Genomic DNA, 54,564 nt, shown 5'->3' with positions numbered 1-54,564 from the left:
GTTCTGCTTATTTGAGGCGGTATAGGAGGAAACCCAGATGGGACAGTGTAGTTTTCATTTAGACCAACGATACTTAGATTGACACACAGATTGGTGGCCCAGAATATTGCTTGTTTGGTTCATCTCTTAATGCAGCTCTTTGTATATGTCTCTTCTAGGTTTCCTTAAGGGAAAGAGATTTCCCCTTATTATTATATTCTAATATTATGCTCTTATTTGGTTGAAATTTAGGGAATGAAATATGAATTCTCAAAACACTTTGGACCTTTAAATGCTTAAAAACTATTTTATGTTCATTTTTGCCTTTGACATTGTCTGTAGCGTTTATTTTATAAGTGATGACATATGGGCTGTGGGGACCTGGAATTGGCCACCCCAAGATATGTCTCTTTGGCATTAGGATTATTTGAGGCTGATTGCTTTTGATAAACTGGGACAGGGAAGGAGGCTCTGAGGAATGGAACTTGCCCTTTGTTAGGACACCTTTGTAAGGTAAATCTCTATCTGTAAAAGGTGCCTCCCTCTCTGTACCAGGAAGAAGAAAGGAGATGACCTTCTCTCCAAAAACTCTTAATCAATACCAAAGGCAAGGACTTAAATCTGCATTTTATTGTGCTAGTCTGGTAACCTCCTGTAACTGACTTCCCTCCCCCTCCCAACTTTGGCATTTCTTTAAGGATTAAGCATCTTTCCTTAGGCTAGGAACTGATTGCTGCTGCTCTCACCTGTGACCGCCCAGCTCCAGACAATTGACTTGCCTCCTGCTACACCCATCGAGATAGCAGACCATTACCTGCTGTGTCCATCAAGCACTGTGCCGACAGGGCAATCTTGTGACTATTGTGGGAGGGACATTTCAATCATATGTGAAACACCCTGTTTGGGGGTATATAACCACTATGTGTACCCCACTTCTTGGGTGCCCTTTCTTCCTTCAGGAAGAAAGGCCCCGGGCCATGGTTCCTCATAAAGCTTTGTTTAATTTTCTCTTGCTATTCTGTCTCATGTGAATTTAATTCGTTCTCCGGCCAGACGAACCCCCATTTGGGGAGAGGAAATGTCCTCCTCCCCTACAGGGCTTTCATGGATAATTTCTGGATGAGTACTCTCAAATGCAAAATGCTACAGGATCAGAGATGGGAGAACATGGGCCTTGGTACTAGGTAGATCTGGGTTTCAATTCCAGCTTTGGCACTTATTAGACTTTAGAAGTTTCTTAGTCTCTCTGAGCCTCAGTTTTCCCTTCCACAAAACGGAGATAATGATGTCTTCCTTGGATGCACAGACTAGGTGCTTTGCAAACATAGCTATATAGAAGAGGCCACGGTGGGTGAGAGAAGTCAGAACTCTGGGCTGGATCCCGAAGGATGGATAGGATGCTTTCTCTGACTTTTGCTTTTCCCCCTGCTTTTTTGTCTCTATGACAAAGTATGCATCCCTCCCTCACTGCCTGCCTTTGCCGTTACCATGGTGATCCAGGTTCTATTTAGCCAGAGTTTGTGACAGGACAGGTTGGTTTTGCGATTTGTGAAATCTCACCCTCCAAAAAAGGACCAGGCAGTCCTGGCAGCAGTAACAACATGGCGTTGGGTGGAGCTTCTGCCACCTCTCAGTCACACAGTAAATGGAGAGCCTATTGTCAGCCTGGCTTCAGGTGGGCTGGGTTCTGGATATCTGGCTGTCTGAGGGAGGATGGTCACCTGAACTGATAAGATACAGCAGTAGAACACTGCCGTTAGCTTTTTAGTGTCCCTTTCCTACAGTTTATTTTTCACACTGCATGCCTTCAGGTTCTGCCCCTTTCTATCGTTGAACACCTGCTTTCAGATCATTCATTCCAAGTTGACATAGCAGAAGTCATTTATGGGCATTAAACTAAAGGTTCTTCTAATTGATTTCAGAAAACTTTTTATTATGGAAAATTTCAAACATAAAAAAGTAGACAGTGCTCATCACCCAACAACAATAATTATCAACTCACGGTCAGGGTTTATCCCATTGCAGTTTCACCCTCACACATATTTTTGAAGCAAATCCAGAAACTATATCACTTAGTCCATAAATATTTCAATAGAATCTCTAAAAGATAAGAATTATTGTGTGTGTGTGTGTGTGTGTATGTGTGTGTGCATTTGACATGACCCCAATTTCATTTAACTTGACCTTGGAACTACTCTTTATCAGTCTTGGAGAAGTTATGAAAAATAAAATTATTAACTTGAACTTATTCCCATGAAAGTATAACTGCAACAAGAATTTCCCTCCTGTAATAAACAACCAGAAAATCAAACAAAATATATGTAAACTACTATCTTCAGACAGCGGACAGGAGGCAACATAAGACTGTGAAACCTGAGAAGAAGAATATTAATAAGGTGTGCCCTGTGATTTTCCAGCTTACTGTGTGAGGCCATTTCCAGGCCATGGAGCAGGAAGGAGAACTGAGACAGAACCCAGTGAACTCACCGAACTGAGAAGCAGAGATCAGAATTAGCTGAGACCGGCTGGAATTTGCAGGGCAGAATTCTTGTCAGTGAGGAGGGGATTGGAGAGGGAAAGAATGCACAGGGTATCTGCAGAGCAGGCCCCTAGAATCTTTGGCTGACTACTCATCTGTGCATGTGTGGGGTGAAATTCCAAGAGACAGGAAAGAACCCCACCAGAAAGCAGTAGGTTGAGTGATTCCTGGAGCTCATACACGGCTGGGAATAGTTTGCATTTCTACCAGCCAGAGTGGAAAGACTTTGTGATATTGGCAGCTCGTTGGTTGGACGTGAACTTTGTGGAAATAAGCTGTTAATGGGCTAACGTATATAGAAAACATATGAGTAAATATTGTCCAGTACAGGGCTCCTGATACAGAATCCACACCATGATAACCAGTTAGCGGGACAGCTTCCTGTTAAAGCACATGCTAATTCTGAATGGTATAAAGATTGGCGACGCTGTAACCCCGTCTTTTAAGTTTATTTCTTAACGATCTTTGACAATTCTTGGATCATCTGTAAGCTTCTCCTCCTCTGTCCCATTTGCTATGTAGGGAATTGAAAAAATATATTTTTCTATGCTTCAATATATTTATTTTTAGTTGTTCTGAAATGGGAGTGGTTTGCTGTTATCTAACTATGATCGGAAAGCATAATACAAACTCCTCAAAACCCAAGTTATTTTTCATCAACATCCCTCTCCCCAAAACCTATTCATTGATACTCAACAACTTCATAGGGAAGATCAATATGATTAACTACTTTCAGCTATACTGTTTTCCAAACACTCTGTCCTGGTGGGGTCAGTAGGATTTTACGTTGCTTAGTATCTGCCTATCTACTGCATACCCCCAGCTTCTGCTCCTGTTCAGGGCGTTTTTTCCTTTGGTGTGGCATCTTCACGTCCCTCAGAGCACCTAGGACACTACACTTCTGGAAAGAGATAATGGAGATATCCCAGTAATGTCTGCTTCCATAATTTTCCAGTTCAAAATCATTATTGCCTTGATATACAACCTACTTAATTGTTTACATATTTACATAGGTGATAGAGCAGACCAACGACTAGTCTCCAAGAAAAGTCTTTGTGTTAGCTTAAAAAAAACCCTTTTGCTATCAAATGCGGAAGTGGTATATTCATCTATTAAGAGTCCGAATTACTTGTGCATTCGACCAGAGTTAGCCTGTACAAATGGAGGCAATATTATCTTTTCATACAGTGTTACCATTGTGCACTTTGCTCTTTTTTACTTAATGTGTTCATTCATCCATTAGTTTATCATTATTTATTGTTTATAGAGTTCTCCACATGTGCCAGGTCCTGCTCTAGGTTCTGGGCACGCAGCCTGTCTTTGGGCGCTTTGTCCTGCCACCAGCAGTGGTCCCAGGTTCAGACTGGTAGTCCAGCCAGTTGGGCTGAACGGGACTGAGTCTAGCACTAAGCTTACTCTGTAGGGGAAAATAGGCCAGGGGAAACACCATGCAAAGCATCTTTGGTCTCATCAGTGACCCAGCCACTCCACACAGGGAGCACAAACACAGTTTCCAGCAACGAAGTCAAGGGATGTGTGATTCATCTTGAAGCAGAGAATGTACTGCCCTAGTTCCCCGTCTGTCTTTTTATATGATTCCAGTTCCGTGGCCCCAAGGCTAGGGTGCCAGTGCACTGCTCTCCCAGTAAACAAGATAGTTAACCAGCTCGAACCAATGTGATCGTCCACCTTTGTGCAAGGAAGTGGTGTGTGAGAAGGCAAACCCAGGATCATCTCCCCAAGAAGCCCTGCTGCTCAACCTTTACTTAATGTGCCCTATTGAGGGGGAGACGGACAAAACACATAAGTGTATGACAAGGACAGTCCTGGTCCATGTAATGACGACCAACAAAGGAGAAAGAAATGGAGGATGATGGAAGGTGCTGCTTTCTACCTTAGTGAGGGGAGTCCTTGTAAATGTGTTATTTGCACACAGGTAAGTATATCTGTAGGAGTTTTTGCTCCAAAGCAGATTTGCTGGGTCAAAGAATATGTGCTTTTTGTAATTTTGAAGAATGTTAGCAAATTTCCTTCTGAAGTGTTGGCTCTACTTTACACTCCCACCAGCCTCGTGCTTATTTCCCTACACTTTCATCAACATGAGATGCAATCTAAGTTTGAATCTGAGCCATCTGACATGGAGAGGATAGCCCCGCATTGTTCCTTTGTGATTCTTTTTATTATGAATGAGTTCACACATTTTTCATAAGTTTGAGAATTATTTGAACTCCCTTTTCTGTGAACTGTAGTTCATGTCCTTTACCCATTTTCTATTGTCTTTATCTCATTTCTTTGTATGAATTCTTAGTACATCAAGGAAGTAAGTCTTCTGTCTGGGAAATGTAACAAAATTTTTTTTCAATTTGACATTCGTATTTTTCTTTCTTTGTGGTGTTTTTCTCATACATATTTTTTTACTTTTGTGTAATCTATCTCTTATGGCATCCCCATTCTGGGATTATAAAAATAATTTTATCTCATGATAGAACTTTCCTGATACCATTTTTAATATTTACACTTTTTTTTCTTGAGGAAGACTGGCCCTGAGTTAACATCTGTTACCAATCTTCCTCTTTTTGCTTGAGGAAGATTAGCCCTGAGCTAACATCTGTGCCACTCTTCCTCATATTGTACGTGAGTTGCCACCATAGTGTGACTTGATGATTGGTGTATGTCTGCACCCAGGATCTGAACCTGCAAACCTGGGCCATCAAAGTGGAGTGTGCTGAACTTTAACGACTACACCATGGGGCCAGCCCCCAATATTTACATTTTTGGTCCATCTGGCATTTATTTTGATATAAGGTATGAGATGTGGAATTTAAATTTGTCTGTTTTTTCCAGATGGCTATCCATAAAACAACCATGATTTATTGAATAACAATTTAATAACATTTCAGAGCACATATATCTACTTTTAATGGGCCACCTAGAATATGCACACTTTAGGTCTTTGCTAAAGACTATAATCTCAACCTTTTTGTGGCTCAGCTTTTATCTTAAACACTGTGATGCAAGATGAGTTACATGGAGGATAGTCTAAAGGATATTCATCTGACATTTTGTATATACATGTATCTGCATGTGTGCATGTGTATTTTTTCCCAGAAATTTTATTTCTGGATTAAGACAGAGAGTTTTATACATAACTCCTATTGTTTTAACACCTTTTTGAAGAAGAGTGTTTATTTCCTTCCCTCAGATTTGTTGAGAGATTTTAAGAAATTGCTGTACAAAATCTTATACAGTAAGCACTTTTTTAAAAAAAGTCGAGGAGACTTTTCTCCTGTGGAAATGGTGGCTGTTTTTGGGGTTGCCATGAATTCAATGGTTGATTTCTCTTGGCTGCCATGCACCACGGCCAGGAAGTAACCCTACGGCCAAGTATTGTGCAGAGCTCACAGGTTCTGGAATGAGGCAGATCTGGATCAAATCCCAGCTCTTTGTCCTTATGAGCTGAGCTGCTCTGGGCAAGTCATTGAACTTCTCTGTGCTTCTCTTGCTGCCTCATCTGTAAGACACAGATAATAAAAATAGACGGTTTGTTAAATTGTGAGGATTAGATGAGATCAAAAATAAGTGAAGGATTTAGCACAGCACCAACACACACTAAGTGTTCAATAAACCTTAGCTCTTATTATTATTATGGATTTATGTTGATCAAGGCATTAAGAAGGATGCTATTTAAAAAACATTGAGCTGCATTTGGAAGAGTAACACAAGCCTTAGACGCATTGACACCTGCCCTTCCCACGAAAAGGTGAATTATTTCTCTTTTGTTAATGTTCTTAGTATCCTAGAAACTAGCAACTTGAAAGAGATCAAACTATCCCAAAGCAAACCAACCAAATGTCAGTGAATCCTACTCATTTCATAGAATTACAGAATCTAGATGTTGGAAAGGAATTTAGATGTTATCTGGTCCAGGTTCCCTTCCCAGAGTTATTTGGCAAATATTTAAATAAACCCAAATTTTAACTTTTTCTCTATAAGTGAGATTAAGATGTCTTCTAAAGAAATGGGAAGTCTGCTCAAATCAAAATGAAACATATACATATTATTTCTAAACTTTAAAGTGCCAAAATATTTTCAGAACCAAATCATGATGTGATTTGTCCTTTGGTTTAAATCCTGTTGGGAAACAGTTTCCTCACCTTTCAAGGGAGGTCAGGGGCTAGACGGCATGCTCTCTCCCTGAGTTCCCGGTACCCCGGCCCGCTCCGGTCCCCACTGTGTCCTGCCCAGTCGGGCAGTTAGGGCAGTTATCAGCACTGACTGCGGCTACTGCAGCGAAGACATTGTGCTGACCCAGGAATGAGAGCTCTGAGCTGATGATGTCAGTAACTTTTAAAATAGCTTATTTAAAAATCTCTTCAGTGACCTCAGCTCCACTTAGCTCATCTGGACGTGGGCAGGCAATGTAAGAAGGATGGGTGACAACTGGGCCTCCAAGCAGCTGTATCTTCCGAAGCCCATTTTAGGAAAGAACTTGTCTGAACAAGTTGAAGATTGAAGATCCCCTTGGTATCCAGTGACCGTGATGCAGATATAGAACCTGCAAGTCTCAGGGGAAATCTAGCCTCACACAACAGTTGCACATGGTGTTTCTTGAGCTCTGTGCACGCCTTCTGTGATGGGAGCTCTGGCCCCCTTCCCGGATCCCCCATGGATTTGGAGATTCTGCAGGAGATGGCACATGGACACTGCCCTATCCGTTACCCTGGGTGTCCCCCGGGGGCCCTCCTTCCATTCTCTCCTGCAGCCCGTGACGCCAGCCGAGGGCTGCTGCATCCCAAGCTGCGGATGCCTGATGCCAAGGGTGCTGGTGTCTGCGCTGAGAGCACGGCGCCCCTTGCAGAGCGCGGATGAGAGTGCTGCTGCCATCGGAAGTGCGGATGGCTCAGACCCCTGAGAAGCTGCTTAGTCTTCTGGAAACTTCGGTGTTCTGAAGCTACATGAAAGCAGAGGACACTTTGGCATTCATGAATGCCATTTGTTTGTTAACTGAACACCAAAGCTATACCCTAAAATCTCCAGTACTCTCTACCCATTACTATTGAAATGTTTATGGATCATTTTAAACATGCTTTTATTAAAAATTTGACAGTTTATTCCACAGCACCTAGATCATCACCAGACTTGGCATCTTTTTAGCTTAAGAACAGTTCCAAGTTTGCTGCGTAAAAATTAGCACATTAAGTCTCCAGTTGGTTCATGTCGTGTCTTCCCACTTATTTCTGTTGAGCGCCTTTGTTTTATTCTCTATGTGCTTCATAATTCATTTAACCAACCTTTTATTCTTGCACATTAAGATTTTCTCCCCTGACATTATTATAAATCAAGCTGCAAAGAACATCCTCATGGCTGTTTTTCCCCCCACAACTATAATTATTTCCTCAGGGGGAAAAATCTTATGCTTATCGGATTTAAAGGAGATTACTGCTCAAGATTGCAATGCACGTTGTAACAAGTTCAAATGACGTACAAGTGATTAAAGTGTAAGGTGAAGGCGCTGCTCCTTATGACCCCTCCTCGCTTCCCGAAACACTTGGTCCTCTGGGGACAGGTTCGTGTGCGTCCTTCCAGACTCTCTCCCGACGGAAGGAGGCCGTTCTGAAACGTTGGCATCTACCTGCTCTGATGTGATGAAAATAACCTGTTGAAATATAGAATCACTGGTTTTAATGGAAAACATTAATTCATCCTCTTTCATTTCTGTATCTGTTTCATTCGTTACTGTACTGTTTGAAATGTTTACAAGTTCGTATTATTTTGATAATCCCCCAAATCCACAAATATATTTACAAATATGTTAGAATTGAGATAACCTCTAAGGGATGCCACCTGGTCCCCAAAACCACAAAAAGGAAATCTGTTACATTTATTGTAATGTACGCATGTCAGGGAGTACTGAGAAAACTGTTAGAAATTTAGTTGTGGGGTTTTCTGTTGCTGTCTAGAGTTGAGAACAAAGGATCATGCTATAGCCTATTTATCTGGATAAAGAGGGAGTTCCATCCTTCAGATTAGAGGTGGGAAAAATGGTCCATGGGCTAAATCGAGCTTGCCACCTGTTTTTATATGACCTGCAAGCTAAGAATATCTTTCACTTTTTTTTTTGAGGACGATTAGCCCTGAGCTAACGTCTGCCACCAATCCTCCCCTTTTTGCTGAGGAAGAGTGGCCTTGAGCTAACATCTGTGCTATATTCCTCTACTTTATATGAGGGATGCCCACCACAGCATGGCTTGGCAAGCAGTGCATAGGTCCGCACCCGGGATCCGAACTCATGAACCCTGGGCCGCCAAAGCGGAACGTGTGAACTTAACCGCTGCATCACCGGGCTCACCCCTGTCTTTTACATTTTTTATAGTTGAAGAATCAAAAAAAGATTAATATTTTGTGACACATAAAAATGATATGAACAGAGTACCAAATTTTCATTCCTATGGGTTCAAATTCTACACTGCAACTAAACTTTAAGAAACTTTTCTAGTTTTGGTGTAGTTTGGAAGAATATCCACAATTACCTAAAAAGGCTATTAAAGTCTGCTCCCTTTTCCGACTACGTATCTGTGTGATGTCACACTTTCTTCATTTACTTCAACCATGACAACATATCCCAACAGTTCAAAGACGGAGCAGCTATGAGACTCCAGGTGGGTTTTGTTAAGCAAGACATTCAATGGCTTTGAATTATGGTTCATCACTAATTATTTTTTATTTTAGAAAACAATATTTGTCATCACAATATGTGATTTATGTTAACATGCAATGGGGTTATTATCATTATTTTTGAATGAACTAGTGAATGATTTTTTAATTTCTCACTTTTTCATTTTTAATTGGTAAACATCAACCACGTAAATGGAAGCTCTTTGAGGTCTTCAATAATCTTTAAGAGAATAAAGCTGTCCAGAGACCGAGACGTTTGAGAACTGTTTCTCTACAAGGTAAACCTTCTGTCTTCTACTAGAGCGGGAATGGGCCAGTCATTGGGCTGTGCTGGCTGGGAGAGAGTGGGGCTGCAACTCTTCCATGAACAGACTTTCAAATATATTTTTTACCACAGTCCACACTCTGGGCCTTAGGAATAGGCTTCTTATTGATGTCTCTGCCTGTAAATAGTTAGGGTTATTTGGATTAATTTTTTAGTTGGTTCCTTTACTACGTCAAGTCCTTTTATTTCTTTTCAAAAGGGTATATGAGAGTATACTTTCCAAATCCTTAAACACTTGAAAATGTCTGGTTGAGTCTTTGAACATATATGATAGGTTTGCTGTGAATCTGGGACAATTTTTGTAGCTAGTTTTCTGATTCATCAGTTTGGTTTCCTGCAGTTCCCGTCTGCTGTTCTTTTGAACGTTGAACTTGTAACCACACATCAAACCAGACCTGGGAGTTTAGCCAGAAAGGAACTAACTGGTGTTATATACCTTTACGTTCTGAGTGAAGTGCTAGACCAGGGGTTGACACACTTTTTATGTAAGAGGAGAGATGGAAAATATTTTAGGCTTTGTGGGTCATATGACCACTATCACAACTGCTCAACCCTGCCTTTGTAGTGCGAAAACGGCCATAGATAATACACAGACAAATGAGCAGCTGTGTTCCAATAAAACTTTATTTATGGCACTGAAAGGTGAATTTCATGTAATTTTCAGGTGCTGCAAAATCTTTTTCTTCTTTTGTTTTTTGAACCATTTAAAAAACATTCTGAGATGATGGGCCTTGCTAAAATAAGTAGCGAGGGGGATGTGACCTGCAGGCTGTCGTTTGCTGACCCCTGTGCTAGACTATTCGGGCAGCACTCACAAAAGGTACCACAGCTTCTACCTCCATCAGCCAGTCACCCAGCTCCTGCCTGCATCTTAAGATGGGAAAGGCTGGGGAGAGAATTTCTTTGGAGGGTGGTCAGTGTGCTATATTCCCCACTATACTCAAAATTTCTTTTGGAGGGTGGTCAGTGTGCTATACTCCCATGGATCTCCTCATTTGGAAGAAGAGGACATGCTCCCCTCATCCAAGACCAAGTGAGAGAGGCTTCAGAGGGGACGTTCAGAGTGCTCCACATCTGAGAGGTTTAAAGAAGGGAGGCTGTGGGCAGAGTTGCCCCCACTAAGTGGCAGAGACAAAAATCCCACTGCTTGGAGGCCTAAGAGCTTGGATTCTGGGGCCAGATACAGACCTCCTGAGGGAAGCCTGCCTTAGGTTGGTTTAAAAAGGATCTTGGGAGACCAATAGGACGGACGAAGGGACCCCTTATGGAGAGCTTGTCTGGTAGAACTCACTCCAGAGGCTGAGGGGGTAGTGAAAAGAAATATCCAGAATGGAGACCTTGTCCACATCAAGGAAATCATCGTCATCTGTCTCCGACGGCAGAGCCAGGATGAACACCCTAGGAGAGAAGGAGCCAGCTATGGTGCATCTGCCATGCAGGGGCACCAATGCCAGTCGGTGGCTGTGCCAGCCGAGCAAGACCTAGTCCAGGGCTCACCCAAATGGTCTATGGGCCTGGGGCAACTGAACGAGTGGGACTGCTCATCATGAGTCCACATGAAAGGAGTCTGCACTGTAGGGCAGCTTCGATGGTCCCTTAAGTTCTCATGAAGAGCAGAATTTTTCAAATTAAGTTTAAGTGATGTACAAAAATGAAGAATAAGGCACAGAGCCTAATAAACTCTCCCTTTCCCCTAAGCATAGGAGCTAAGGCAGCTGTTCTAGATGTTTTCCACCTGAGGATAGTCCTGATGATGTATTCACCAAATCTATTTCTCCCTTACACCCCAGAGAGATCAGAAACCCAGCAAACAGGGTTGAGGCAGCCAGTCAGGGTGAAGAAGCTGGTGGTAGCCTTCCCCCTTCACTCCAGGTTTCAGACTGGGATGAGGAAACACTGTAGATTGGAAACAATGTTTGGAGTGTTTTATATTACACTGGACCAGAGTTATATGATTGTTGGGCTGCTGTGAATCTTTTTTTTTTTTTTTTTTGAAGCTAAGAGTTCTTGGGAAATCTGTGGAAGCTGCTCAAGATTTCATCCAAGGGGCAGAGAGAGCTGATCGTCAGAGTGGGAGTTCTGAGAAAAAAACAGATGCTTTGTGATTGCATCTTCCTGTGTCCAGCTGCCTCATGAACTTGTTACATCTGGAACCATCAAATCTTTTCACATCTGCTGATTTTTCTGTTCGCTTCTTGTCCTATGTATTTCAGTGTTGAGGTTGAGATGAGTTGTGTCCCTGTTCATATCATTCGAGCCCAAATAAAGAAGGTAGGGAAAATTTTAGATTCACTATTGTTTTGTTTGGAAAGACCTGGTGCCTAATTGTTTGGAACTGCAGCCAGGAGATGGAAGTGGGGTGCTTCTTGAGGTTCTGTTTTTGTTGCAGCTGGCAGATTTCTGGGAGAACTCCCCAGGGCTGCTGCTAACCTAAAGAGCACCATTGTGTAAATTAGCAGAAGGCAGCCCCTCTGAGCAGAGCACCCCGATGACCACAGTGCCTCACTGGAGGACGGTACTATTGAACAAAAGAAAAAAGGCACTCCTCCCCCGGGGCAGCCTCAACTTGTACTGGAGCGTGGTGCTTGGGGACTTGTCAGACACAGCTCGGCTCTCAGCCTCCGATTGCCGCCATGGCTGGCCACCATTGTGCAGTGTTCTGTAAACCTGCAGCTCCCCCTAGCATGCCTTTTCATGGGAACAATTGCCCTCATCTGCAGACGGCAGTAGCATCGCCCCTGTGCTCCTTTAGGTGGTCCCCTCTCTGCACGAGGTGTGAGCCAGCAGTTGAAGTGCGCAGCAGCACTGTCCACACATGTGGTTTGCCGTACTTGTCTGAATGCTCTAGCAGGACTAGCATTTGTTCTCCATTGGCATTTAGCAGTCCACACCTCCAACAGCTAGTGCTCTCAACTTTCCCATGTTAGTAGGATTCTTGGGGGAACATCATCTTGGTTCTTGGTGGTGGTTGTTGTAATACCTTTATTTAATAATATCTTTAAAAATCCAAAATTTGGGAGCCGGCCCCATGGCCGAGTGGTTAAGTTTGTGCACTCCACTTCGACTGCCCAGGGTTTCACCAGTTTGGATCCTGGGTGGAGACCTAGCACTGCTCATCAGGCCGTGCTGTGGCGGCGTCCCACACAGCAGAACTAGAAGGACTTACATCTAGACTATACAACTATGTACTGGGGGGTTTGGGGGAGAAGAAGAAGAAAAAAGAAAGATTGGTAACAGATGTTAGCTCAGGGCCAATCTTTAAAAAAAATATCTTAAATTTGAGTGCTTTGCATCTTGAGACAACCAGAGAGTTGTACACTGCATTAAAGTGTCGAACTTAACCAAGTCTCACACTTTTAAAAAGCAGTCTCCTATGCCTCCGTAATCCTCAGAGGGAGAGGAAGAACTGACAAAACGAAGTTTCCGTTGCAAAAACGGTTCTTACTGAACTGAAAGCCTTTCTGGTCAAATGGAAGGTGAACTTAACATGGAGATTATTGCATCAGAATCTCCATTGCACATGATGAAAATTAGGAAGATGAAGATGAATAGGACAGGCTTTCTTTTCATGAAAATATCCTTTTTATTTTAGAATAGTTTTAGATTTACAGAAAATTTAAATATTACTGAGTTGCCATATAGCCTACACCCAGTTTCCCTTATTATTAACATTTACATTAGTATGCATATTTGTCACCATTAATTAACCAATGTTGATACGTTATTATTATCTAAAGTTCTTCATTATTTAGTTTTGCCCTAATGTCCTTTCTCTGCTCTGAGCTCCCATCCGGCATCCCACATTACATCTAGTTGTCATGTTTCCTGAGGCTCCTCTTGGCTGTGATAGTTTCTCAGACTTTCTTGTTTTTGATGACCTTGACAGTTTTGAGGAGCCCTGGTTAAGTATTTTGTAGAATTTCAATTCTACAAAAATTGAAAACATTATACAATGTCTAAAGAAAAATATTAGACAAAAATTGAGGTTTGTCTAATGTTTTTCTCATGATTAGATTGTTATCAAACACAAACATAGGTTGGTTTACCCAACACGCAGGAAGGCCAATAACTGAAACATCAGACTTGTGGCAAGGAAAGAGATTTATTATTGAAAGGCCGCCAGATGAAGAAATGGGAGTTCAAACTCAAATCAACCTCCTCGAAGGGAAAAGGTCGGGGTTTTTATCTGGGATTTTAGGTAGGGGAGGGGCAGCATGTGCTGGAGTTTTTGATAGGGAAGGGGGAGCATGTGGCCTTGTTGGCTGGCATCTTCAGCCAGTGTTTGGTCTTGAAAGCTAAATTTCCTTTCTTCTCAACATCTGGACCTTGACTTCCCAGGAAAAACAGCTCACTTTTATACCAAAGAGGGATAGAAAGACTTGGTTAGTTTTAAACATCAGTTGATTATGCTGAGTGTGCACAGCTGCGGTTAGCAAAGCTTATCTCAAATTTTTTTCTATCTTCTTCTAGCCCAGGAAAGATTTAACCCATTCATTCTTGGTTTCAAGATATCAAGGGTATATACTCTCAACCTGCCATCACTGTTGATGTTGACCTTGATTGCCTGGCTGAGACAGCGTTTGCCAGTTTTCTCAAAGAGGTTCCTCTTTCCACACTGTGCTCTTTGAAAGGAAGTCACCATGAGCAGCCCGCAGTTAAGGAGCAGGGATTGATGCCCCATCTTTTTGAGATGGAATATCTACATAAGTTATTTGGAGTTTTTGGAATCTTGGAATAGATTTGTCTATTCTCTCTAATTTACTTATTTATTCCGTTATTTATTTATCTGTTTTATACTTTGCGCTATAATCCAATACTACTTTATTTATTTTGTTGTTCAAATTGTTCCAGCATTGGCCATTGGGATCTCTTTCAGTTGACTCCCTGTGTTCCTTTGACATAACCCATCATTGTACTTTTACTTTTGTTTTTTTAACACTTTTTTAAGCACTTCCTTCCTTTCTGGCACTACAAGATGCTCCAGGCTGATCTTGTATATTTCCTGCTCCACTCCTAGAATCATCTATTTCTCCAGGGACCCCTAATGCCTTTTATTGGAGAATAGTTTATCAAGATCTGGGCACTGGATGTGTCTTAGTCAGTTTTGGCTGCTATAATAAACTACCACAGACTGGGTGGCTTATAAACAACAGAAATTTATTTCTCACAGTTCTGGAGGCTAGAAGTCCAAAATCAGGGTACCAGCATAGCTGGGTTCTGGTGAGAGCTTTCTTCCAGGTTGCAGACTGTCACCTTCTCATTGTGTCCTCATATGGCAGAAGAGGAGAGAGAGAAGGAAAGCAAGCTCTCTCTGTCTTTTTATAAGGGCACTAATCCCATTCATGAGGACTCTACTCTCATGACCTAATTACCTCCCAAAGACCCCCACCTCCTAATACCATCATACTGGGAATTAGAATTTCCACATTTGAATTTGGGAGGACATAAACATTCAGTCCATAGCATTGTGCCTGTTGCTAATGGGGTGTTGTTGCTTCTAGGCGCTCTCAGCTGACAGAGCAAGGAAATATATGTGTGGAAATGCTTTCTTTGAAGCAAATAGGTATATGTATGTTCAGGCATGTTTTGTATTTCTTTCATCATTTCCATGTGGATTTTGTTTCTGTGTGTCTGTTGGGCAGGAGTTGCTCAATATGTGGGCTTGGTTCCCCCTTTTGAACTGGAGGCTCATTGGACACCGACTAGGTATTCTCTAATGGGTTTACAAGAATTAGACAACTTAAGGCTTTCCTTTTGTTAGGAGATACTTCTCCAGGAATCTCTTGTGTTTCTCTCTAACTTGCAAGCAGAGACACTATCTTTTCATGGATGTTTGTCTAGTCAACAACAGCCTTGGAAGCTAGAGATAGTGTCTCTTTCCAGAACAAAGGGCAGATTTGTTCACTGGCCAGTATAATAAGGATAAAATCTCCCTCTGAAGCAAAGTTCAGGAGACAGTTGGCAGCCCGTTATAAAACATTCAGGTTGTCTAAGCTCAGCTCCTCGGCTGTGACGCAAACCTCCTGCCCGTGTAGCATTCATCTGGGCCACCCGCTGTCTTGCCTCGTAGCACTTGGGGTCAAGAGGAACCAACACAAACGTGAAGCTTATCCTGCCTACTGTGAGCTGAGCAGCAAAGTTCTTTGTCCCATCATAGCGTCTAGAAGTCTGTGTCTTTTGTCAACTTCCACGAAACTTTGGCAGACGAACTTGTTAGCTTGCAAGCAGCACAAGCCTCAGACTCTTCATAGGTTTTATACCTTTCCCTTAACTTAGGTTTAACACTAGCAGTATTCTGATATTTCTCAGTCAAGTGCAAGGTCTTTTTTGAGTCACTAATGCTAAAGAATACATTTTCTAAAATTTAAATTTAAAAAATAAATTTAAAAAACGTTTAGAAATAAAATCACAACTCACAGATAATAAAATGAAAATTTTATTTAGCTCATGAATTAAAGAGGGAATTAGCCAGACGTCAAAGGAGAAGTCAAAGACAAATTTATATGGAGTAAAGGAATGTTAAAATCTATTCACAGATGGACAAAAAACTGGCTTTTTCCATGGGGAGTAAAGTGGCGTAGTGGAGTGGAGTCTATTGACCCTCCAGCAGAGAGAATTTATTTGTATGTCTATAGACAAGAATTGTGTACATTGCTATCAGCTATCCACATTTACAGAGTTGTGAAATAATTCAAATATGAGGAAAAGCACAAACTCAATAGAATCAGATAACCTGGAATGGTGTGCTGTCGAGGATGCATAGTTTTCCACTGGAGACATGCACTAATCTTTTTTGCTTAATCCTGAGTCTTAAATTTTCCATGCACCAATAAAATGTACTATACGAGTGTTTCCAAGGTATTGATCCAATGTGGTGAATGAAAACGAGGACAGAAAGAGATGTTTTAAAGTAAGCCTCGACACGCATATGTAAAGGTGTTGGAAGAGATTCTAATTGTCTCATCTGGGAATGGGATCTGCCAGAGCAGAAGAGTATTTGCTTAAACTCCTGTTGGGGAGGAGGGACGTCCTAAACAGGTCATTGTTTCAGACGCTTCCCTCTACTGCCCACTGGGTGCTGCTGAGCTGGCAGGATGATCTATGGCAGGAGGAGGAGAAGCAAGAGTGGCTGCATCTAATCCAGTGATGGGGATGTTCATCTGATTTATATCTTTGGGGAGCTCTGTGGTGGCAAGACATGTTTACCGAGTCCAGGGCCTGGCACATGGTGCGTTCAATACATACTTCTTGAAATGAGTTATTCAGAACATAGCGGGTGCTTTTACACCGTAGGCATCCAAGAAATGTGATATTTTGAAGTAAGGCTTCTTTAAGACCTTTGGTCACAGTAGGAGAAAGAGAGAAAACATTATAAATTATAAGTCGCTTGATTAATTAAACAAAAAGACAAATTCAGCCATGAAATCAGACTTGGTAAATCCATGAGCTCTTTTGCATTGTCTATACAAATACAGACACAGCAAAATACTTGTTTAAATGCAGACAAGGCACATCACCCCTTTATTTGTTTCTGTTTTGCTCAGGTGTCATCAAAATGTTCCTTCTTCCACCCTAAAACTTTCTAATACTTTCTTACTAATTTTGGTGCAACAAGAAACTGATGGCAAGCCATTTATAATTTTATGTAATCTATATTAGCATAAAATAAAAAGTGCAAAATAAAAGGGCAATGACTGCTGGTTAGACACATAGCAGGAAGGCAGGAGGAGAGCCAATCAGGAGGCCCTTAGAAAGCCCCAAGAACAGACCTTCTTGCCGCCCTGACTTTCCTGGTTCCTCCATGACTTCTGTGGACATCTGTTGGTTTTGCCTGTTTAGGGAACTTTCACTCTTCTACTCTTAATAATGCCCCAATTTTACTTTGGGAGAAAAGCCCCTCCCTCACTGGGCACTGTCTTAATGGGGTTGTCAGTTCACGTGCTCCCCTTTCACATGGCTGAGAAGTAATCGTTAAGCCAAGAGAGGCCAATCAAAGGCCCTGTCCCTGGAAACTATTGTAGAACCTGAAAACCTCAAAGAGACCATCCATTAGTTCTTGCTTCCTGGAACCCCACAGTTGCCCTGGTTTCTGTCCTTCCAAAGACCTAAGTCTGCATTTTCCTTCAAGTCTGTGAGTCACTCCACACTCTTCTAGTCAAGTCCTATTTGCATATAATGGCCAGAGTTGGTTTCTATTGACTGCAGCCAAAGAATGCTGACTGGTGTGAGGGGGAAAGGAAACTAGTCAAAGGTTAGTCCTATTACTGCACAAAGGGCATGATCTTCTTGCCGTGAGACAAAAACCAGTGGTCAAGAGGCAAGATGGTGGCAGAGAAAGGGCATTTTATTACAGCTTTCTAGTAAGAGGGAAGATGGCTAACTAATGTCCAAAAGAACCATCTTAAGGGGGCACAGTATCTTGAAGCAGTTATATAGGCCAGTGGGTTATAGGGGAGGGGGTTAGGAATGTTGACCCTCTGGTGTTACAGACTGGGAGTTGCCACACCAGACCTTTCAGTTTTCATTGATGATGGCTAACAGCATAGACTCTCTGTTTGGGGGGTCATTACATTCCTAAAGAACTCAAAAGATTGAATGAAGTTATTGTCTTATTGCAGCTGGGAGGTGTACGCACTAGCAGGGGTCATAAAATCTACAGAGCAGGTGGATCTCCTGGAGGGTGCAAATGCAGCTGGGTTAGTTAGTCAGAGGTCACTCAAAGTTACGACATGGTCTCTTTTCTACAGTATGGCTTGTCAATACATGTCTACCTTGTATTGAGCCGGTTTCAGGATTACTTTTACAATCTCTGTTGAACTTATCATTGAAAAAAAATCAGCCCTAGGATAATGCAGACACCTTGAAAATGAGGAATCACTAACATTTAGGGAGACTTACCATGTGCCAGACACTTTTCTAAACATTTACAAGTATTACCTTACTTAATCTTCAGAAGGACCCCATTGACTAGATGTTATCCCCATTTTGCAGATGAGATAACTGTGAGGCACAGAGAGATTAAATAACCTACCCATTTCACCTGGCTGGATTAACCTTCTCAAAGTTTGTTCTATAAAATGGTAGTTTTTCAGAAAGGTGTTTGTTTCCTAGGGTTGCTGTGACAAAGTACCACAAACTGGGTGACTGAACGCAGAAAGGTATTGTCTCACGGTTCTGGAGCCTAGAGGTCTGAGATCAAGGTGTTGACAGGGTCATGCTCTCCATGACTGCTCTGGAGGAGAATCTTTGCTTGTCTCATGGAGCTTCTGGTGTCTTCCGGCAATCCTTGGCATCCTTGGCTTGCAGACGCATCACTCCAGTCTCTGCCTCTGTCACCTCGTGGCTGTCTTCTCTCTGTGTCACTTCTCTTCTTATAAGGACACCACTCATATTAGATTAAGGCCCACCTACTCCACTATGAGCTCATCTTAACCAATTACATCTGCAGCAACCCTATTTCCAAATAAGGTCATACTCTCAGCGACCAGAGGTTAAGACTTCTTTTGGGGGGACACTATTCAACCCATAACAAGGATGTTAATAGAAATGGCTCAAAAAAGAATTCTGTGCTCCAACAAATTTGGGAAACACAGGGTTAAACACCACTACAATAAGATTCTGAGCTTTGGGAGAGTCTTCAATTTGTTAATCTGAAGGGAAACCTCCAAACTGGGACTATAACGTGCAATTTCTCAAACATGTTTGAGTAGGGACTTCTTACAGGCCTACTGTAGGGTTAGCGTTCTGTGTGACATGCAGTTCCCAGGCCCGAGGGGAGGCAGCAGTGCCTTGATGATGTCCCTTCCGATTCTGGGTCTACCTTTTGCCTCTGTGTCACCTTGAGACAACTACTTTCTTCTCTATGCATGAGTTTCCATCTGTTTAAGATAGAGACAATAATACACTTCCCCAGTGAGTTTCTTGTAAGGACTACATTAAATGAGAAAGGCTGAAAAACACCTAGCAGAGTCCCTGGCCTGGAAAGAGGCTCTCACGTCACAGTGGTTACCTTTGTGGTGCTAATCAGACAGTTCTGCATTTCTTGGCATTTTTATTAAGCTTTTCCAGGATCTCAAGAATAATTCCTAAACCAGGACAATTTCCACCAATAAGGTTTTCTTGTTCGTTTTCCCTTTCTTTTCACCATTGTTTTCTTCTCTTTAGGACAATGATTTTCTCTATGGTAATAAAAATTTACATAGAGTAAATATTCAGCCCCACTGTGCTTTTAATGTCTCCAAAGTTAGCAAAGAGCGGATTGTTTCTCTTTGCAGTTCCCTATTCTGATCTTCCACCCTAGTGAGGGGAAGAGGATGTGATCATGCGATCGCCAGCAGACGGGAAATTGTGAAAGTGACTTCGCTCTAGAAAAGCAGCCCACAACTGCCTCGGCTCTCAGAGGAGGCTGAGCTTCTGCGAGGACTCATCTGAGAGCAGACCCCGCCACCTGTTTGTCCCTCCGACATGGAACCGAAGCGGATCAGGGAGGGCTACCTTGTGAAGAGGGTAAGCGGAAGTGACACCTTCAAGAGTTGTCACTGGCGATAGGGTGGGGAGGATTGGAGTCCAACTTCGGACTCTCTACCGCTCATCTTAGGAAGGTTTAGTGCTGCACCGACAGGGTTGAAATAGGAGAGCATTGCAGCATGTAGAATGTTGGAGAGGAGGAAGCCAGTACGTGTTCTACCTAATTCTGGTTCTCAAAGGTGAACTAATCCAGCTCAGGCATCCGCACAGCTTGATCTTGTGGGACTGAGAATTGCAGGCTGCAGAGTCTGCAAGGTGGGAGCCTAAGCGAAACCCCTCATGATTTAGTGCATCCTTTTCAAGAACCACACATGTGTGTTATGCTAGAAGACTCAAACTCTTCTGCTTTGGAGAGACTATTCATTTGTTATTTAAATTGCCCACCCCCTCTTTTTTTTTTTTTTGGAAAGGAGGAAGAAGAAACTGATTAAAGATAAGGTGATATAATAGTATAGTAATTGTAGCTTATTTCTTGGGCCATCTTCTTAGAATTGTTGCATTGAAAACTTAATTGTTTCTATTGGGCTGAAATCGCTTCATTCACATTCTTTGTGAATTTATATGCCGTGCCCTTAGGGTGGTAGATAGATGCACCATTTCAAAGATTAGGAAATAGGGACATAAGTGTACTCAAAAATGCTTTGTCTTTCTGGTACGGCATCAGGAAACTGAATTTTGTTAACACTGTTGGTTTTTTTTCTGATGGTGGGCATGTGCCGCGTCACTGTGAAACTCCCAGGGTGGTGAATTCACACACAGAGCTCGCTGGTATCCTGTGGTCAACACCCCTACAAACCAGTACACTCACGCTGATCTAAGTGAGCTTAGAATGTCAGAAATGAACTGAAATCAGTACATTCCTTCAAATGCCCAGCTTTTTAATTGAACAAGCACCTAATGTGAATGTTTTAGGCCATTCATTGGTTTAACATTTTTGCCTAAAATATTCTACTTCTAGGGACGTTAAGGAGCACATTTTGCTGCCTGATTCTGTTTTGATTTAAAGCTGAAAGGGACCTTAGGTTTTCTGGCGTCATCCCCTCATTTCCAGAAGAGGAAACTGAGACCCAGAAGTGGGTGACTGCCCAAAGTCACATGGCTGTTACAGGGTTGGGACCAGAAACTGACTCTCTGACTCCTGGGTTTCTGACTTATGGCACTGAGCTCTTTTCAATACACCAGGGTTTTCTTAGAATAAATTTAATCTGTTAGGGTTTGTAATCTTTGTATGGTAGTGAGGGTTATGAATGGATGCTGGGGAATAAATAAGCCCTCAGCTGATATTTTCTCTCGCTAGCCATAGTTTGAAACATCCTTTGGGAAAGACACACGTATATACACAGAGGCGTATGTAGATTCTTTGCAATAGGCACCATACTCTCTTTGAGAATTAATGATAATTAATGTTGACATTTCTTTCCTGATTGCTTGGGCTAGTATCTTGAGAAGAGCAAGCGAATGGGAACATTTTCTACAAAGGTGTTTTTTCTCTTTAACAATTAACACATATTGCAATAAAATGTATTGTTTGCATACTCATATTTAAAACTCTATAAATCACACACGAAAAATAGAAGACTAAATCTCTGATAAGTGAGGCTGCCCCACTAAAAAATGGGGATGAAAGAGTTAGGGTTGCCAAGCATATGGACTTAAATTAATAAATACTTTTTAATCCATGAGACTAATTCTCTCAGGACATGGCTTATAAAAGTCAGTTTAGGAAATGTAGCTAGAAAAGAACCATAGTGAATGAAATTTCATATCCCTATTTTTACAGTTTACATCTTCTGTAATTTTCATGTCTATCATTTGCATCTTCCATAGTTTTTCCATTTTTCTCCAGGAGCGTTTGAACTCCCTGTTACAGCATAGTAAGATTCTCTAACTTGTCCTCTTTAAAAAATGCTTGGTTCAGAAGTATTCCCTTTGTCAGCTGCAGAACTACACCTGAAGCCAGAATTTCCCAGCAAGGTGCTAAAGTTCTTAATTTCGTTAGACATTAAGTTTCTTTCAGTTACTTTATCTATGTGGATTAAAACTGTATGTGTCAGGAACCTAGCACATGGTAGAGGCTATTTTGGTGGCAATCATTATTAGTATCAGTATCGACATACTTCACTTCAATAGTAAGGGTCCTCTTCTCAAAGCTAATGGGGATTTGTACTGGTTCCTGGATTGGTTGCCAGCTTAATAGTGAAGAAAGGACCATGACAATCTTTCTCTAACAAGGGTGTGAGATGCCTTGACTGTGGGTATTGATGTCAAAGCATGACAGGCAATGGCATATGAATCTCCTTCCGTTTATGTTTTTTTCTCATGCAGTTTAAGATGCCTGGGTGGTGATGAAGAATATCTTTCTCCTTATGTCTTGTTATATGAAATAATTTTAGGAGAAAAAGGTGTTTTGGGTGGAAAAAATACAACATTAGAAAATGCTTGTGCAAGGATTTTGTCAAGTCAGAAATCTTGGGGTCAACAGTCAATGGCATTGACTACAAAATGGCTATTCTTGGGGCTGGCCCCGAGGCCGAGTGGTTAAGTTGGCGTGCTCCACTTCAGGCGGCCCAGGGTTTCACCGGTTCGGATTCTGGGCGCTGACATGGCACTGCTCGTCAGACCATGCTGAGGCAGCGTCCCACATGCCCGAACTGGAAGGACTCACAACTAAAATATACAACTGACTGCTGGAGGGATTTGGGGATGAAAAGCAGGGGAAAAAAAAAAAAAGATTGGCAACAGTTGTTACACAAAGAGCCGTGCCTATCTATGTTCCATGTGGCCCTCATGGGCTCGGAGTGCAGTGATTTTCTTTCCCAAAGCACTGTTGTTGTGGTGGGTGGTACCCAGGAGAACCTCATGCCAGAATGACATCACAGGATTGCCTACAAACTGTGTAGTCTTATCTGTCTATGTGGTTACCATTTTTTGAGCACCTACAAGCTAAGCCCCTTAAGTATATTATCTCATTTAATCTTTACAACAATGGGAAGTAGGTACTATATTATCTTCATTTTACAGGTGAGGAGACCAACGTTGGGAAAAATTAAGTAACTTGCCTAAGGCCACACAGTCTGGATGAGGCAAAGTTAAGATTTGAACCCACATCCCTAAGATTCCAGAAATCATGCTGTTAAGTGTTCTGTGCCATTTCTCTATTGCTCACCTAATATGGTTTTATTGAGAAACTGTCCAACCTGAAAGAGTCTATTAATGTAAAAAGTGTACTACTGAATAGATTAGGTTCCTTGCCTTTTAAGAACTTAAATAGGCACCAAATGACCATTTATCTGGCATGCTATACAAGTGATTCATGGATCTGGCTGGAAGACTAAGTGAGAGGATCTACGATACAGAAGAGATAAGAACTTAATTTAATGCAACATCAACTTAAAATAACATGTCCCATGAGTGTGGGAGAATAATGATACTAACTCACAGTTCTGCTTTAGTTAGATACGTAATTTTGACGACAATGTCATCTTCCTTTGAATTCCAGCTATGTGTCAACGTATGAAAAGAGAAGTTTGTGGGAAAGGAGAAGTTAAAGGAGGTGTCTTCAGTCCGTGGGAGGTGCCTGGGAGGGGTTCTAAACACCAAAATCAAATTGCCTCACCCCTCAGCAATGAGTCGTGGCTTTCTTCAGTGAAGCTGCACGTACACAGGAAGGCGTGCCCCAGTTGGTACATTCATCACACTAACTAGAGTCATCGCTCAAGGTCACTCTCTCCCCTGTTAGACTGTGAACTGTTTGAGAGTAGAGTCTGCGTCTTGTTCATTTTTATATCCCAACACTCAAGGAGCTGCTCTATCATTATTTGTTGATTGAACACGTATCAAAGAAAGAAACTTGCGTAATATAGACTCATCCAAGCCAAGGAATCAAGGGTCCATATTTATAGTAATTTTAATGTACTAAAAAATTTCCAATGGGGTATTCATTTTCAGATGATCATGTTAAATCTGTTTTAAGATTTATTTATTTTTAGCTTGTGGGTGAGACCCAAGCGTTGGCAGGGGCATCTGGAAATAGAAGACTAAAGGGATAGTAGGCACCACAGGCTTTCTGGAAGGGATGTGTAGAATCTCAGGGGTGAAAGGAATGTTCACTGTTTCAATAAGTATTTAATTGAACTTCCCGTCTGGAGCCTGCATTTCTTTTACTAATCTGTTTTGAACAAGCATGCTTGAATATCTCTTGTATCAGGGAACTCACTAATTTAAATTTCTCCCTTAAATTGTGCAGCAAACTGGATTTTCCTGAAACTTTTGCCTGTTGGGACTTCAAAACAATCTATGACAATGTTTCACACCTTTGAAGACAGTCCGCTTCTGCTCTACCTGTCCCTTTTTTTTTTTTGGCAGGGAAAGAGTCACCCTGAGCTAACATCTGTTGCCAATCTTCCTCTTTTCATTTTCCTACCCAAACCCCGAGTACATGGTTGTATGTCCTAGTTGTAAGTTGTTCCAGTTCTTCTATGTGAGCTGCTGCCACAGCATGGCAACTGGCAGATGGGCGGTGTGGTTCTGCGACCCAGGAAGTGAATCCGGGCCATTGAAGAGGTGGTGAGCACTGAACTTTGATCACTAGGCCATCACGGCTGGCTCTGCCTGTCCGTTTTTGGGCTAACACCTAGCCAGTTCCTTCTACAATTCCCCAGGACAGATGCCATCTTGTCACTCTCTTTTGAACAGGCTCCAATTTACCTGCCGTTTTCAGTTTCCCTGAACTCAAGGTCGTTCTCGAGGTGCACCTGATAAACAGAGAATTACAAGGAATAGGTGGTATTTATTGGGTGCTTGCCATGTTCTAGTATTGCCCTAAGCAATTTACCTGGCTTATTTTCTTTAAACTCTCAATAATCCTAAGAAATAGATAGTAGCATTATCTCCCCATTTGCCAGATGTCAAAAATAAGTTTTAAAAACTTGCTCAAGGTCACATTACTGGAAGGTGGCAGAGCTGGGATTTGAGCCTGGGCCATACAGCTCCACAGCCCATGGTCACCCACTGTTTAGGTTCCATTTAAAGTTAGAACAGCACTTTCCTCGCTTTAGATCCTATGTTTCTATTTAGATAGAAAATAACGACTCTAGAGTTTCTGACAGCCCACCTCAAACTGCTGACTTATAGAGCCCCTTTTTCTCACATGCCCATTTCCCCAAATCTTCACCAAGACATTTTATAAATATTTACAAAAAAAATCTCATTAAAGGAAAAGAATATGTCTTACTTAATTCTAATTTGCATTTCTTTGAATGCTGTTGAAGCAGTGCATTTTTATGTTTATTGGACCCGGAAATTTCTTCTTTTGAGAATTACCTGTTGGTATGCTGTGCTCATTTAAAACAATTGAGAGTGTTTGTATATTTCTTTTTTTTTAAAAGATTTTATTTTTCCTTTTTTCTCCCCAAAGCCCCTCAGTACATAGTTGTGTATTGTTAGTTGTGGGTCCTTCTGGTTGTGGCATGTGGGACGCCACCTCAGCATGGCTTGATGAGTGGTGCCATGTCTGTGCCCAGGATCCGAACCAGCAAAATCCTGGGCTGCTGAAGGGGAGCACACGAACTTAGCCACTCGGCCATGGGGCCAGCCCCCTGTATATTTCTTATTGATTCTAAAGAGTTTTAAAGAATACATTAAGGATGTTAACCTTTAATTATATGGTAAGATATTATTAATATCCACACATTTTTATTTGCTTTTCAGTTGTGGCAGTTTTTGGTTTTTTTACTGTACAGAAGTTCAATTATTTTATAGAGTCAAATATGTTGCCCTTTAAGATTTCTTCTTTCGATGTCATACAATGTCAGACTTCTCTGCACTAAGCTATACCAGTCCCGTGATGATGAGCAATTATTCACTGGGAAACTTTAAATCTGACCCAGCATCTAACATCTGCCCCTTGAGACACGTAATCGTATAGGTTTTGGTCTATAATGGGAAAAAATAGATGGATGCTATATATATATATATGCATAAAATCATAAAACATATCTGTTATATATGTGTAAAATCATATAATGACGTGATTTATGATTGAGATATATATGATTTTATATATATATGAGATTATACGTATAACTAGCTAAGTGCCTAAAAAAATCGATTTAGATTCCAGAATTACTCAAAGTTATGTAAGAACCAAAATGAAGATGGCGTGTGAAGGGAAGTGGAAAGAGCATAACATTGGGAATCAGGAGGCCTGGATTGTAGTCCCAGTCGTATGTTAACTGGTCAGGTGTGCTGGGCCTGGTCCCTTAACTGGGCCTCAAGTTTCTTCCCTACATGATGAGAGTGTTCATAGATGATCCTCAATGCCTTTCCAGCATGGACGTTCCATGATCGCACTTCCAGAGTTGCTCCTGGGTGAGCACCAAGAGGATCGGAGACAGAAAGGGGTAAATGTAAGGGTAGCCGAGGGGAGGTGCTGTCAGGTCTCTGGACTGAGAAGCTGGCGGCTGCAGCAATGGCTGAGAGGAGAGAGATCACCCATCATTCCATCATTCTAACCTAACTAACCACTACCAACCCTGGAGGAAAGTTTCCACTTTATAGGTGGTCCTAGTTCTCTTGTTTTACAGAGTATCAGCCTCCTTCGTGTGCATAATGACCTTAAATCCCAAATGACACATCCTCCGCTGAGTGCTGAGTGAGCTGACAGACCCCTGAGGCTACATTTGAATGAGGAAAGCACAAGCTCGTTTTGAACAGTTGGCTCCAGACTAGCTTTATTTTAATTGTCAGTAGAAGGAATGCGGTGCTGGCTGACCTCTCCCAATTTATCCCAATTGCAAGGTCAAAAGCCCTGAGTGACTGGCAGTTATTAACCTTTGATGGGCCTGAGGTAGAACATAAAATTTTAGACTTGAAAGGCATTTTAGCAGTCATCTAGACCAACTTCTTACTCCTAGCTTTTGAATATATCTTTTATTATTTTTAGTTATTTTAATTTTTTATTAAAGAGACGTCTATATATTTCCCTAATAGTATATCCCAAATTTTAATATATAGTAGTGTCATGTGTTCTTCATGAATTCATTAATTTTTCCCAATTATTTTGAAAAAAATTCAAACCCACAGAGAAATGGGAAAAATAGTATGACTACCTAGATTTATTAATTTTTAACACTACTGCATTTGCTTTATCTCTCCCTATCTCTATATTTTTATATAAAGATACACATATATTTTTATGCTGAGCTATTTGAGAATAAGTTGTAGACATCATACCACCTCATTCCTAAATACTTCAACACGTATCTTCTAGGAATTAGACATTCTGCAGAGTTTTCCAAGTTGGATGTACCATTTTGCATCCTGCCAGGATGTATGGGAGTTCCAGTTATCATCCTTGCCAAGTCTTGCTTTTCTCATTGTTTTAAAATTTTAGATACTCTAATGGGTGTGCAGAAGTATCTCAGTGTGGTTTTAATCTGTATTTTCCTGATGAATAATGATGTTGAACACATTTTCAGAGGTTTTGTGGATATTCTCTTTAATGAAACGTCTCTTCCTGTCTTTTGCCTATTTTAAAAGTAGATTATATTTTTCTTATTGATTTGTAGAAGCCCTTTGTATTCTGGATATGAGTTTCTCTCAGATAGATGTAAAACAGAAAGGCATTTGATTGAAATTACTTCATGTGTTGGTATAGTGTCTGACCTTGCCCGTTTTTTGAAAAAGGGAAAAAATCCAGTATTATTATGGATAGTTATTCTGCCTGTGCAGAAAACAGACAGTGTGTTTTAATTAAAAAAATTTTTTTAGTAACTAAAACAAAGGAAACAGTTGGACAAGCAACATGATACTCCCACAAGTATTTATCATCTTTACACAAATAGTCTTCCTTTTGGGCAACTGGACCTTTATACAGAGGCTCTTTGTATTTTCAGATAAGCAGCAGGATCTGCTGGAAACTGGATGTTAATTCTATTTTGTGGTAGTCATGATGAGCTGACATCATGGGTCCAAAGATGAGAGGCAAAGAACCCTAATCTCTTCCTTTCCCAAAGCTCTCCCAAAATATAGACAGTAAAGAGAGACTCTCTTGATCTACTCAGAATGGTTAATTTATGGCTGCAGGGGCAGGTGGCATTAACCCAAAGTGAAAACTTTTTAAGTAAGGATTTTCCTGAAGGCTACATTGCCATGGATAACATCACTCTGGGAGAACAGACCGTTTTGCAAGTGATTTTCATACAACTTAGCCATGCCCATGCACAAGGCTGCTCTCTGAGTTTCTTCTTGACATTTATATTTGGATAAAATGCGATTAAACCAAGGGATGGAATCAACTGCAGCTGGCATGCCACATTTATGGTCTCCATGCCCATAGTTGACACAACTACTGGATCGTGACACTTTTCCAGTGAGTCCAGCCTCAGGCATCAGCTATTATTCAGTCTGAGTTGGCACTTGAGATAGAATCTATCTGTCATTCCCACGTTGAACTGAACACAATGGGCAGGGTTGGGAACAGAAAATAAGCCACAGAAAGTCAGCCTGAAATGCACAAGAAGGAGATAGGAACCATACCATATTCCCTTGGTAACAGCCTATGAGAGGCTTATGGGCTGATTATAAACGTGTATTCATTTTATCTTTAAATTTTTTTTTTAAGTTTCAGCAGAATGGCAGTCTCCTTCTCCCCTGAAGTCTGCTTTCCTAGCAGCCTGGTTACACAAATGTGGGTCATCTGCGTCCACACTGGCCAAAGCTAGGCTGTTTACCAAATCCTGCACCAGCTATAGAATAGTTTCAGAAAACATTATTACACAGCTCTTTTGTTGTCATTGCAGGGGAGCGTGTTCAACACCTGGAAACCCATGTGGGTTGTATTGTTAGAAGATGGAATTGAATTCTATAAGAAGAAAAGTGACAACAGCCCCAAAGGAATGATTCCCCTGAAAGGAAGCACATTGACTAGCCCTTGTCAGGACTTTGGGAAAAGGATGGTGAGTTGACATCACTAAAACAATGAATGCCATGTCAGGTACTGATCTTTGAGCTTGTGCATAGCCTACAATGTGAATGGTGCTCCTTGGGCCAGTCCTTCTCACCACAACCCAAACTCCACTCTGGGCCTTTGGGTCTCTCTTGGCCAAGCACTTCCAGAATGGGGTTGGGTTCAACTACTGTGCTTCATAAGGGACCTCAGTCCCTTGAAAAGAGTCATTCCTAATGGGATGTTTTTTGATTTTCAGTTTGTGTTTAAGATCACTACGACCAAACAGCAGGACCACTTCTTCCAAGCAGCCTTCCTGGAGGAGAGAGATGCCTGGGTTCGGGATATCAAGAAGGCCATTAAATGCATTGAAGGAGGCCAGAAGTTTGCGAGGAAATCCACCAGGAGGTCCATTCGGCTGCCAGAAACCATTGACTTGGGGTGATTTTCTTTATTTGCTTCCTTCTACCCCTTCTTCCCCTCCTCCCCTCTTTGAGGAAATCTCACAACAGATCCTGGTCCAAGGCTTGCTTTGGTCCCCTGTGAAGGCTGTAGCCGCTCTTCTGGGTCGACACCGGCTCTTGGAGTACTAAGATGTTTACCTGGGTCTGAAGGAGTGATCATGGCTTCTCCAATGCCTGAAAGCTGAGGAGAGGAGGCTAATGCAGTATACATTCCCTCATTTTGGGTAACCTTGTCAGAGAGAAAGACAGAAAGAGACAGAGAGACAGAGAGAGAGAGAAAGAGAGAACTTATTGCATTTATGAGGTAGCCATGGTAAGTTAGTCTTGAAAGAAAGCTTCAGGATCTCTAGGTAGGTAGGAAAAGACAGGGGCTATGTGTCCAAGTAGGTAAGGTTTCAAGGTGGCCCTGGGGAAGGCGGAAGCTTGTGTTCATGGCCAACCTCTCCAAGGTGGCGATTCCCAGAGAGGACCTGCCATTCTAAAATGCTTCCTACTCATCTGTCTGTTTTCATCTTCATGTAGTGCCTTGTATTTGTCCATGAAAGACGCTGAAAAAGGAGTAAAAGAACTGAACCTAGAGAAGGACAAGAAGATTTTTAATCACTGCTTCACAGGTAAAAGGCCTTGCAAGTCTGAATTGGGGCAGCTGGAGAAGGCAATATGGAGTTCTAGCTCAGCCTTATGTGTGGGGTGGGGGATGTGGAGCATGGTACATGGATGAGGTCATAGAATGCAGAGCGGTGAACGTGAAAATTAAACTTCCCCAGCATGGAAACAGAAAGAAGGGTAGAAAAGAACTTTGCTGTTCAAGATAAATATTTGTAAGTTCCAGCTATGTCAATCAAAGTGACATTTTTTTTCAATGAATGGCATTATGTTGAAATAGACAGAGAGTTGAATAAGATGATAAACAGGAATCTAGATATGCAATGTAAGATTTAAGTGACAGTGTTAGGGATGTCTGAGGTTTCACAGGGTGAGACATTAAGTGTTATGAGTTTAGGTAGATGGTGCATTGGTTAAAAAGATGATCTTTGGAGCAAGACTGCTTTGGTTCAAATCCAGGCCCCGCAACTTACTAGCTGGAAAATCTTAAGCCAATAACTTGCCCTCTCTGTGCTTCACTTCCCTTGTCTATAAAATGGGATAATCATTGTGCTCCCTCTTTATTGGCTTTCTGTAATGTGTTTAGAACAGTGCCTGGCACACACTCAGCACCATACGGTGCAAGCTCTCAATGTGGTTATTATGATTAAGAGGTCACATATCTGCACAGACAATCAAGTCTGTAAGTTCAGAAGGAAGAAAAAACTCAGGTGGTTGTTGGGATGAATAGAGGTAGTGCCTAAATTTCACCCCAAAAGATGGATAGAATTTCACTAAGTATTTGTGGGAGGGAGTTCTGATGAGGAGGTTGAGCAGAGGATGCTAAGGACAAAGTTATGGGGCAGAGATATGCAGAGTATGCATTCAGGAAAAGAAAATGACCAGCCTGCTAGGGCTGACGGTTTATTAGAGAGTAAAATGAGACATACAGTTTGGGACTGGGTTTGTCAGATGCCAGGCATGGCTTCCTTATGCTGACAGGAGAGGTCCAGAGGGGAAAACTCTGAGAAGACACAACGGATGTACAATCCATTCAACAGATAATCCATGAAACTGGGTCAGGTCAAGGTCAGGAAGGTGGATGGGTAAAGGGTGTGACCTGGGGTAACAGAGTAGTCTCCCATGGGAATTCAGCCTCAGAGAGTTAAAGGAGGAGTCCATTAACATCAGAAAAGTCAGGGTTAAGATTTGGGGTCAAGATACCAAGCCACCGGCAGTGGTAAGGGAAACTGACAAGAGCAAGGTGGGGCCCCAGCTCTGGCAGGCCTGAGGTCATAAGACAGAACCTCAGGCAAAGGGAACAAGGAGGGCGTTCCAATGTAGATCAGGGCACAAGGTCCAGGCCAGCCTTGTTTCTTGTGTAACATATTAGTCCCAGAGTATCAGACCAGAACTTCTTAAGTTCTTCCCGTTGAAGTTCATGTTGGGTTCTAGAAATGCAGATGGGGTTGAGCTTTCATGTGAGAGTCAGGTGGTCTCAGGGGAGAGACGAGTCTACAGCAGAGGCTGGGACCCAGGCACTGCTGACACGTGATGGAAGACCTTGAATGTCAGGTGACAGGGCAGCTAGACTGAACGTGCCTTTCAAACTTCAGCATGCCTGGCTGCACAAGTATGGAATCGAGGGTTAGGACACTTAAGTGGAGGCCCATTGTAGGTGTAACTCAGGCTCTAGGTCACTGAACTCTCTGAGCCTTAATTTTCTCATCCTTAAAAAGGAGGTTTGCAATTACCGCACTACATCTTCTACTGGGTCTCGGTGAGGATTAAAAGCAGAAACGCAGTATGTTAGTTTGTCCTTCCAGAGAAAGCAAAGTGGGCAAAAGCCTTTCGTATATGAAATGCATGGAAGGCTCACTAACCAGCTGCTCTCACTCGTGTTTCAAGGATGGTATGCCTATTGCCCTTGCTTGGATGACCCAGGGCTAGCTGCCTGTTATGTTGGCTCGCGGGTTGGCTATGTTTGTAAAGAAGATGCTGCTTTCATAGGAAGCTTTGTTGTAGCCTGCTAATAATCAAATTGATGGGTCAAATTCATTTTATTCTCTTTGTAGTCCTCTCTTGAGGCAGAAGTTTGATTAAATGACTTCTCCAGGTCCCTGCTAGACTCTGCAAAGGTGTGACACTCAGTGCAAGAGATGTCGTCAAATTTCAATTTAGGACATACACACTGATCATATTATTTACTGCTTAAAAACTTGGCAATGGCTCCTCGTGGCCAAATTTCTTAACGCATCATCAAAGCTCTCTCCACTCACTCTGTGCCTTCCTCTGCTTCTTGCCTTCTTTTGCCTTCCTTCCACCAACTCCTCCTCCTGCTCCCAAAGGGGCTGCTTCATGCCTGTGTGCCTCTGTTCACGCTGCTGCTCCTCCAGCCTGTGGGGCTGTGCTGGTTCCTCTCAGCCTCTGCCTCATGTGCCTGGCAAACATCTACTCATGTTTTAGGCCTGGGCCCAGTGTCACTTCCTCTATGAATCTTTTCTGACAGTGCACACACAGCCTTCCTTCCACTGCCCACCTCTTTCTCATCTTCCTGAGCATTTGACCCAGTAGCTCCGCCATACTGACCCACAGCGGAGCACTGGTTACCCTGGTTACAACAGTTACTTTCACCCGTCTCTCCCTTCTAGATTCCCTGAGGGAGCCTCCCCAATACCCATCACAGTACTTAGCATCTGTTAGATGCTTAATAAATGTTTGTTCGTTAATGCAATGAATGAGTGAGTTAGCAAAAACTGTTTCTGTAAGGCATGCATTGCTCCTTAAGGAGCATGTAGATGTTTTAAAAACATTTTACACGATTCCTTTTGTTTCCAGGTATCTGTCCCATCGATTTCATTTTTCCTTCCTGAAGGAGGGAGGATGAGAGAAGTTAGACACTTGGGTGCCCTGGAGCTCTCCAAGGGTGCCTGCCAGGGGCTTGTTCTTTAGTGAAGAGAGTTAACCTTCCCTCTGATGGTCTCATCCAGGTAACTGTGTCATTGATTGGCTGGTTTCCAACCAGTCCGTTCGGAATCGCCAGGAAGGCCTCATGGTTGCCTCCTCCCTGCTCAGTGAAGGGTACCTACAGCCTGCTGGAGAGCTGTCCAAGAATGCAGCAGACGGCATTGCTGAAAACCCTTTCCTGGACAACCCAGATGCCTTCTACTACTTTGTAAGTCAGAAAAGCTGCCTGTTTTTCCTCCTGTAATGGGAGCTGCCCTCAGCAGACTCTAGGTTGATTTCAGTTCACATCCACATGTGTGAAAGGAAGGGCCCAGCCCTGCAGAGAGTTGGGAGATCCCTGGCTTGAGTCCTCCCCCTCCACAACGCCTACCACCTCCAGTGAGTCAGTTTAAAGGAAAATATTACCTACTTGAGTAGTTTTCTTGGAATTAACTTTTTAAACTTTGCTGCGTCTATTCTTCTAAGCAATAATTCTTTTATAAAAACCTATTACACCCTAGTACCTGCCAGGCACTCGCCTAGACAAGGAGATATGGCCATGAAAAAAAAATAACAGGCAAAACTGGCCCTCAGGGAACTTTCTTTCTAGAGGGTGATCTGTAAATTCACAATGTCTAGTTGTATTTTTCCAAATATACATTAAAATACATGACTCTACACAAACGTGATTATCCTCATCCCCTCCCCCAATCACCTTGTTGTACCTCCCACGGTCTGCCTACCACAGACTGGGAAATGCTATATTACACAACACAGATGCAGTCTTGGGCACGTGAGAAATGCAGCAACAGCGGATTTCTAGGGGAATTTTGGCAGCTTTGTTTCTATTTGGGGTCAGAGCACAAAAGTTAGGAAGCTACTTAAGAGAACCATCCTTCTTACGAAAATAAAGTGAATGTCTCAGAGGGAGTTTCATTTCACTTTGGGGGAAGTTCCGCTGTCAGAATTTTTTTTTCAGGCCTTTGATCTGATAATTTATAGCCATTTAGTTGTGGGATTCTAAAAATACCCATCACAGTGGCTCCTCTTCCTCTGTGTGAATCATTGCCCACCGATAGCTGAGCAAGTCCCAGCTCCCTCCTGACCACAGAGGATGAGGCTTGACACACGCTCTTGCTCTTCTCAAAGGAGAAGGGGCTGAGGCCTTAATGGAGAGCGTGTTGCCCAGTGTCATAAATTGGCCAGCTCTGCTTTCAAGGGTGTGGCCATGAGCTCCCAAGAGAAGGAAGGCTTTGAAGGAAGAAATATGCTGAGCTAGACTTAGAATATAGCTTGGGAAACCCAAGAAAATGAGAGGGTATCAACAAGATCTCACTTAAGAGTGCATCTAGCAACAAGACACAAGCATCTAGAAATAAGAAAAAGGAGGAGGGGAAACGAGCTAACCAATGACAACCTTTAAAGTTCAGATTAGTTGACGAACTGAAGGAGGAAAGAAAAAGAGCTGCCTTCCCTGTGGCTGGAGGGGTGGGGAAGGTAGAGATGGTCCAGGTAGCCCTACGCCTAAAATCAGTAACGTAAACTTGCTGTTTGGTTTCCCAATAGCCAGACAGCGGGTTCTTCTGTGAAGAGAATTCCAGCGATGATGACGTGATTCTGAAAGAAGAATTCAGAGGGGTCATTATCAAACAGGGATGTTTACTGAAGCAGGTGAGTGGCCACCACTATTCTCTTCTAGCCTTTGCTCCTTACAGGTCCTTTTTATTTCTAAATGACCAAATGGTATTTCCTTTGGCCAATAGTCAACTAGAAAATGAAACCCATAGGGTAAAAGATAGACAAATAGCTAAATAGATGATCGAAGTGGCATTAGGTCAGAATGACTAATGCAGGCAGGGCAGAGATGCACCTTGAAATAGGGAAACTCCTCTTTTATCAATATCATGGGAACAAGACATATTTGTTGTTTGTTTTTTTTGAGGAAGATTAGCCCCGAGCTAACTGCTGCCAAACCTCCTCTTTTTTGCTGAGGAAGATTGGCCCTGAGCCAACATCCGTGCCCGTCTTCCTCTACTTTATATGTGGGACGCCTACCACAGCATGGCTTGCCAAGCGGTGCCAAGTCTACACCCGGGATCCGAACCAGTGAACCCTGGGCCACTGAAGTGGAACATGCAAACTTAACTGCTGTGCCACCTGGATGGCCCCTATCATGGGAACAAGAAATGTTTTAAGAAAAATATTTCTTAAATATTGCCCTTTTCATTAGCTGGAGGAAGTCAATCGGCTAAGAGATGCCATCCAAAAGACAGAGATATTTCATAGTAAAAGTACCTCCTCTCTGCAAAGTACCCAGAAAACAGAACAGGCCACATCCAGAAGAGACACATCATATACCTTTGGGAGCAAGGAACTGCCATTCCAAACTATAGGTAGGACATGCCTGAGACCACAACCAGGGCATGCCTGAGGCCAATTCTTCAGGAGTAGCAGAAGACAAAGGTCAAATTCAGTCTGAGGGCACAGCCTGAATCCTGGGAGGACATCAAGTGCAGTTGCCAGGTGCCCACAGGTATAGGTCACTGTCAGTCTGGGAGGCAAGGGCTGGGGTGAGCGGAGAGTTCTAGTTAGTTCCCAGGTGCCGAGGCATGGGATGCTAAGAGGTGAGACAGCAGAAGATGCTGGGGTTGTTTGAGGGCCAGCACCTGGGAGAAGAAGAAGTCGCAGGAAGACATGGGAATATTCAGGGTGAAACAAACTGATACTAGCACGTGGTGGCATAGAGGCCAAAGCTGCTTTATAGGGCCAACATCTTGCCTTCCTGGCTGTGCTGTGAGCTGTCTTAAAGGCACTGCTCAGTATATAATAGAGAACCTGATCGCCACAGGAGATTTCCGTGCACTGTTTATAGACCCCATGGGACTGAGAGATTTGACTTATCCCATACAATAGGACCCTTAATCATCTTAGTGACTAATGAAATGGGCGAAGAGGGAAGAACCAAAGCAGAGCATGTATTTTCATTTTAAAAGAAGGATTTAAAGCTAGTGGAGACTAGGAACAGATACAAATTTTGAGTCTCGCTGGGGGAAGTGGAATATTAGTGTTGGAAAACTTTAACGTTAGGTTTTAGGAGAATAGGGTCCTAAGAAATAATACAGAAGGACTTAGGAAGAATTCGGACTGTTCTAATAACTTTTTACATCGGGGGCCGCTGACCAGATTCAAGGCAAGGCGCAGGGGCAGGGCTGACTTCTCTGGGGGAGGCCCTGGCTGCTCCTCGTTGGTCCTGTTACACATTCCTATGTCTGGGCTCGCTGACTACAGGCACTAGAAGGTGGGTGTAGGAGTAACTTGGGAGGGAATTTCATTATTTCCTTATGTTGTTGATTCCTTCCACAGTTCTATGTTGTCATCAGCCATTAATGGCTTCTCTTGAGTTAGTGGATCGGACAAACCCTAGTCAAGAATAGAACCCTGGGGGCTGGTTCCGTGGCTGAGTGGTTAAGTTCGCGCGCTCCGCTGCAGTGGCCTAGGGTTCAGATCCTGGGCGGGGACATGGCACCGCTCATCAGGCCACGTTGAGGCAGCGTCCCACATCCCACAACTAGAAGGACCTGCTACTAAGATATGCAACTGTGTACAGGGGGGGTTTGGGGAGATAAAGCAGAAAAAAAAAAAAAAGAATAGAACCCTGAGAAAACTGAACGTGAAGGTTGGGAAGGGGTTGACAAAATCTGGGCTGGACTGGAATCACGTCTGGGTAATGGAGACCCTGGATGGTCAAAAATTGGCTGAGGTTTATGGGTGTCCGCGTGCGTGTTGAAGATAATGGGGACTGGAAGCAGGCTTACTCTTGTGTTTTCCTTCGCCTTCCTTTGCCGGGCCTTTGATAGGCACAGTTTAGCCTTAGCTAGCCCAATTGGTGCACATTTTAATCCTCCAGGGATCTGTTAAAACTACATCCTAGGCCAATTAAATCACAGTCTCTGGATTTTACAGCTCCCCGAGAGATTCTGTTGTGTAGCTAAGGCTGAGAACATCTGAACTAACCTCTTTCTCAAAAGCTATTGTATCCTATTATCAAAACCCGGCTATTCAAACAGTCATCCTTATAAGCCTCCTTTTGACATGAAGAAAACAGAAATCTATGTGCCTTCAGGAATGTTATTCTTTTCCAATATTCTTTCCTCTAATGTTTTTGAGGGGGAGACAGAACAAAAAATCTCTTCTACTTGAATTGATGTTTCCTTTAATTTTTCCAATCTCTTAGCTTAGTTGTTTACGACCTTGGTGCATATCAACTGAGGGAGTTAAAAAAACCTTCCTCTTTAGGTGCCACAAAACTAAATCACCCTTGTGCCTACCACTAGGAGTTAGCTAGGGTTAACCCACACCGAAGGCGCAGCATGAGAAAGGACAGCTGTGTGCCACACCTCACGGTGGGGAAGGAGTTATGTCCAACTGGAGCTCAGTCCCCCCCTCTCCCCCTCCACTCTCCCTGTTTCTCCCATCCTAGAAGAAACAATTCTACCTGGAGGATGTAGCCAGTTTGAGGATGAATGATATTGGATTATACTCAATATAATCCTTTTTTATATAATTCATTCTGTTATGATAGTGAATAAAATATTTAGTTTCTCAACCACATGTGGATTCTTTTATGGGGAGGGACAACGTGTTATATGTGTTTTTCTTATATCTGCTGCAGAGTTCAGCATCTTCTTGGTCTATAATAGGCAATAAACATTTGTAGAGTGAGTTAAATTGAATGTAAGTAGATGACTTGGACAGATCAGCAACAATTCTTGGAACCCCAAGCATGCATGCATTCCTCAAAATCCCTCAGGAAATAGTCATTAAATGAAAGATGGCCAGATACCCACTTACTAATATTAAATTCTTCAGTGCATCACATTGTGATGCCTGTGAGGGCTTAAAGAGAGTACGGTAGTTGGCCATGGCTGACTGATTTCACATCCTCCTGTTATCTTCCTCTTTCATGGATTCATGAGGACTTGGTATTCACCCAGTGATTGCGTAAGAGAACACGACACGTGTATCTGCAGGTCAGGAGGAAGCGATGTGGGGCAGAAACGTTAGGTTCTCATCTTACGGGCAGCATTAGCTAAGGCAAAAAGCAGGAATTCATAAAAAGTATTTTAGAAATTGACGCTTTGCAAAAGCCATTCTGGCTATGATATTGCAGACAGAAATATTCTCTGTTCTCCTATATGACTCTCCAGGTTTCCTGGCTCCATTCTTCAGGCAAGTAAAAGGCTCTTTGGAGATGAGTTCCTCGAGCAAATGCTCAGCCAAATAACTGTAGACCCATGCTTGAAAGCTCTCTTTAAACTCCTCTGACTTGGTGCTGTGAAGGAGGCACTGTTTGCTAAGATCACATGTTTCATTGCTTTCTGTACAAGCACAATGAAAAATATTGGAAAATTTGCGTATGTATGTGCTTGTCAATATGTGTCAATTTGTTATAATTAACAAATTATATTCTTTGTATTGGAAAGATAGAAACTATACATCTTCTAATCTAATTTGTTTTGGCTTTTAGAGTTTAAGTAATTTGAGTTTCTTGTGGGAAATCATAGAATCAGGTTTACCATGACATTAAAAGAAACCGCTATAAGCTAATTGAAATAACTGAGTAATTCAAGGTAATTACAAACAGATATCAAGGCACAGTGCTGGGCAGTGGAGGAACAAAGATAAACAAGACACAAATCTTGCCCTCAAAACCCCTAGTCCAGATGATGGCAGTGTTTAATTCTGTTGGAAAAGGCCAAGTCCTATTCTTTTCATCATGTCTGTCACAGTAACTATTCCTTCCCATTTCATTGCTGCTACCTAATGTTAGTCCCTTAAAATTTTATGCCTGGGTTGTTGCAGTCATTTCTTAATGACCTCCTTTTTACCTTGTTTTCTTTCCTTGGCTCATCTTTAACCTTGCCAGCTGGTCCATCCTGTATGTTTTCACCATATTAATCTTCCTAAAATGTGATTGTAATTTTTTCACTTCTCCCCCAAAAGCCATCAGTGACAACTCCCACCTTTTATTTTTACTAAGTCTCTTTCTACTTTTCCAACCTTGCCTCTGCTGCTCCTCATGAACCCTGCCTTCTAGCCGGAAGGTCTTATTCACCAAGGTCTGCATATGCCTTGTGCATTCCCACTGCTGCTTTTTTCTTGTCAGTAGTCTTCCCATCCACCTCCTTCTCACCCGTCTAATTCCTCTATGCCCCAGGTGGATAAGTATAGGTCTTTATGAGCTTTCTTTGACACCCCCAACCCACAATTACCTATCTTTCATTTAATTCTTTTGAAACCTATTATCTATATCAATTATTGGATTTGGACATTTGATATTTTATATTTCTACATAGGTTATAAACTCTTTGAAGAGCAGGACTGTGTCTGAAATCTCTTTACAGCCCCTATATTACCTAATGTAGTACATTGCGTATAGTATTGTTTTATTCATATAATGCTAAAGCTGGAAGACAGTCTTAGAAATAATTTAATCCATAACTTAATAACAATCCAAATTGTACCACTGGCTCTGGTACTATTACTCTGACAAAGATTTGCTTGGGGCCTGGTTCTCCTAGAGTTAGGATTTCATCTTTCTTCTCTTTTTTTCAATTCAGCACGGATTTATTACATTGGTACTGTGTGTACAGAGTGATGCTAAGAACTCATCATTCCTTGTCTTATGTTGATTCTGGATACAGGGGCATAGGAGGAAAAATTGGAAGGTGAGGAAGTTCGTTCTGAGAGAAGACCCTGCATATGTGCACTACTACGACCCTGCTGGGGTAAGATTCCGTGGTTGATAAATCTATTCCACTAGAAGCCCCCACTGCACCTTCTCACTGGGCTTCCCATTCCCCTTTCTGCTCTGTTGATGTCCCCTTTTCCTCTTTGCCCTCCCACTTTTTATCCTGCCCTCCTCTGCCTTTTCCTGTCTCCTCTTATGGCAAAGGTCTGAGATCTTAGGCTTTGAGGTCAGCATAAGCTCAGGCATGAAAAAAAATATCACTGGATTGTCATTTATTTGGTCAGCTCAACATAATCTTTTTTTGTTTGCCCCAATCTGATATTTTCAGAGGAGCTCAACCAGTCCAACACTTCGCTCTTGGTTTAATATGCAAAAAAGTGTTGATTCCTCTTCCAGGCCGACCTGGATGAGAGCATTAACTCCAGCCGTTTGGGCTGTTGATTATTCAGAACAGGGCTTTTTCCTCAATAAAATGGGCCCACTCTTGAGTGTAAAGACAACTCCGTCTGTTCTGGTCCTCAGGCTCTGCTGGCAGTGTAGGGCTCTGATTTCTTCCCGTGAGGGTTATACTACTATGTCAGCTGCATGGGGCTGAAAAGCTCTGGAAACACGCAGCTCTTCTCTCATGGGACGTGGAGATTCAGCCTCTCCACCTCCCCTGCCACTTCCTTCCGAATATGAAGCTCAGAGTGACTTGTGTCTCCTCATCCAGCTTTCCCGGGTAAACTGGGGGGCGGAGGATCTGGAAAGGGTTTCCTTTAATCTCCTTCTGCTCTTATCTATTTTGGGGGCCTGATCTATACCAGAGTGACTCTGTGTGGCTTTTGCACCAAGAAGATAAGGTTGGTTTCCAAAGTACATACACTGTGTACACACACCACGGTACAGTGTACGTACTTTGGAAAGATAACGAAGGATTCATCTCTCTTCTAGGGGGAAGAGCCCCTGGGAGCGATTCACTTGAGAGGCTGCGTGGTGACTTCAGTGGAGGGCAACCCAGATGGTAAGAATGAATTTTTGTTTTAGGGAGGTGTGTCTACTCAGGCTCCCTTCCCACACCTGGACATCCAGGGCCAACAGGAATCAGTCGTTCACTCAATCAGGCAGAAGCATGAAAGCATTTCTATCTGAAAATTTGGGAGAAACCAAGAACTGTTCTCTCCCAGCTGCTGCCCTGGCTCTCCCCTGGGTGCTGGGGAGTTGGAGTGGCTTTGTGGAGGCCCAGAGTAAATCCTTGAGCAATGTGGAGAAAGATCCTTCACACCGGAACCAGCTTAGATGGAGAGAATTGTTACCTCCTGACACCTGTAATTGAGCCACGACACTCCTTAAAGGGGGCCTTTTACATACGCACATCAGGGAATCTCCCACAACACAGGGAACATGGGTGCAGCGAGGCGGTGTGGGGAGTGGAAAGTGCGCCTGGGTTGTAGGGAAGTCTGTGCAGTCGCTTAGTGGCAGGACCTTGGCTGGATCGCCTAACTGATGTGGGTCTAACTCATCCTCAGAGAATGAGGGGGTCACACCAGAGAACCTCTGGGTCCTAGGTCACAAGCCTGTGATTTGGTGCATGGAATACCCATGCTGGTGTAGACTGGCTCCTCAGGTGCGGGATGAGTGGTCTCACTGGGGAGGTGTGGTTTAGACATCCAACCCCGGTTTCACTCCTCACTTTGGGTTTATGATATTTTAGAGGCTGACAGGAAAACACTACAGCTGCGAAAGCCTAGATTTTTACTGCCCCTGCGTTGACTCACTCGCGTCTGCACACAGAGCTATGCTTTAGTTTTGGGGTAGGAAGCGTGCTGCTTTTTGGTTTGAGGTGGATGTTTTAAGTCTTGTCACAGTCTTGGCCAGTTTACTGCCTTCTCGTTTTTCAGCAGAGACTCTAACTTAGCTGTGATGAAAATAAGTTCAGGCTATACTGGTGGTACTGGCAGTGGGTCTCGTGTTTTTTTTTTTTTTTTTTTAATATATTAGGGTCAGCCCTTGGTTTATATTATGAGCAGAGGAAAGGTGCTCATTAGACACTATTAGAGGTTACTCATTAAACACTATTGGTGTGCAAAAGTGAGGAATTTGCTTCTAAATTATTAAAGAAAATGCCTTGTTCAGTGTTTTACTTATTTCTTAAGTGTACACACACACACACAATCATACTATGCACCTATCTATATAAATACAATATTTATAATTATACAATGAATATACATATGATCATACAATGATGGCAAGTTTGAAAACCACATATTTCATTTTCTTAAAACACTCAAAAAACAGGGATTTCACTCCTTACAGAAGGTGGGTGAACCAGGCAACCTTTCTGGTGCCCGTGTGCACTATCATTCTCTTGCTCTTTCACCAGGCAAGAAGAGTGAAGAAGAGAACCTCTTTGAGATCATCACGGCGGATGAAGTTCATTATTTCTTGCAAGCGGCCACCCCCAAGGAGCGCACCGAGTGGATCAAAGCCATCCAGGTGGCCTCTCGGACTGGGAAGTGAGGGCACACCTGCAGCTCCTCATCACCCTCCCAAGGGAACTCCACGGATAAACTCGGTCCAGGGCCTGTCCACTTCTGGTGACAAGTCAACGAGAACGGGCCCAGGGGTGGGGAATTTTCATCTGCAGGGGTTCCGAATGTAACTAACCACATGCCGCGTGATGTTCACCTGCCCAGACCACATCGCTCCCTTAAGTCTTTCTGCCACTCTCCACACCCCACACACAAGCTGTGTGGCCTGGTGTGCTGCTTAATCTCTCCAGGCCTCAGGTGCCTTTTCTGGAAAACACAAGAGTTGAACTAGAAGATCCCTGAGGGCCTCCGTAGCTTAAAGACCAAAAGCCCTGTGATTCTAATACCCATGGAAGTCAAAGTGCTTCCAGTTGTCCAGCTGATGTCCCTCCTTGGCTAAGTCTTAGCCCTCAGAACCTGAGACAACTCTTCTCTTTAAAACTGTTCCCAATCCGTCCTAAGAGTACTAGGCAGAAACCTCTTCTGTTCTCTTTCTCCACCTTGCTTTGTTCTTGGCCACGAGATCACGTATCAAAATGAAGGAGAACTCTCTTCTTCCTTCCTCACTCCACCCAGAAAGCTGCTGAGAGCCAGTGCTGCAGTGGTGACTTGGGTTGAAACCTTCTATCGCTTGCTCCACCCTGGACAGTTCTGTCTTCTGAGAAAAAGACCTGGAAAAGCCAAGAGTAACTGAGGGTCCTTTCCATGCCTTGCAGTCACTCAGCCTAGTGGTATTCCACTCTCGCTTGAGGCTGATCTGAGAAGAGACTATCTTTGCCCCCTTCTGGAGCATTTCTCTACCACTTATAATTAGAAGGAGGAACTCCAAATCTTCAAGATTCTGTTTCATTTGGGTGTTTGCAGAAAAAAGTGGGCAGATGGGTTTTCTCCATGGGTTCTCTCCATGGGTGGTGGGCCTGGGCACCTGGCTGGCTAGTGTGTCCCCTGCAGCTGCAGAGGAGGCAGGGCTGGACCACAGGCTGGCAGATTGAATGATGGGTTTATATGAAGACAGCGCTGAAGGGACTTCAGTCCATTCAGAGCTCGCAGAGGTGGCCCTGAACATTGTGAGCACCTTCAGTTCTCCGGGTCATGACACTGTGATTGTGCCTGAGCTTTAAGCGCAAGCTGTAGCAGCTCCTGCTTGGCCTTTGAGGGGCCTCATGAACCCACCAACCAGGGTGGTCTGACCTAGATTCAAACCGGGTACCTGTTTTCAGTTTTTGACCTTGTCCACTAATAAGTGATTCTAATCCAAACTTGCATGTGTGTGAAGGAGTATTTTCCAACTTCAGATTTTTAATTGTAAGGTCCCCGTGAGGAAAGAAGAGTAGGAAATTCTTCCTGATTTTATCAACTCCTTTCTTTCCCTCCTCTAATTCCACACAATTTCCATGAGACTATTCCTGCTCCTCGATGGCTTTATCAATGGCCTAATGATAAAAGACTGTCTTTTCTCTGATTCTTTAATCAACTGTCTCTTAGAACATGCACAGTAGTTTTTCTACATTCTGTGTGAAAAGTATTTATTAATGTGGAGTCGACTTTATGTTTTGAAATAAACATGACCAAGTTTAGTGTCTTTTTGGTGTGATGACTCTGAAGTTTTGCCTCACATTAGTGACTCTCCTTTTCTATAACCTACTTGCACTTCCTGAGGATGATACCATCTCTCATCTCTGAAATCAGGCCCATGACTTATGATTTTCTTTTTAGCAAAGTGAGTCAGGGAATAATAAAAATATGGGGGAAATAAAGATAATAAAGATATATGGGCAGCATATATTCCCTATTCCCTAAGTCTATATCTCTAATTTTTAATTTGCGAGGTCTTGTTTGTAATGTTCAGGCAAGCAAAAGAGTCTGTAAATGGTCCTTAACTATTAAGGATACAGAAAACTATTTACATTAGGGGAAAATAAGTTTCTTACTGAAGGACTGGAAGGTATGGTTGAGGAGGATGTGCACTGCTCAACTCCAGGAGGCACTATTCACATTGTAGTCTAGGTGACTGTTACTCCTTAAGATTTGCATTATACAATGTGCACATTTGTAGACAGTGGTCTGCAGAGAATGCAAAGCATCATTGTGGCTTCCTAACATGGGCAATCCATTCTTTCTGGTGTAATGAAGGGGTCACTTGCCAAAGTGGATATTTAGAGTATAGATACAGATGTTAAGTGCGAACCTCTTTGGCTTAGAAATCATGGTCAGTCCCCTTCAGGCATAGTAATAGGCAAATCCACGTGGGCCTGAGCCAAGAGGGGCAGACATTTCCCTCAGTGATGTGGGTGAAGGAAAGCACAAATTGTTAGTCCTGTCTGAAGAACATTCAGGGCCAGAAGGAAAGACTTCTTCGCATTTACCCAGGATTCTAATGTAGAGTGGGGGGAAATAAATGGTAGAATCATCAGTTGTGGAAGAATTAAGAAAGTATATAGAATGAAGGAAAATGTCGTCTTGAATCATGTGACTGACAGCAGGTCAGAAAAACAAAGCATTCAATCTGAAATATCTAACACCTTTTTGAGAAAAAAATAGAAGGGAGCATTGTAAGGTGAGAATCTTACCCGCAGGTGGAGAAGACAGTATCGATTTAAGTAAAGATGTGAAGTGTCTCTTGTAGACCGCAGAGACACACACACGCAGTGGCTAAAGTTCTACCAGCAGAGGATGGCTTTCAAAAGCAGAGTGAGGACCTTGTTTAGATTAAATTAATGACCAGTTTCCCAGGGCTTGTTGGTAGACACTAAAGAAAGCTCAACAGAGCGTCGACATCATTTCCTTTGGATTTTGTCTGAAGCCCACCATGGACAAAATGCTCCCTGCTGCCACCCCACGTCAGCCTCAAGGTCAAAAGAAAACCCCAGAAGGCATTATTGAAGACTTCAGGCTCCGTTTTGTGTTCTTCTCTGAATAAGGAGTTTCAAAACTGCCTAGGGTGGATTAGGAGATGTTGGAGAGGAAAGAATGGGGGAAAGAGAAAGAAAGCCAGGAGAAAGTTAATTTAGCTTGCTGAAAAAATAAACTTAGCTTGCAACGATAGCTCTCAGTGATTTTGGCTCAGATTCAGGACAAAGGGAAGGTGAAATTTAGACACCGTTGGAGGAGAGAAACGAGGGTGGGAGGAGAGTGTGTATGACACCACACGTGCTACTTGACTTTTTAAACTGTGTTAAGTTTCAAGGGAACAATGCATATGAGTGTTTATGGGGAGGTTATGCGATATGTGGGAAATGCAGGTCCTGGAGCCTGGGACCTTGGTTTGAAGGCCCAGTTTGTGACTTCCTGCATTTGTGACACGTCTGAATATTGGCTTCCTCATCCCTACAATGAGAATAACAATGTCCCCTCATAGGGTCCTTGTTAGGACGTAATGAAATAATGCCTGTAAGTCACCTGGCATGTGTGGACACTCAACAAATCCTAGCTTCCTTTCTTCTGACCCCTCCGCCGTAGAAGCCATCTGTGGAAATCATGTTTTAAAGGTTCTGTAGCAATGGGTTTCAGCTTTTGTTCTGACACACATGGCAAATGGGCTGTGGCATTCTTCTCTGAACATATGCCTGAGTCTCAGCTTCAGGGACTCTGATCTCATAAGTGTGCAGTGGGGCCCACAGTTTGCATTCCTGTTTTTTTTTTTTTTTTTTTTTTTAAATAGATGGGTATTTTTTTCCCCTGGGAAAGATTCACCCTGAGCTAACATCTGTTGCCAATCTTCCTCTCTCTCTCTCTCTTTTTTTTTCCCTCCCCAAAGCCCCAGTACTTATTTGCATATTCTGGGTGTAGGTCGTTCTAGTTCTTCTCTGTGAGCCATCACCACAGCATGGCCACCGACAGATGAGTGGTGTGGTTCCACGCCCAGGAACTGAACCCTGGCTGCCAAAGCAGAGTGCACCAAACTTCAACCACCACCATCAGGGCGGGCTTGGGAAATTTTTATCAACATTAAAGTTAAAAACTACCAATAAACTGCTTGCATCCCCACGGCCTGCGGTCTAGATGCTGAAGCAATAGCCTGGCGGTGAAGGCCCTCCACAAACTAGCCCCCACCTCTCCTGACGGATTTCTCCTCTGCCGCCTTCCCCTCCACCCACACTGCCCTCTCACTGGTCCTTATGAAGACCATCACGCTTCTGTAACCTCCTCTTGCTCATGCACCCCAAGGCCTAGAACTGTCTCTGCTCCGTGTCTCTTTGGCTTTCTCATTCTTATTCCCCCTTCAAGTTTCAGCCTAACGCCTTAGTTCCCCCATCTCTGTACTTCCCTCCACTTCCGTGGCAGACCCTGTGTCTCCAAATTTCTCTAACGTCTATTTGCACCAGGCATTTAGCAAAACTCACATCCCATGTCAGCTGATGTTATCAACTATGCTTCCTGTTTCAGGGTTTGTGTGCTTTGGGGTCAGAAAAGCGTCTGTGTTTTACAATTTTTTCAATCCCTCCTAACATCTAGCTCAGTGCTTGTGCATAGTAGGTGCTTTTTAAATAGCTGTTGGTTGGGTAATGTGAATGAAGTAGCTACCAGCCACGTCAGGAGGCTCCTTGATGTCTGACTTGAGCTCAGGGGATCACCGGAGCTGTCATAGCAAACCCTTCCAGTCTGCTCCACCAGTCCAAGCACTTTGCAGATATGAACTCAGTTAACGTTCAGAACAATCCTAGGAGATTTATACCACATTTTCCCCATTTTACAGATGAGGAGATTGTGGCACAGAGAGGTGAAGTGACTTGTCCAAGGCCACACACCTAGGAATGGTTAGAGTCAGGGTTCTAGCCCAATCTGGCTGGAATCAGAGTTCATGCTCTTGACCCCCACTTAAAATTTCATAAGAAGAGATGGAGTTTAATTAGCGCTGACTACGAGTGCCAGGAATTTTGCTACATACCACACACATTTGTCACTTAATTTGTACAAAATCATGTGAGGCAGCTTCATTCCCATTTTGCAGATGAAGAAAACGAGGTTAATCAAATTGCCTAAGATCCCTGAGCTGGTAATCTAAGGAGATTCAAACCCAGGTCTGCCTGGCTTCTGAATCCATGTGCTTAAGCGCTCTGCTCCATCGTGGATGTATTTGGTTTTTTCCACCTTCTGGCTATCTCTCTTGTTGCCACAGGAACGCCCTGCTCACAGCCTTCACCACTCCTGACCTATCTGCTACAGCAACACTTCCTACTAGACCACTTCCAGCCAGGACCCTGCGCTCTAGGCTTTTCTTTATTTAAAGGGAAACCTCTATGGTCAGACATAGCCATGCAAATAGCTCTGTCCTGCTGATAGTGGTTTTGAGGCTTCAGGGGATTTTATTCTCTAACATTATATGTTGCAAAATGTCCTCAGCTCATTAGCATGTGTGTCTATTTATACATATACTCGTGCACTTGTACACGTACTTAAAACTTTTTTAACCTAGCTCTACTGATACCACTGGGTGTCTACACAGAAAAAAATTGCTGTGTGATCAAAAGCCACGTTTTGTCAAGTAATAAGAAAACAAACAACATAATGAAAACGGGGGCACTTTATGGGAGAAGATGGATGGATGGCAGATAAGCACATGAAAAGATGCCCAATGTCATTAGGGAAACACAAATTAAAACCACAGTGAGATACCGGCACATGTTTACTTGTTGTTAGTGCCACTGAGTTGATTCCAACTCCTCATGGCAACCTCATGGCAGAGTGGAATGCTGCCCAGTCTTTTGTGCCATCCTCTCACCTTCTGGCACTCTATCAGACAATGCTCTGCTGCTGTTCATAGGGTTTTCATGGCCAATTTTTTTTGGAAGTGGGTGGCCAGGTCCTTCTTCCTAGTCCGTCTTAGTCTGGAAGCTCTGCTGAAACCTGTCCTCCATGGGTGACCCTGATGGCATTCGAAATACTGGTGGCATAGCTTTCAGCATCACAACAACATGCATTTGCCACAATATGACAACTGAGGGACGGGTGGTGTGGCTCCCTGACTGGGAAATGAAACTAGGCAGTGACAGTGAGAGTGCTGAATCTTAACCACTAGACCATCAGGGCTGTCTCCACGTGTATTAGAATGTCTGAAATCACGAAGACTGACCACTCAAAGTTGGCAAAAGTGTGGAGGAAATGAAACTCTCCTCCGCTGCTGGTGGGGGGGTAAAATAGTGACAACCACTTTGGAGAAGTTTGACAGTTTCTAAAAAAGTTAAACATACGTGAGCCATTGCACTCTTGGATACATACCCAAGAGAAATGAAAGCACATGTCTATACAAAGCTTGTACATGAATGTCCATAGCAGCTTTATCTGTAATAGTCCAGAACTAGAAACAACCCAAATATCCAACCAAAGGTTAATAGAGGAACAAATTGGATCTGTTCACACAATAGAATATTACTCTGCAATAAAAAGGAATGGACTATTGATACACGCAACATGGGTGAATTTCAAATTAAGGATGCTGAGTGAAAAAAGCCAGACAAAAATGAGTGCATACTGTATTGATATAAAATTCTAGAAAATGCAAACTAATCTATAGTGACAGAAAACAGACCAGCGGTTGTCTGCGGATGGGGGAGGAGGGCAAAGAGGAGTGGAGTGGGGTTGGAATTTCAGAGGGAAAAGGACATTTTTTAGAGTAATGGCCTTGTCCATTTATCTTGATTGTGCTGATGGTTTCCCGGGTACACACGTATATCAAAACTCACCAAGTCATACTCTTTAAATATACTCAGCTTATTGTATGTCAATTATAGCTTCACAAAGTCATGCTTCTCAAGTAAGAGGCTTTCTATTTGGGGTTTAGTAGACACAGGTGACCTGTAGCGTAAGTAGCTGCTCATGACTTTCTTAGCTGAGACCCCCTGCTCTCAGCAGTCCTGAGGGGCTAGTCCGGGAGAAGTCAGCAGGATTTAAATCACCATCACTGTCTTGTTCCCTGGTGAGGCAAGAAGCAACTGAGAGTAAAATCTGGATATACCAGAATGCTGTGGGAATGTGATGTTCCGGCAAATTGAGATTTCCTGCTCTTTGAATATTAAGCAGGCACTCTCCTAATATCAAGTCTTTAGCTTGACAAGCTCTCTAAAGTTGCAAGGCCAGGCTCCTGCTTTCCTAAGGAGTACCATGGAGCTGCCTGAGATTCTCTTTGCTGACGAGGATCTTGCTTTACTGGAGGTGGTCCTTCTGCCTTTCAGCTCTTATTGCATGGAGCCAGAGAAGGAAAGGAGGAATTGGGGAAGGAAGTGGACTGCATCCGGACAAGTCAGGACACTACCAGGAAGCTAATCTCTTAAAAGCCCCCATTCCGCACCAGTCTCTCACATCGCGTGCTTTCTTGTGACTTGCCTCTTTATTTTAAAATTAGAATACAGAAGAAAGTTCCTGTTATTTTACAGTTCTGATCAGTTAGATTTCATCCAATCAAAAGTTTCCTACAATTCTTATAATCAAATTTCCTTCTGAATGACAGCTCAGAGGAAAGAGATTTCTGATGTGTGCAAATCTGTGAAGCTGAACATGCTTGCGTGCCAGAATGACACAAGAGTGGTGAGCTAGCTGGTGAGTTCACATTAAGATGAAAGCGCTGTCTGCTTCGTGTCCAGATAAGGATGCCTGTAGTTCCTCCTGACAAGACAATCAAACGGAAGATCAATCCACAGAAGTTGAATAATTTTAAATGATTCTGAATTTTTCCACCCCTACTTCAGAAGGAGGTTGTATCTGATAGTCAGTAGACAGATAAAATACCAGGCTGCTTCATCAGTTCCTATCTAACCTCTCTGAGCCTTGCATATGCCTCTCTAATATGGAGATATTGACACCCACGTTGCAGCATTGACATGAGGAATAAATAAGATAATGTCAGTAGAATGACTGACGCTGGCATGGATGGTCAATATACAGTAGTTTAACAAGATGTTGAAATGAGATTCTTTTTGTCTCTACTCAGCTGATGCCCTTGAAAGAACCAGAACAAAAAGTAGATGACAGGTACTCTCACATCAAGCAATGTAGGACTTGCAAAGGGGTGGCCAAAGGCCAGTTCTGTGACCCTTTGCTCTTCTCCCATATGGAAGATCTAAAAGAGGTGAAGAGCTTGGGGAGATAAAAGTTGGAAATTAGGGAGATTATCTCTTTGGGGGAAAACAGTTGCAATGCAATGGAATTTTCCTTTCTACTCAGTGAGGGCAGTATGAGGGTTTTTACTTTCACCCCACGCAGACTGTGAAGGGCTTCAGATAGACTCCAACCTTGACCTGTGTCCACAGGAATCTGTGCAGCCCAGTGGCTGGTGGCAGATCATGCCTGAATACAGCTTAAAGGCCAGAGGCTGTAACCAGCCAGCGTCCTGGTGCCAGAGGCAAAGAGAGGAGGCTGCACTGGAATCAGCCTGTGCTCCTGGGTTGTTGGGGCCCAGGATGCATGAGTGAGTGTTTCCAGTGTGAGCCACGGGCAAGAGAAGGCCATGTGGAGCTGTAAAAAATCCTGCCAAGGAAGACTGCCTGAACAGGAGGGATGTGAACTTGACAAAGGGAATGGCAATCGGATTCTCAGAGGCAGAAGGAGAAAATGTAGGCAGCCAGCTGTGGGAACACACGTGGCCTGCCTCACCGGGAGTGTATCTTAAGGTTGCTGGGGGTGGGGCAGTGAAACGGAAAACCAGGCAAAGCTCCTGTGAAGAGTCAGATTTGAACCTGAACAAGCTAAGAGGAGACCAACACCAGGTTCGGTTCATAGCAGGAAAGTAGAACCTTTCCTGTTGTTGCCACCTCTCCTCCCATTCTCCTTCATTTCTGGAGGAGCTGCAGGAAGCAGGGGCAGAGGCACAGGGCAGGCAAATGGAGAGGACCTTACCACATCGGCGCTCTTGCCCACGTGGATTTCTCAAGCCTCACAGGCCTGATCTGTGGAAGGCAGATTCCTTAACTCTAAATGAGATTCAGAGTATTATATGGAATGCTACATTTTAAAGATTTTATTTTTTTCCTTTTTCTCCCCAAAGCCCCCTGGTACATAGTTGTATATTCTTCGTTGTGGGTCCTTCTAGTTGTGGCATGTGGGATGCCGCGTCAACGTGGTCTGATGAGCAGTGCCATGTCCGCGCCCAGGATTTGAACGAACGAAACACTGGGCCGCCTGCAGCGGAGCGCGTGAACTTAACCACTCGGCGACGGGCCAGCCCCTGGAATGCTACATTTTAATTACCCAGTTGAGATGGTTTTGCAACTTGAAGCGACTGAAGGACTTTTTGTTACGTCAGAGAGCCTGCAAAATATGATGGAACCTGCCTGAGAGTCCATTCCAGGATGGGGAAAGATCTCGCCCCAGACATCTGAATTGGTTATGAGAGGAGAAAAATAAAGCCTCATTCTGTTGGCCTCCTAGAAGTCTGGCTTTTCAACACCACAGTTACAGTAGCTATTGCTGTGACTGGAAGATGTTATTCATGAAGGCCTACGTGACAGTCCTGAAGGCTGCTCACTGCATGGTCCCAGCCCTCTCTCTTCCAGGAACCTGGTAGCATTGCATCTCCCAGCCTCTAGGCATTGGGTGTTGCCATGTGACTAGTTCTGCGCTGAGTATTTCATTGTGGTGTAAGACCCTCTGGAGCTCTCTTTTCTGTACCAATGTCAGATCCACTCTGCACCCACATGTAGCCCCTGAGCACTTGAACGTGGCTATTCCAGGGGCTGGCCCCGTGGCCGAGTGGTTAAGTTCGCGCACTCCGCTGCAGGCGGCCCAGTGTTTCGTTGGTTCGAATCCTGGGCGCGGACGTGGCACTGCTCATCAAACCACGCTGAGGCAGCGTCCCACATGCCACAACTAGAAGGACCCACAACGAAGAATATACAACTATGTACTGGGGGGCTTTGGGGAGAAAAAGGAAAAAAACCCAAAATCTTTAAAAAAAACAAAAAAAGTGGCTAGTCCAAAATGAAGTGTGCTCTAAGTGTAAAAGATTCACCAGATTTCAAAGACTTAGTACCCAAAAAATGCTTTGCATATCTCATGAATAATTTTTATATTTATTACTTATTGAAAAGATACTATTATGAATATAGTGAGTTGAATAAAAGATATTATTACAAGTAATTTCTTTTTACCATTTAAAAGATGGCTATTAGAAAATTTAAAATTATACGTGTGGCTCACATTGGCGGCTTGCATTATATTTTTATTGGATAACGTGGTTCAAGATGGCAGTTCCTCTATCGGTGTGGATGGTTCCTAAATTGAGGATGTCAAAAACGTGGAGCAGATCCTACAGCCAACCCACAATGGACGTGTAATGTGAGCAAGAAATAAATGTTCGCTGTTTTAGGACGTTGGTTAAAATGGGTTGTTTGTTATTGCAACACTAACGCCCTAGCTATGCTGATTGGGTCAACTTGCAAGAGGAAAGGCAGCAGAAGTGAACTTCCTGACTATCCTATGCTCTGCAATCTCCGTGAATGTCTATTTTTCTTTTTTAGACTCCTCATCTCTAGTACCAACAACTGGAAATGTCAAGATCTCTCAGGATTTTCCTTGTCCTCCTAATTGGACTTTGGTTTAGTAGTCATTCAGAAGGAGAGTGGCAAATCAAATATAACTGTGTGTGTTTTTCTTTTACTGTCAGTGTCTTGACACACAAGGAAGATAGCTGTCTGGTTGTCTGGTCTTTGGGTTAGTAAATGAGGTCAACATAAGGCTAGAAGACTCTGCTCCAGTTTGGTTATTTGCTTCCTGACACAGTGAGTGACCTGATTGGATAAACAGTCCACTCTTTCTGCTGTGCCTCCCTTCCTGTTTCCTGCTGGCCTTTCAAAGTTGTGAGATGCTAGGATCCCTGCAGCAGACGATGACTCCATCTGAGGCGGCTCTGAACCAAAATATTTCTATTTTAATATTAGCTTTGAATTTGTTCATACTTTCTTTGAGAATACGCGTAGAGTGTTTTCTCTTGATTCTTAAGCTGCCAGTGCTTCAACAGGGAAACAAATCACATGAAGATGCTAGAGATGGTAGTGGATGACCTTTACTTTGCTGCATAAGGAATTTGGTATAAAGAGTAGCTTCAGGGGGCTGGCCCCATGGCCGAGTGGTTAAGTTCACGCGCTCCGCTGCAGGTGGCCCAGTGTTTCGTTGGTTCGAGTCCTGGGCGCGGACATGGCACTGCTCATCAGACCACGCTGAGGCAGCGTCCCACATGCCACAACTAGAAGAACCCACAACGAAGAATACACAACTATGTACCGGAGGGCTTTGGGGAGAAAAAGGAAAAAATAAAAAAAAAAATCAAAAAAAAAAAAAAAAGAGTAGCTTCAGCATTGCTTTCTGACTCTATTTGAAAAATCTTTGGTGAACAGTTATGGATGGAATCTGCTGGATCAGAGTCTCTGGTTTCATTTAAGGCTTGACAATAGACATTTAGCAGACTCTGCCACAGCCATTAACCAACTGTGTGATCTTGGGTAAGTGTCTTGCTCTCTGGGCCTCTCTGCGAAGTGTTTGTGTTAACATTTTACAAGCTCATTCTGACCACACTGTGGAGGGTGTTTGGAGGTGGGCATCCCTGGGAGAGTAGTGTCAGTTAAGCCTGTAGTTGTAATCCAGGTGAGAGATGACAGAATCACAGCAGTGAAGGCGACGCAGGGGAGAGGCCAGTTCGGTCAAGACTTGAACATATATTTATGGAGAGTACGCCATATGCCTACAATGAAAGGTAGCCAAGCCTTACTCTCTGCCCTTCAAGAGCTTCTAAGCTGGTGGTTTCAACCTCCTTTGATTGCTGTGTGCTGGAATGAGCAGATAAAGAAGGGGAAATGGGCTGTTCAGAGAAGGCTTCCAAGAGGTGGTGATGACTGAGAGAAGAATTGAAGGGCGTAGGATTTACCAAGCAAGGAGGGTAGGAGACACATTTGAAAGAAACTTAGGAGGAATCATCAACAAGAGCAGAAGGAGTCTAAGATGATTTCCAGTTTATGACTTAGCGACCTAGAAGATGGTCATTTCATTGATGAGGGTAAGAAATACAAAAAGAAGAGCCTAGTTAGTGGAAAAGATGATGCATTTAGATAGGAAAATACTGAACTCAAAGTTCTAGGTAGGAATCTAGGAGTGACTGCCCAGCAGCAGTTAGGGATCTACAGGACCGCAGCAAAGAAGAAAGGTCAAAGTGGAGTTTTAGATTCCGAAGTGAGGAGCTTGTCTGTGGGTATTTGAAGCTGTAAGAATGGGTGAGAATGCCCAGGAAGAACAAGAGTTCATGTATTCATTCACTCATGCGCTCACTATGTACTGAGAGCCCACGATGTGGTAATTGAAGAAATGTGAGATCAACCTCGGAAAGCGT

General features: G+C 43.1%; 1 protein-coding gene and 1 long non-coding RNA gene across 2 annotated transcripts; one reads left to right on the top strand and one right to left on the bottom strand.

The window, feature by feature from the left end:
• Positions 1 to 5,675: 5,675 nt before the first annotated feature.
• Positions 5,676 to 6,834, bottom strand: LOC138917843 (uncharacterized). Its single transcript, XR_011426403.1, has 2 exons — positions 6,673 to 6,834; positions 5,676 to 6,029 (listed from the first exon to the last, which is right to left on the bottom strand). It is a non-coding gene; the product is annotated as an uncharacterized lncRNA (long non-coding RNA).
• Positions 6,835 to 19,773: 12,939 nt separating this feature from the next.
• PLEK (pleckstrin) lies at positions 19,774 to 43,833 on the top strand. Its single transcript, XM_001492113.7, has 9 exons — positions 19,774 to 20,024; positions 28,847 to 29,002; positions 29,252 to 29,433; positions 29,979 to 30,070; positions 33,032 to 33,216; positions 34,554 to 34,658; positions 39,692 to 39,775; positions 40,672 to 40,741; positions 42,104 to 43,833. Exons 1-9 carry the CDS (start codon positions 19,983 to 19,985, stop codon positions 42,238 to 42,240), a joined length of 1,053 nt encoding a protein of 350 aa, XP_001492163.1. The 5' UTR covers positions 19,774 to 19,982; the 3' UTR covers positions 42,241 to 43,833.
• The last annotated feature ends 10,731 nt before the right edge of the window (positions 43,834 to 54,564 follow it).

Source organism: Equus caballus, chromosome 15, assembly GCF_041296265.1.
Source record: "Equus caballus isolate H_3958 breed thoroughbred chromosome 15, TB-T2T, whole genome shotgun sequence".
Taxonomy (NCBI): Eukaryota; Metazoa; Chordata; class Mammalia; order Perissodactyla; family Equidae; genus Equus; species Equus caballus.
This window is presented reverse-complemented; position numbering and strand designations above follow the sequence as displayed.

Excerpts from the sequence above, each read along its gene's own strand:
- PLEK (XM_001492113.7), top strand. The coding sequence starts at position 19,983 with ATGGAACCGAAGCGGATCAGGGAGGGCTACCTTGTGAAGAGG. Across the intron at positions 29,003-29,251 it reads AGGACTTTGGGAAAAGGATG|TTTGTGTTTAAGATCACTAC; the intron begins GTGAGTTGACAT and ends TTTGATTTTCAG. Across the intron at positions 29,434-29,978 it reads CCAGAAACCATTGACTTGGG|TGCCTTGTATTTGTCCATGA; the intron begins GTGATTTTCTTT and ends ATCTTCATGTAG.